The sequence below is a fragment of the Argiope bruennichi genome, chromosome 6 (genome assembly GCF_947563725.1).
Source record: "Argiope bruennichi chromosome 6, qqArgBrue1.1, whole genome shotgun sequence".
In the NCBI taxonomy this organism is placed as follows: domain Eukaryota; kingdom Metazoa; phylum Arthropoda; class Arachnida; order Araneae; family Araneidae; genus Argiope; species Argiope bruennichi.
The window spans coordinates 47779974-47852062 of record NC_079156.1 but is presented as its reverse complement, the minus strand read 5'-3'; the positions used below and the strand labels follow the sequence as shown (position 1 = coordinate 47852062).

Here is a 72089-nt window from a genome sequence, read left to right as displayed (position 1 = left end):
TTGAAATTATTGCGGAAAAAATTATGCCATCTTTTTATCAATTATGTTTTTATTTATCAATTAAATTCTATTGATAAAAATTAAATTAACTTATATGATAAATAAATCAATTTATTTATCATCTTTTATCAACTAATTTCTATCTTTTATCAATTTATACCATTCAACGATAGCAATTTTACTTTAGAGGTATTCTTTTTTCTATTACTATTAATACTTCAGAATATTTAGCGCAGATTATTTTGAGATAAGGAAATTTATACAGTGAAGAGGTGAAAATTTAAACCTTTGCAACGTTACGATTTTGAATTATTATAATACCACTATTTCCTTTAATTTCTTTTTTATTTCAATATATATGTTTTGAAAAGGATTTTATATATTATAACATTGTATGCAAAGTAGTTTCTTCGTTAAAAATATTATATATGAACCGGTAAGTTGTGAATCCATAAAACAAGTAGTAGCAAACAATAGAACAGAAAGGTAATAAGTTCAATGCAGTCAATATATTTATAACGTCATTACGGGATGAAATCAAGGCAGACCACTTACAAAAAAGAGCCTTTCTACAAAGAATATCGAACAATAAGAACAACATTTCTAGAGACGTACTCTTAAAAGGCCATTTGAATGGGAATAAAAATGTGATACACAAAATGAAGAAATAAAAAGGGGCATATGTCTTTTTCTTTTAATTTCTTCGAATAAATTCATTAATTTCTTCATATAAAATTTCAAAAAAAATCACTTTAAGTTGACTTTTACTATCATAACCCAAAGTATATTTGTTCTAAATTTCGTAATTCTTATTCAAACATTTCCATTACAGCACCAATAGGCAGATAGACATTCGGCATTAATTATTATGGTATTCGTTAAAATAAAAGCTTTAACATAGTTTAATATTTTGTATGTGACTTTTTTTTATCTTTATAATGTGTTTAGATTTCCATTTTTCTCCCAATTACGTGATTATGCGCAATGATTCATTCTGCGCATAATCAAAATTCATTATGCGCAAAACTGGTTAAAGAGAAACGGAGACAGACGAATCAGGACCAAAACATTATCAAAATATGATCGTCCAAACGGGAGGTTCGATTTCCCCCCCCCCCTTCCCCTCCCCTCACGTCTTCATCTTCACATTGAAAATTGTGAAACAAAATATAAATTTATTTTACACTCTCATCCTTTCATACAAAATTACATTGCAAACAAAACAAAAAGTTATTTTAAAACCTGTTTCTTTTATCTATTTTCTTTTTAATATTATTTTCCTCCGCTTTTTGCATCAGAAAACGACTGACATAAAGTGACGAGTATCAAGTTTCAAAAGAATGCATCTCCGCTCCCTCTATTCAGCTTGTAATGGACAGCTAGAGACGAAAACGGTGTCAAATCCCCGATACATAAATATTACTAAAGAAGAACTTACAAGGGGAACGTCGGCAATGTATCGCTCAACCCCAAATTACCTGCCATCTATAAACGCTCCCAAGCATCAGAGATAAAAGCGTTATGCTGAGAAAACCATATTATAAAATGCTTTAAACCGTGTATTTGTCCATCAAACTCGAGAAAGGGACAACAAAACTGGGATGGCCTCAGAGGGCGTAAAGGGAAAAGCTCGGTTTTATTTTTATTTTTCTGAGAGATAACTCGCTGAACAAACAGTTTTCGTCGAGTTGAAAATTAGAATAACAAAGTGTGCGAAAAAAGAAATTGATAAATTGCATTTTCGTCATTTGCAGTTAAGTGCAATGTTTAAAAATAATTCTCGCTCCCCTCGCTGTCTGAGTTAATGAAAGAGTATTTGCTTAATTTTGATTTTAATAATATTTTCCAGCTTAAATTTCCGAAACTAAAATTACATTTTGACAGCTTTGTGTTTATGAAGAAAGCTGTGAACTAAAATCTAAATATTTTTTGATCGTATCTTTAAAAACATGTTTGGTTACAGTTATACTTTAGAATATTGAAATATGTGCGCATGAACATTGACATGTATGAATTTTAAGTATATGAATAAAGTACTTTTTCTATATAGCTGCCGATTATTTTATTAAAAGGAGTATATGAGATTTTAAAGAAACATAACTTTGATAGAGGCATATTTTTTAGGAATAACTTAATTTCTGTTCTCGTAATTTTAACATGTTTTTTATATATATATATCTGCTAAAATTATATATCTCTACTATTCTAAATTGAATCATTTTAATAATATACAAAATATTAAGGTGTCCCAAAATTATATGTATGTTAAGATGTTCTTTCTCTCCACGTTATGAATGGCCTTATCTGGCTCTGCTTGAGCAAACATGCAGGCTTGTCCATTAGCCGTCTATGTCATCGGTTTCAGTCGCACTTGAGCTCTTTTACAGCACGTTTCGTTTTTGAGCCATAGTCTCTTTTAAGACTTTCATCCACAGCCTCATTTGTCCATTTGGTGGTATAGGCGTAATTTTCTACGAGATCCTTCCTCAAAGTGAAACAATAAATTCTACGACAGACTCTTATCAACTGGATCAATTGAAAGCTGCCATAACAAAAAAAACCGGCCAGAATTGATGAACCGACAAGGCACTGTTTTTCATCATGACAACGCGAGACCACATACTGCATTAGTCGTAAGGGAGAAGCTCTTACAATTTGAATGGGATGTGTTTACCACGTCTTCCATACTCTCCAGATCTCGCTCCAAATGATTATTACTTAAAAATTCTATTCGCACTAAGGGCTTTAAATCCATCAGCGAAATAAAAGCGCATCTCGAGGATTATTTCTTGTTCAAAACACAACAATTTTGGAAAGAAGACATAATGAGGCTTCCTGAGAGAAGGAAGAAGCTAATAGAGCAAAACGGTTTTTATATAACAAAATAAATAATATCTTAAACAGTAAATATTGTTCATTCGTTTCATATTAGAAATAGGAAAGAAAATTATAGGACATTCTAATATATACATTACCGTCAGTACAGTTAATTGGTAATTATTAATAACTGGTTCTGTTGGCGACTATACTCTGTTTCACCCTAACTTGGCAGTATTGTAAAAGGCAGAAAATGTGACGCTCCGCGTTAGGAAAGAGTTCCCCTTCAATTCTGACTTTAAAATAGTTAAAATGCGCAGAAATTTATCAAAAAATATCATAAATTACAGAAATTCTTTTTTTATCAGTTTGTATTTAAAATTATTCTCAAGTTAGAAGTGCTTGTCTGTTAAGTATTTTGTAAATAAAGCGAAAGAATAAAACTAAAAGATTTACATAATGAATTCCACTTTGGCTAAAACCGGTCTTCAAGGTCAAATATTTGGCGCGCTTTTCTTTTACGTCTCCGCCAACTCAGCTTCATTCAGTTCGCAACCATTATCATCTTTAGTACTTTTTTATTCTCGCTTTTTTAACCAGCTGATATTTTTGATACTATTAATCACATTAGTAGTTACTAGTTTTGATTATTGAATATTTATTCGATTCGTCATTTCTATTCACTTCTAAAATGTCTGAAAAAGAAAAAGTGTTATCACCGACTACACTGTGCACACCTTCAAGACGAGAGAAAATAACGAAAAGTGCAGCATGCAGAAACATATTAAAGGTTTATTCTCGTCTCCGAGAAAACCCTCAAGATTCCATCAATCAAATCATCGATAAAGTTTTGCATCTTACAGGTGTTTCGCAATGAACAGTTTTCCTTTTGAAAAAAGAAATAAAGCATTCAGTCCTTTAAGTACCCCTGGAAAGAAGCGACCAGGCTCAGTAGGTAAACATTCAGGTCTTGTAAAATATGATGATTTTACACTATCCTGTATTTGGCGAAAAATCCATGCATTTTTTTCGTAAAAATGAGATCTCAACATTAGATAAAGTTTTAAAAGATGTGAACGATGCTACAGATATCTTTTCTAAAAGCAATAGCCGAACTACGCTTTACAGAATAATGAAAGATTTAGGGTTTTCTTTTGAGAAACGATGAAAAGAAATGAAATAACTTTAATGATTTATTAAAATAATGTATCAATAATATTGAAAAAATAAGGAAAATAAGGAAAAAATTAGTTCTCCGATAAAATGATAATATAATAAAGTAAATAAATATTTACTATTTGGCGAAAAATTTGCGAGATGAAGTTTCGCCAGCGATTTGCATTTCTAGTAACTTTGTACTTTAAAGTAACCCAGTTCCCCTGACAACGACTGCGATTCGGCATGCCTAGAATATACACTACTGCCAAGTTAGGGTGAAACAGAGTATAGCTGGCTGAATATTGATTATATTTCCTTTCACATCTCTTATACATAACTCGAAGATCATGATTCCTTAACAATACACTTAAGGACTTTGGGGACTTTTCAAAACTAGTTGGTTTAACGAGATTAATGTTTACTTAAGACTCCAATTAAATATTTTGTGTAAATTGGTCTGAATGGCTATAATATTAATACTTTTAAATTTCAATCCTTCTCATACATTATAAACGCATAGAAGGGTTACCCTATTCTGTTCATTGTCCTACGCAGTTCTTTAATTCACTGTGCATATTTTTACTCGTATAATTATATTAAGATGGACAGCAGCAATTTTAAACATAGATGCACTATAGAAGATTTTTTTAAATTTTAGCTAATAAAAAGATTTAAGAGGTTTAAAATATGGGGGAAAAAAACCTTTAAATTGATTTTTTTTAAAACATTAGTATGGGAAATTAAATTGAGTCTTCATACCACCTTGACCATCTGCAATGGGAAAAGGCAGGACAAAATATTAGTAGCAATAATGAAACTTAACAATGATTAAATTATTGAAAAAATTAAAATGATTAAAATATTCTTCTAATTGATTAAAAATAGAAAACATTAGACGGTAAACAGCGCGAGTGGTCTTCCCAAAACTTTCTCGCATGCTCTGTAATCAAAATGCTATCCCAGTCTATGCCTTGCAAAGCATTCGTAATGAAATATTAACCTATAGCGCGAATTCAGCATTTTTATTGTATTTATCACGTCACCCTTGGCGTTTTTTGGCGATTAATCCCTGGTAAGTAGTTAAAAGTATCCGAAAATCACTTTGGGTTTCAGACGCGTTCTCAACCGACTGAAACAAAAAAACTTGAAATAAAACTACACTTCAAGTCACTAAATCCCATACCAAATTTGATATATTTAAGTCATTGCCGTGTTTACATGTTCTGAAAGTACAGACCGACAGACTGTCAACCCGTTGTTGGATTTCATTGAAATTTGAAAGGCGTCTATCCCGAATATGTTACCGAATTTTCCTATCTTTCTCCGTTTTGTAGTTATAATGCTAACTTATATTCAAACAGCCGGACAGACAGACTTCCTCCAAACGGATTTGGCTGTAAATATGATAAAAATTTACAAATTTGGTTTTGAGCTTGCACACCAAATTTCATCTGATATACAGGTCCGACTCAAAGCGTCTTTGAGTTGCCTTGTCGTAGACATACAGACGGACATTTTCCGAAAACGTGTTTTTCGATTTCAGGGAAGAAAAAGTGGAGATTCATCATAATCTCTTACGTATGAATTATTTTACTACTTACGATTACTATACTTTCTCTATACCTTCGCATACGAGAAAGTAAAAAGTGATATAACTGAAAAGATAATTTTAAAATTTTATGATTTTAAGCATTTTTGTGTTTATTTTTTATTTAACATTTTAAAAATATTATTCTGATTTACAATAAAGCTTCCAAAGTATATCTGCATTAAGTTTAATTACTCTAGATCAGGGGTGGTGAACCTTTATGGATCAACGTGCCATTTTTTCTAAAGAAATGTTTAATGAGATATAGACGCGCTGTCAAATAATTTTGACTTGTGATTATTAGGAAAATAATAAAACTAAATACTAACAACTTTTTATTTAGTACGAAAAAATACATTTTAACTGTATAGTAGTATAGGTTTTAACTATACATGTAATTCAAATTAAAGTAACATTAGTTTGACTTCTGTTGTTGCAGATTAGATGACAAATAACTTACATTAGGATTGTAACCCCAGGAGGAGCACATCGAAATGAGGATGAGATGCTTCCGGCATGGTGGTTGAATCTCGCTACCCTGGAGGATACACTAATAGGTGGGGGATCCGACTCCTCCCATCGATGACAGAACGTACTTCCTTCGGGGAGGGTTGTACCGTGGCCGGTGACGGCCCTTAAGACTCAACCACAGTTCCCGCCAATGTTGCTGTTGCGGCGGTCCGGTCATTCAGTTTTTATGGTTTAAATCCGTGTGCCTTCGTGGCGGGTCGGAGAGTTAGATGGTTGACTTACATTAGGATTGTAAGATGTTACTTTTGGCAGAATGCATGCTGAATTGGAGTCATCTGCCAAACGGTTTCTAAGCGAGCTTTCAATGTTATGCATCTCTGAAAACAATGACTCGCAGGCATAGGTAGATTAAAATATGGTTAGCATGAGCCAGCTTCTTCAAACAGTTAAATGTGTCTGGAATCGAATTCCTTGTTTCTAAAATTTTGTTACTGGCATTTTTAATTATATTGCTTGCTAATCTTTCTGTTTCAATCCATTCCAACTTTTTCCTTGTTTCAATAAATTTGTGAATCCATATTGAACTAGACTGGAAATCAATCAGTTGTATTTCAAAATCTTCAATTTCCAACTAATCGAATTGGTAAATGTTCAGTTTATTAAATAAAGTCGCATGTAAACCGTTTTTATCGGTGGCGTGCACAAAATATTGTGTCGCGTGCCATTGGTTCGCCATCTTTGGTCCAGATCAAATGGTCTCGCCTGCAGAGCGCCAACACAAGTGCACACATTCAGCGTTTAGTAGAAATCATTTTTTTACTGTTATTAAAATAAACAAAATTCCGTTAACTATACTATTCAAGTTTTTTCCTTCCCTAAATACTATCAGAATTTATTATGAAATCATAAAGCATCATAAATGAAAAAACATCAATTTGAATTTAACTTATATGTACTAGAAAACATTTTCCCATGACTACATCTCACGCATTAATTATTGAATATTTGAATCACTATATATATTTATTTTAATGCTAAAACGGACAAGAATGAATAAGGACCAAACTAAAAAGACATGATAAAGAAGGGGGGGGATTAACGAGACATTGTAAAAAGATTTTTCTTGCATCACATTAGAAAATATTTGGAATTTTCTATCTTCATTATTCGTGAAATGAATTCTCAGACAACTCATTGGAAAGTTAAAGCATCTCTTATCTGGTATCCCCCACAAAATAAAAGTTAATCCTAAAATAAAATATATATTCAAACCTATATTCTAAAATATGTAACGGAATAATGTTTTCTCGCAGATAATATCTTCACTTTATTTTCAAAATATACTTTTAATTATATAGCATTTATATCGTTTGCATAAAAAATGCATTTAACCCCTTCCAGTAAGATTTAATAATAAAAAAAATTGTACGTGAAATAACCATTTAATTTTTATTTAAGAAAACTCAGTTTATTTTCTAATTCTTATACATTGTTAATTAAAATTATATTATTGAAATGGTTATAACTGTAATTCGTAAGTTCATATCAACACTTCTTCAAAAATCTAATGATTTCGGATTGGCCCCTAGTTTTCGCGTTTACACCCAGCACTCCCGTAAATTATTTTTTATTTCAAGCACATTATCAAATCCATCTGAGATGTGTCTACGACTCCAGAGCATTCACTAAAATCACTTATTAGTCACTAAGCACGTTTTCGTCTTCATGGTAATATTTCACTAACCTTAGTTCCATTATCTGTATCAGGTAAATGTATGCTTGTTTCTTCTGATTTTTCTGACTCCCTGAAATCACTTTGATCTTCATAGTCTACATTACTACAGGGTGTTCATTAATTATTGTCGGAGTTTCCGTACCTCAAAACTTTCGAATAAAAAATATTACGCAAAAACCGATTACGTATTCGTAAATTACAACTCAAAGAATTTTATTAATGATATTAAAGTGTAAAGCTTGCACAATTTGCACTTTGTAGGCATTCAGTTGAAGGCGCTTATGTATTCGTAAATTACAACCTCAAAGAATTATGAATACGTAAATTACAACTCAAAGAATTATATATTCGTAAATTGCAACTCAAAGAATTATGAATACGTAAATTACAACTCAAAGAATTATATATTCGTAAATTACAACTCAAAGAATTATATATTCGTAAATTACAACTCAAAGAATCACCTTCAGCTGAATACCTACAAAGTGCAAATTGTGCAAGCTTTACACTTTAATATCATTAATAAAATTCTTTGAGTTGTAATTTACAAATACGTAATCGGTTTTTGCGTAATATTTTTTATTCGAAAGTTATGAGGTACGGAAACCCCGACAATAATTAATAAACACCCTGTATTATTCGTTACGTTGTTTATTTCACACGTTTTTCCTTTAGTAAGACCGATGTTCTCACTAAATGTTTATAAGAACGCAATCCACTAACAGCAATTTAGCCATAACTTCTACCAGGACAATCTAACGGTAAGCAATATGGGATAGTGATCTATGATATCAACATAAATTATAAAAGTACTGCCGGATTCAGAATACTAGAAGTTTAAAACCGAATTCATTATCATATTCAACAGAAAATTTAGTCGCATGACGAATATAACTTGTCATTGTGCTATTTGGTATGAAAAATCATTGACGAGCTATACTCGTCATTTTACCGGAAGGGTAAATATATCGATATGGGTTTACATGAGATGCTTCAAGCAATGAAAAATATCATTTAAAATAAACAACAAAATATTTTGAAAAATTTGTGTAATGAAAGAACAAATAATACGGAAATAAAACTGAAAAGATATGGAGCGCTTTGAATTATTTCTTTGAATTTTAAAATGGTGTAAAAATGGGGTTTTGTATAATGGTGTTCAACATACTATATAGCATGCTGTGATAAGTCACCAAAGGAAAAGGTTAAAAAATTAGTAGATATTTAATTTTTAAAAAATCTAAAAATTTTAAGAATCCTTTCTTAGCGAGTTCTTATTTTCAAAGACTTATTACTAGCTAAATTACAGCTTTAAGTACAATGATTTTAATAGAACGTTTTTACTGACACTTTGTGATTTTCAACGACCTTATATAAAATAAGGTGTATGTTGGAAACTTTTTTTTTTGAAAAAAAAGCCTCGAAGTTGTTTTTTTTAATGTTTTCTAATTAAATAGTTCATAAAAATAATAAAAATCTAAAAACAAATTTATGTATAGCTATGTTCTATTTTTAATCGACTCATTTAAAATAAGTTTCAACAAAATTTAACAAAAACAACTAACTCCCAACACAGATTTCTTTTTACGTATTAAAGCTAGGCACCCCGTTAACACAGAACTAAGCCATTTAATAAGACCCAGAATTCTAATGAATAATAACCTAATAATCTTTGTCTAAGACTAATAGATTGATTAAAATGCAAAAATATTATGAAGGTTTATATGTGACAATATTGATGTTATTCAAAATTTTCCAATTATTTTCTAATAAAAAGAGTTACATATAAAGTAATAGTTAATGCACAACAAACCTTTCAATTAAATTTATTAAAAATAGTATGCAAAACATTCCCTGAACATTTTATTAAAATATTTTAATTAGTATTGGAGATATTATGTTAATGCTGAATAATTTATTTTGAAAAAATAATTTTGAGAAAATGTATTTCCTCCTTAACAAAAATAGTCTGAAATTCTCCCCACTTTGAAGTGAAACTTTTTTCCCGCTTCATATATTGAACACTTTTACTTTAGCTGAGCTAGTCTTTTTTTTTTTTTTTTTTTTTTTTTTTTTTTCCCCCTACGAAATTTTGTAGGGGTAATATCTTTGTCAACTACAAATACGTTTATAATCAAAAAGTTTTATATCTTTTTGCATATAACTACCAAAATTCACTAACAATTTAATTAATACACTCAATATATTCACTCCATCTTCATTAAACTGATAAACAGCTCAATATTACTGTAGAAAAATTAAATTTCTACAATAAAGTTATTAAAGAAAATTGTAGCTGCTACTTTTAATTACTTCTTTTGAAGATGCACAACAAAAAGCATTTCTAAGATCGGTGCCGGCAATGTACCATTTACTCTTACATATTCGTTTAATTGTGAAATTCTTTTGCATTTCAATAATTTCGATGCTGAATTCGAAATTACATTCTTAGACAAGGCATTCATATGTTAGTACTGGACGCAAATACGCAGTGTGAATAGGCATTTTTTGGATACTTATTTATTCACATTGAAGGAGCCAAAACTCGCCAAATGTAGCACCAAAACCAAATTGGCACTGCAACTTCATGAGCGCGCTTCTAACTTACAAGAAGAAAACAAGCATCTATTTAGGCTGTTAATACAAAGCTTACAAACAGAAAATGGTATTTTTTTAGGAAATTTTTTCTCAAGCGAATCCTCAATCCTTTATCAAGAAATAATTGGAAAGAACTAGCGAATTTTTTTCTTCGAATTCAACTACAGTACACTCGCGATTATCCGCGGAATTGGGTGGCGCGGCCGCCGCGGATAACAAAAATCGCTGATAATCCGAAAAAGGCTAAACACGGGTATAGCAAAAGAGAAAAACAGTCATTCGAACTTTGAAAAATCGTTTTATGTACAATAAAACGTAAAATAAACAGCAGGAAATGTTTAACTAACGCTTAATATTTTAGTACAGTTGCTCGAAACTAACCTAAAATACATTTTGTTAATGAAAACAGAAAAGTGCTTTGTTCTTACGAGAGGCGTCAAGGATACACAGAAAAATTAATACATATGTACTGTTGTAATACTGTAATGTATTATGTAATTACAAAAGCATAACTGTAAAACTGCACCTTTTTGAAGAAATCAGTCATTTGTGTTTGCTTCTTGCTTTGGAAGCATTTTCTCTTTGCTTGGAAGTAAAAAAAAACTTTGTGCGGCAGGCGCGGATAATCGGGAGTCTACCGCATTAGGTAAAGAAAGTGGGAATGCAAGTTAATTTTCTATCTAAAAGTACTCCAAGGTATTTATGTTCCTGAAACCATGTAGAGATTCCATTATATGTCATATTTTTAAGAGTTTATTTAATTGCTAAAACATAATTGCCTCTGTTTTTGAGATGTTAATTTCTAATTTCCATTTTGAAGATCAGATTTCAAACTCTTGTAAATATTTTTAAAAGGAATTTGATTGTAGTATAAGTTTTATTTCTGGCCAATACTGCTGTATCATCGAAATATAAGCAAATTAATGTGTTAAATCGTTTTATAAATGGTATACCCTAGCAATTTAATGCACTACTTTGCTTATATGCTAAAGATGAAGCAATACTAGTTTGAAATTTAAAAAAAAAAAAAAAAAAAAAAAACCACATACACACACTCATTACAACTTTTAACAGGCATTTTTTCCTGCTTCTAGTTAATATTATATATAAGCCCATTATAATACGATATATGACGAATTAGAATCAGTATGAGAACACAATTGCCATAACACATAATCCTACAATGCATCGTGCAGCCATTTGACTACACGATTTATTTCCATTTGTAAGCCTCAAATGGTTGTTCCAAAGAGCAATATTGAATGTCTAGAAATCCCTTTATAGAAGCTTTTTGATAAACATTTGTAGAAAAGATTGATTTAAGGCATTAGCAGTACTAGAATTAAATTGGAAACTTAGGACAACATAAAAATGGCATAAACATTAAATCACCATCAAAATATCTTTTTTAGTATTGTAAAAACTATATAGATAAAAGAGACTTTTACTTCTATTGCAGAATTGTTGCATGATTTATGTCACTGGGACATTGTTTAATTCATAATGTAGCCATTTGGCATTTTAACTTTTAAAAAATTTCGAGAAAAAATAATTTTAAAAAATTTAATAATTTTCCTTAATTATATGCAGCTATTCAAAACACATTTTTTTTTCCAAAAGAAAAAATAAAAAGTCATGCATTCTAGGGTTAAATTCTCAAAGAACGCTAAAAGAAAAGTTTAAAAATAAACGTTGCACAAAAAATAAACTATTTCCATATCGAATAATAAACAATTCACATGCAGCTATTTATCGCATCCTGCATTTCGCAATTTACAGATGTGTCAGCCTATAAACATCATCACATTAAAATAAATATGAAGAAAAAATTACTTACATTACTATCGTTCTTGTAATGGTATGACATCTTGTTTCAGTTTCACTTCAGAATCAATTTGAATTTTTATCTCAAAATACATTTTTTTTCCTAAATCTTTCATTGAAATAAACAAACAAAATGGAAGAGTAGCGACCGTCTTGCAGATCTGTTAACAGTTAAATCTGTTTTGTTTTCAACAACAGAGGAATATCTAACAATGCGAGTGAATCGCATTGTTTATTCAACAACTGATACGGCTTTAAACCTTCCCCCTTGGTTTACACTCTTGTTAAATTTATAAACAAGCAAAAAATACTTCAAAACATTCCTCACACAGATTGAAAACTAGTAAGAAAGCATTTGTTAACAAATGTGTTCGGATTTCAAAATCGTTCGTACGAAAGCAGGTTTATCCTCTTCATGAAATTTTCGCCTACTCTTTTCCTCTTGATCTCTCCGTTATTTACGTCAATATTTTGCCGCCTTCGTACATTTGAGCAAGAAACAAAAAAAGAGACTTCCGTTCTTATACAGCCAAATCTTCCAGAAAATGCAAATTTTACAGTTAACCACGAAACGAGAAAAGTGATTCGAACCTACCATCACATTGTTAAGAAAATTCTGCCAGACTATGATTATGATGCAAGCGTAAACACTGTTGATTCTATTATAAAAATTAGAGAATTTGACGGAAATAGAAAAATAAATATTGTACAGTTTGAAGATGAAAAGAAGATAAAACAACCATTCTATCCCGCAGAAAGAAGGAACCGTTTTGCGAGATATGCCTCTATTAGCAAAGTTTTTCCAAAATTTGAGGATGAAGGCCAAAATCCAGAAACTAGTCATCAACGTGTGAGCCGTGAAAACATCGATAATCGATCCAAATCGTTATCGTCACCAAACAATCGAATTCAAATTGCATATATTAAAGAAAACATAAAACCGGTCACTGTAAGTATTAATGGCTATAATATTTCAAGGCAAAATCAAAAAGTCAATACCTTTAATAAAAAATCTGTAAATCCCATTCCTCTAGAATCATCAACTCAAAAAGAAATTTGGAATTTTAAAAACAGCCCCTTCATTAAATCAATAAATCAAAAGAATGTTCCGAATTTAGAAAATTCCATTCATCTTGCATCATCAACTCAAAAAGAAACTAAGGATTTTGGAAATTCCACCGAATTAATGTTGCCAACTCAAAATAAAATTTCTGAAAGCCCCATTTTACCATTTTCATCAACTCAAAACAAGAATCAAAACATTGGAACCACCATTTTTCCAATTATATCAACTCAAAGAACGATTAAAATTCAGAAAGCAATTACTTCAACAATATCGTCTGCTCAACTGCACGAAAATCAACAAAACTCAACTCAGAAACCAGATTCTTTCAAAGTTAAAAGAGATGATCAGGAAACAAATATAATTTCAAATTTGAATCTTCAATCACTCATCGATGCTGTCCAGAAAGAATTAGGGACCATAGCTTCCGCTGAAAAAAAGACGAAAAATATCGATGAAGTGAAAGAACTCATCATCATCAATCCTGATCCGAAATTAAAAATCGTTCCTAAAAATGAAAACGCGACAGAGTCATCAAAAACACAGAAAGATGCTACAACTCAAAAATCTTTAGTAGTTATTTGGTTAATCAGCTGTGCAGTACTTATTAAAATAATTATTTCTATTTTTGTTGTTTATTTTATACGATTAATGAAGAAAAGAAGAAAGTCAGAATATAAATTATTACCTAATAATAATTCTGAAAAACGAATGGATCCAACACAAATAAAAAGAAATGCTAGTTCAGAAAAAGTGCTAAATGATGAGCTGACTTTGAAATGCGCAATGGACAAATGTCTGAAGTCATGCAAAATCTACAGAAAAGACGAACTGGAAGAAATATATTCTAACCCTAAACATACGGAAATGCTCAGAAACATCTTAGAACATCGAACTTAATAACTGAATACTTAATAATTTTAAGTTAATTTTCTTTCGTATGATAAGTCATAGAAATATATTTTTTAATATTTGTAAAAGTGTTTATGTTCTCTTAATGTAATGCTTTATTTACTTGCTAATCAAATTGGCGAATTATAACTGACAAGTGATTAGGTAGTTAATTTTATAATAGTTTTTACTTTTGAGCTCAAAGAATTGTGTTGAACGAAAATACTTTTTGATACGAGACATTTCAAAGTGTTGTATGAATTCAAATTCGTCTAATGGGTGTTTGTTCATTTATATTGTGTGTAAAATAAATTAATTAAAATAAAAATTAAAACTTATGAGTCAGATACATTAGAAAATGAAATAGAAAATTTTGTGAGAACTTTTTCGCGCGAGACTCAATAGCGCATCGAATTACATCAATTTTGATATTTGTTGTTTCTTATGGCACTTGCCTTAGGCAAGCCCGCTGTTCCAACACAGCGGATTTAAGTCTGGGGGGGGGGAGCGCCTCTTGTTTCTATAGCAACGCCATCTAGGGCCAAGAGAACGACTTAGCTACACACACGTCACAACCCTTTTTACAGGGCGGACTTCATTCACTCAAACACAGATCGTAATTTATACCTGAATCAGAGAACGATCACCCCTGATCCAGTACCCCCAGTGGTATTACTCTCGACATGGAGGACTTTGTGACCACGACAGATTTAACGCGCGTCAGCCACCAAGCACGCGGGGAATCTTCGGCCGGCGGGGTTCGAACTCGCAACCAAAGGGACGCGAATCCGACGCTCTACCAACCAGGCTATCCCGGCCTTATTTTGATATTTTAACTACAGAAAGACGGCCTTTAAACATAAAAATTACATGGTCACAACAGAAGTTTTGTTTAATACCGTAACAAGTAGTGGTGATTACTAAGCTCTTAAATAAGATGATCACACATTGATCATTTGCAAGCCTGTGCTCTGATTGAAATCATAACCTGTGTAACGCTTCAACTACAGAATCATTTAGTGATTAGATTGTAAACTGTGCCACCGATAAAATTTGGTTATATGGCAGAAAATAACCGGTTTTATTACTGTCTTTCTCATACAAATGGCATCCTTCTGTCGTCATTTGCTGAGAAAATTCTTTATATTTTTCATTTATCAAAATTAAGGAACTAGTCCTTTAACACCAGACGTTGATTAAGTGAATTCAACTTTTGTCTTATTATTATTATTATAGCAATTTATGTTCGACAGTAATATTGGCTTCTCTGGCTGTTAAATAATTAACATAAAATACATTTATTTCAATTTTCACCTATTATTTGATAATAGGGAAAAATTAAATTCAATGAAAATGCAAATTCATATTTCAAATTTCCTAAATTTCGGCAACTTTTACTTTCTTATATAAGAAGTATACAGAAAATATGGCGATCGCTAAAAAGTTCGAGCTCGAGATTTTAACAAATCTTATTTTAATTCGGGGGGGGGGGACGTTGATGGCGTTATGTCTGTCGGTCTGTCTGTGACAAAAATAACTCAAAACCATTATGAGCTAGACTGATGAAATTTGGTATATGGTCTTTACACCAAATTTGTAAATTCCAGTCACATTTTAAACGAAGTCCTTTCTGGTACAGTCTGTCTGCTCGGCTGTACGAATATCCACCAAGGGATTGACTTTCTGTCGGTATGTACTTTCACAAGCATGTAAACACAATGACTTAAATATATGAAATTTGGCATGTGATTTTATGATTACCATTGTACCATGTCAAATTTGATTTTAATCAATTGAAAACAGCAATGGAAAAATTCTCGCCAAAGATCCATATTTAGTAACTATTATTCACCAAAACATTCACGGCTTTACCCTTAAGGTCAATAATTGTATACAGACGCAGGGAATAATACATTTATTAGAGAATGAAAGAAAGTTTAGGTAAGACCACCCCCGATGTTTAAAAGATATTTTTACATAATTTTAAATAGTATATTTTATTGTTGCAATGAAATTCAAAATCGTTTTCATTGTTTCGCTAAATATTTAATAGTGGGATTTCCATCTTTAATTGAAATAAAGTGAAATTACATTAGTGATAAAGAAAACGATGCCATTAGGAGGAGAAGAATTCGCACAATTATATTTTTAATTGCTCTGGGGTATCTGGGACTTTATTCCATTAGAAATATCCAAGCATGCAATAAACAAAATAAATGGAAGACAATTTAAATAACAGGATTAAATTATTCATCACAATGTGAAGCATAAAAATATTTGGTTTTGATCTCTTATACATAAACATCAGGCTGTGTACAAGAGATTTAATTGAAATTAAACACGATCAATGTTTTAGCTAACATAACTAATATAGCTATTATATAAATATATTGTTACGGATTTCAATCTATCACTATCAATCCGCCGGGTTCGTTTACTTGTGTGCATTTAGTGATTGTGTATGGTATGAAGATAACACAACACAATGATCAGTAATTTCAGTAGACGAACACACAACACGTTTATTAACACTACGATACACAGGACAGCACAAAGACGACAACTATATACAGCATAGAGAAGACAATTATCTTCAGCCGAGACGTGCACTCAGCAGCACACAACAAGACTCTACTGCAGACAGTAGCGCACAGCTTAGTTCAGCACTAGCTTGACTCCGTCGCTGCTCTGCTAATCTCTGGAAGACTCGCTCCTCTCCGTCGATTCCGATTACAACTCGGCAGCTGCAGACTGCCTCCTTTTATAGGTCTCAGGAGGCGGGGCTAGAAGCCTCTCAACCAATCAGGAACTTTCGAGGCGTATCTCGGTTCCCAATGGACGGATCGGGAGAATTCTCGATGTTTCGGGTATAATCTATTTTGGCGCCAAAGTCGCCAAATGGTCGCCAAGTTCTGGGACCTCCGACGCGACACACGGACTCCGTCCAATCCAGATGACTGTAAAACAGTCTTTCTGATGATGGAACCAACTATGCTTGGAAGCAGCATCACAGATTCGTAACAATATTATTCTTAAATCACTAAGAATATATGATTCAAACCTTTACTAACGTTTTGCAATAATTTTAGCACATAATTAAGTAAATTGTGCGAGTTTTATAATCAATGATTTTAATTTCTTCAAATAAAAATTCGTGTAAAAAATGCATTTTCGAAAATAAGGTTTGTATTTCAACTATTTTACTCATTTCTCATATATGAAGAATAAAATGGCAAACTGTTGTAATCCGTAGACTATTCTATTTCATATATCTCCACGTTTCTTTTACCATCTTACCTCCTCTAAACTTTCTCGCATACTTTCTCATAAAAGTGTCATCCCTGTGACGCCTTACATGGCACTGGTGCACAATAGTTACGAAATATTCACTTTTGGCGTAAATTAAGCGTTTTTGATTGAATCTTTCGTGTCATCCTTGGCGTGTTTTTTGGCGATTATTTCCTTGCTTGCAGTTAATAGTATCCGAAAATCAAATTTGTGTTTTAGACGCGTTTTTCTTCTATCAATTGAAACAAAGATTTGACACAAAACTGCACTTATAGTCACAAAATCTCGTCAAAAATATATATAAAAAAATTTGATATGTTTAAGACATTGCATTTTAGAGTTATCGCGTTTACATGTTTCTGAAAGTACAGACCGACAGACATTCAATCCTTTGTTGGATTTGGCTCAAAATTTTATATTTCTAGACTATAGATGTTAAATCTGTGTACCAAATTGTATCTATCTAGCTCTTTTCATTTTGTAATTATCGTGTTGACTTATATTCGAACAGACGGACAGATGGACTTCCTCTAATCGGATTTTACACAAAGTTTGAAAGAAATCTGCAAAAGTGGTGTATTTGCCGAATTTCATTTGTCTAGCTCAAAGCGTCTTTGAGTTATCTTTGCCACAGACAAAGAGGCGGAAGGACATTTTGTAAAAATATGTTTATAAAACTCAAAGGGGTCTAAAATGTAAAAATTCGTTTAAATCTCAAATTCATTTTTTTTTTGACAATTTTTATACTACGTATACAAGAAAGCAAAAATTGAAAAGAAATTTACTTCTTTCCTTAGCCTACTGCTATTCCTTTCACTTTACAATGTAGCGGGGGGGGGGGATTCCATTTTTGAATAAATGGATATCTTTCCAACCTTCAGGGTATCCAGAAGCCATTTTATATGGCTACGGTATAAAACTACAGGCATAACACGGATATCAAAATGTTCAAGAAATATATATCGAAAATCATTCTGTCAATAAATTTTCCAAACGGGGAAAATCATGGAAAACAAATATTTCTTCTCATAATATTTGATCTAGCATATCTAGAAGAAGTCTAAACCTGAGTTTTGAATCGGACTATCGACCAGATGCAGGAAGGGAAAAAAAAGAAGAAAGAAAAAAGTTTGAGGGGGCAGTTCTAGAAAATAGTTCCGAGGCTTTTTTTATTCAGTTTCATATTTCCAATTCTGAGAAATTTGATAAGCCACATAATAGATATTTTTATTTTATTGTATTAGCAAATCATATTGCAATTCTTAATGGCATAAAAGAAATGTTTATTTGAATTATTATAGTCTATTTTCAATTAGTTAATATACCCGGATTATATGGCTTGGGATAAAATTATTTTTGAAATGTTATAATATAGAAACTCTTACTACACTCTGCAAATTTATTTTTGATAGAAAAGATGGATTTCATGGAAACGAAAAATTACGTATAGATCCGAACGATTTTTAAAAGCCACAGAACGCTAACTTTTTTTATGTGCGTGCGTGCGTGTGTGTTGTCGCTTTATAGGTCAGACCTTTTGGAACTACTGAGCTAGGTTTCCCAATATATTGAAAAACGGGAATGAGTACTTCTTAGAAATTTGAATAAGAATTTTAATTAATACTTTTAATAATTTTCAACGAATACTCTCAAATAAAGATGTTATTTCCACCCACCATCGCTATAATCACGGTCCTTGAGCAGAACAGTGCAGATCTCGGGAGCTCAGATTTATATTTCCAACGTGTGTTTCATAGTATAGTAAAGAAAGGCGGTTATTAATTGCATGATAATAGCGAAAATTTTTCAGCCTACTTTGACATGAATCTGGCGTTTTTATTGAATCTAGCAAGCGATCGTAGGGATTAATCGCTGACAAGCATTTAATACATAAGAAACAGAAAATTGAAAAGGTATTTCGAAAAGTATTTTTTCGGTCGATCGGAAATGAAATTTTTACATCAAACTAGACTAAAAACTAAAACTATACATAAAACTGAAATAAATTTTGATAAGTGATCCGTAGTCACAAGATCACTTATCAAATTTTATATACTTACGTCAATCCATTTGCATGCATATGGAAGTACAGACAAACAAATGGTTCACTACTTGAAGGTTTTGGTTTTAAATTTGATTCATTTCTATGCTTTAGACGTTAAACATGTACTCAAAATTTTATCCATCTAGCTCTTTACATTTTATAGTTATCTTGTTAACCTATATTCAAGACAGATTCGCTTTCTCTAGATAAATTTTACTCAAAATTTAATAGAAAGTTACATGTTTGTTGTAAAAATTATATACCAAATGTCATCCATCTAGCTTAAAGCAGCTTTGAGTTGCATTGTTCACAAAGAGAATTCCAAAAATGCCTTTTTCGAAATCATGGAGGTCTGGAGTGTGTTGATTCGTCAAAATCTCAGGGTCGTATACAATATTTTCTCTTTGAATACTTCGAGCACTACAAGATGGTTTAGTTTAGTTATATTAACGTCCTGTTGTAAAGCAACACTAGGGCTATTTTTGGGACGGACCTCGTAAATTTGAACCGCGGTCAGATGACGAGGACGACACCTGAGCTGGCACCCCCCTCTCCACACCACATCACACCAGCGGGTGGACATTCGGCATGACGGATTTAACGTGCAACAGGCCCCCTTACACGACGGTTCTTCGGTGGAATCAGGACTCGGACCTGAAACCCTAAGGCTCACAAGCCGAGACCTTATCACCAGGACATCGAGTCCCTGCACTACAAGATGGAAAACGGTGTTAGCTTAGAAAATAGTGATTTAATAATTGCGGAAAAATAACAATTTTCCGAATATATCGTTAAAAAAAAAAACGCATCTAAGCCTAATTCCAGTTATTTATTCAGAGAAATTCACTCCCTATTTGTTACAAATTATGCCTTTATTGTAATTCCAAAAAGTTAATTTAATAGAAAAGAACAGAAAGATCCAAGATAATATATGCAACTGCGAATACTTTGTATCAAAGTTGTAACTTTGTAACAAAGAGAACTCCGTAATCGACGCTATATTATCTAACACACGAATGAAACGCCTCATATATCTTTAACAAAGGCTCCTTTCGACTCAGTCCGAGACGGTGAAACATGGCATTTCGAAATCTTAAGGGAGAACGAGTCGAGATAACAGTCTTAGTTCTCTAAAGACAGTCTCCTTAAACAAAGGAAAAGAGAGAGCCCCGAATGATCGCAAATTAAGCCTCGCCTTAATTATCTCTCTGATGGCTTGTCTAATTCTTCTTCCCACACTATTTTCAGTACACCATTATCTCATGATGCTGTTCATAAGCTGATAGTAAAATTCTGATGTTAGAAGAAATACCGGACTATCGTAAGTAAATGTAAGTGAATAATTTATCAATTTATCATTGAAATATTGTCACGCAGGTTCTTTAGTGTGGAATTCAATTGACACACACAAGAAGTAGAGCTAAACCAATTTATTAACTCAACTCAGAACTGAGAACACAGTGACTGACAGATCTTCTGCTTTTATACTAGCAGGGAAAGTTCCAGAATACTTTTCTGGAGACAGTAAGAAAAGTCCAGAACACTTGTCTGGTAAACTAAAGAAAGGTCCAGAATCTTCTGGAACATGAAGTAAAGGGAAACATAAAAACAAGGAATTAAATATTTACACAGACGGTGAATCGCATTGTCTCTAAAGGGATTCGAACCTACGATTTCTTGATTAAGAGATCAGTGCTATGACCATTCGGCCATGGAGAGTCGACTGCCTCTTTTCAATGCGGTAATATCAAATAAAGACTTTAAATTGGACATGCAGTAGAGTTCTCATTATAAGCATTTTAGAGAAGGGCTAATGAAGTACTTTGTTTGATATATATTATATTTCACTAGGAACTTTTTTTTTTCATTTTCTTATATACGTAGTATAGAGAAATTATAGTAATCGTCAAAAAATTCGAACTCGAGATTTTGACGAATCCTCTCCGAGTTCAAAAGACACATTTTTGGAAAATAGCCGTCTGTGACAAAAATAACACAAAAACGCTTTGAGCTAAACAAATGAAATTTGGTATACAGTCTTTACCCCAAATTTGTAGATTTCTATCAAATTTTGAACAAAATATATTTAGAGGAAGTCTGTCTGTCCGGCTGATTGAATATAAATTAGCATGAGAGCTACAAAACGAAAACTAAATGGATACACTTCAACATACGCATTTAACATTTATAATGTAAGTACCTGTCCAATTTTGAGCCAAATTCAACTATGGGTTGACTGTCTGTCGGTCTGTGCTTTCAGAAATATGTAAACGCGATCATTCAAATACGCAGTGATTTAAATGTATCAAATCTGGTTTGGGATTTTGTGACTACAAGAGCAATTTTGTGTCAATTTTTTTTTCAATTGGATGGAAAAAAAAGGGGGGCTAAAACACGATTTTTGGATATTATAAACGCACCACCAAAGATAGCACGACAGATTCGGTCAAAATGCGAAATGCACGGCAAAAGTTAATATTTCATTACTATTGTACGGCAATGCCTTTAAAAGGCGATCTCTAGCATCACAAGTTTATTAGAGAATATGCGAGAAAGTTAATTATTATTAAAATGAATCGAGAAATTTATTATCACTAAATAAAGCGAAAAAATATATAATGTTTCCGTATAAGGTCTTTCGCTCTCATCCAAAACCCAAACATTAAAGAATTTCTTCTACACAAAATGACTGCACAAAATGCAAACAGAGAATAAAATATCAGACGACAGATGCAAGCGCAGATATTACGTTTAATTATTACTTTTACATGTTTAATTATTATTATTATTATGTTGCGCGCAATATTTAATTATGAAAGTGTTCCATATTTAGATGGAATTGCTTGTATTGAGTCAATTGCGCTTACATAATGTGTTTCCGCATAGTAATTAGTAATGCATTTCTGTTTCATCTTTGTCTTATTGTTACTGTCGCTGAAAACTGTTGAAAATTCATTGCATAATTTATTCATTTTCAGTATTAGAAATCCCATTTATAGTTTTATTTCCTCAATCATAACTTATTTCCTCGAATTCATATAAAATTCCAGAAGAGATCTCCGATAGATGAATTTAATATTTTCGTCGCGGTAAATATACAACAAATAAAATTAAAAATGACAGGATATTATACGTTACAGATATCTTTGTATAGAAATTATACAGCTCATTAAAAAAGCTACATGGTACACACTCGTCTTTCAGAGAATATAAAAGAAAGATGGCGCAATTTCCGCTCCCAGACCAGTTTTTACGAAACTTTATTCGCTTTGCCATAAAGAGGAGCACTTCATTTCTCCCATGAGTCGGAAAAATAAGAAAATTAAACGCAAAAACGACTTTCTTAACTGTTTTATAAAGAAGATATTTCTTAGACGTCTTTGCAACATTGCGTCGTACAAGTAAATGCGTTTTATTTTGTCACAATACATTTTTCAAACTGCTTTTAATACAGAAACATTGCGTTTTTGTACCTATAAAATTGGCTGATCCATTTCACTTACTTTTTCTATACTTCTCGAGAGAGTAATAATTGTGAAACTAAATTAATTGATTCTTATCGAAAGCGGAAATTCATTCTGTAGTTCCACGTAATTTGTCACTCTTTAGAATAAAAAAGAAAGGTCATAGAGGACAAATATCCACCATTTCCTTCCACTCCCTTATTATAAGAACCAATATCTAAAATATCTATAGATTCAAGAAATTGAGTATCAATTGTGTATTGACTCTAGCCCGATGTGCAAGTTAAAATATTAAATATTCAATTTTTCCATGCTAATAGATTTTAGTTTAGTTTTATTAAGGTCACATTTTAAAGCAACACTAAGGCTATTTTAGGAAGGATCTTGTAATTTTGAACCACGGTCAGATGACGAGGACGACACCTGAGCTTTATATACATTATAATAAAAAAGTTAAAATTTAATTGCATTATATTTTAACCCAAAAATTGGAATTAATAACTTTTATTCCCCTCGTTTATAAAATATATAAAAAGAAATATCATTTAAAGAACATACAAAAAGAAATCCTGTAAATAAAACATACAAAAAAATTCTTTTTATATAAATATTAAAAAAATGAAATCTTGCCTATAAAATATACATACCGCTACTTGTATATCAACTGCATGCCACTGACAAACAATAGTAACAAATATTAATCTTTGTCGTGAAACTAATTTTTTTTAGAATCTAGTATAAGATCTTGGTCGATAAATTGTTGACACACAAACAGCAAAATACTGAATGTGCGTTCTGGACGCCGTTTTTCCGATCATTTAAAACTAAAATTAGATAACAATTGCGGACGCAAGATCGCATACCAAATTTCATTTATTTAAAACATTGCATTTTTTTTAATTTTTGTGTTTATATGCATAAGAAAGTATAGACTAACAGACTTAAACCCTTTGGCAAATTTGATTCGAAATTTCATACCTTATAGATATTAAATCTGTGAATCAAATATTACTTATGCAGATCTTAATGTTTCGTTGAAATGCACGTGAACAGTCAATCTCTAAATAGATTTCGATCAAAACTTGATAGACATACAAAAATTTGGTAAAAGGAGTTCATGCAAAATTTCATCCACCTAACTTAAAGCGTTTTTGAATTATTGTATTTAATTCCAAATCTGTCAGGCGGTTCGAATGTAAGTCAACACGATAATTACAAAATGAAGAGAGCTAGATAGATAAAATTCAGTATATAGAATTAACATCTATAGTCTATATATCTATCAAATTTTGAGCCGAATTTAACATGGAGTTGGTTGATCGTCTGTCGGTCAGTTCTATTAGAAACATGTAAAAGCGATAACTCAAAAACAGAATGACTTAAATATATGAAATATTGTATGGGAATTTTGTGTCTCCAAGTAGAGTATTGTTACAAACTTGTAATTTGCTTCCCATCACGGCTAGTATCACCGTAAGAAAGACCGTTGTAAGATCGGAGCTGAGCGGCTGCCACGTCAATGACCTGAGAGCTTGGCGACCATTTGGCGACTTGGCGGTGAATTTGGCGAGTTTGGCGACTAAATGGATACTACTGGAAAGTTCGAGAACTTTCACGATCCATCCACTAAGACCCGAGATACAGCCAGGTACGCCCTGATTGGTCTGAAGATTCTAGCCCCGCCTCCCGGAACTATAAAAGATTGGCAATCTGAAGCTGAAGTCGTGTGTATCGTCAGAAGAAGTTGTGTGGATCTTCAAAAGTTGTGTGTGTGTGAGAGGAGTCGGAGTCGCCGACAAATAAGAGAAATTAGAGGATGAGGCAGCAAACAAACTGCTGAACTATAGATTAAATGCGCTGAGTCATTACGATTTATTGGCGGTATTTATTGTAGTAGAAGAAAAAATTTTGTAACAGTATTGAGTCAAATTTTTGTTTCAATCTGTTGTGAAAAACGTGTTTAAAACACAAATTCCATTTGCAGATACTATTAACGCCTTCAAGGGCCAAATAACCCGCCAAGGATGATACGATAGGTTTAGTAAAAATGCTAAATCCACATCACAGGTTAATATTTCATAACTACTGACTAAGACGTTTTCGGGACACACCTTTGGAGATCACTACCGCTATTTATATTGATAATTTAACGATGAATCAATCCATACAATTGACTGGCTTGAATCTAAAGCATTTCATCTAAGCCAGTATGACTTGAACCTCGGAACAATTCCAAGATAATGTTAATGTTTCATCAAATGCATTTACATTTAAAGGAGATTCCTGCTTTTATTCAGTTCCTTAGTTCAGCTGATTAGAAGTGATTTGAAATTTGAGACACGATTTCAATATGACTTCATTAAGATTTCATTATGCAGTACTATCCCCCTTTCATGCCTTTCAATGAACTGGGAGAATAGTTGCGTAAAACGGGAGAGATGTAAATTATGAGAAACCGCTTATATTAATTAGTATTTACGCTTACTCTGAAGGAATTAATAAAAAGCATTCAAAAGTGATAGAAAAATGTAAAAGATGGGAATGAAGAGCGCGGTAATATTGATTTGAAGAGTTCCAAAATAATGAAAACTAATTATATAAAATTTTTAAGTTTAAAATATGCGATGGTAGATTCTCGGCGTGGTTTCAAGTAGTTAGATTTCGTTTTAAACAGAATGATCAGTTAATAGATTGATAGATATATAAAAGATGTTAGCATTATTTATTATTGTTATGCCGGGTTTACATTCGGCCAGTAGACAGCGCATGCGTAGAAAGGGACTGATTTATGTTTGGCACAATTTCATAAGATAGATTTAAGCATACCATGCTTGATTATAAATCGCCGTTTTGGAGTCCCTGAATTTTTCTTTTCAACTGCGTATTGCATTAAAACAATGAATATTTACGCAAAGAAACAGAGCAAAATATAAAAAAAGGTCAACATGCCTAGATTTGGAAAACTATAAAAAAGAAATGGCATATAAAAAGAAAAACAACCTCGCATCAGAATGAACAAAGGGCACAAAAAGTCGGAATTGATCTAAGTAATCATTTTTTTCACGTCAAAAAAAAAAACCCCGCCAAATTCTACAAACGCATGCGCAGTAAGAAAAAAATACAATACGGTGGCATGTTGTTGTCCCGTGGGGACAATTACTTGCCATTGAACGAACAGCATTTTTCAGATTTCTACGCATGCGCTGCCTACTGGCCATTTTATAACTCAACAGATTCGTATCACAAGTCAAAATATAAAAAGCAGCTTGTTACGACGTATACTGTGATAGTTAATAACTTTTTTGAACACTTTTGAAATGAAGGAATAAAATTCTAAAATTATGAGAAATGGAAATGGTTGTAGGTTCTAAACAAAACTTTATTTATATTCGCATCTTCACAAATTTAGTGATGATGAAAAGACTCGAGGGGACAAGTTTGTTCCAAACAGCCAAGTTTGATTAACCAAGTTAATTAACTACTATTTCGAAATTTTCCCCATTGCCTCTTTTTTTCAATCAATTTGTCGTTAACATATTAACCTCTCAATAAAATTGTATAGAATTTTGTTGATAATTTTGATGTAAAAAAAAACGTATAACAAATTTATAACAATTTATAAGCATGTTCGTAGATAAATGCATGTAATTAACTTTTTTTTTTTCCGATTTCTGAGTTGCCTATTGAAATATGAGGATTCACTGAAATCTAGTAATAAATTTATTTGAAGACTGTTCGCTCTATTTAATTCGTATATGAACAAGTAAAAAAAAATATTTATTCAAAATATTGTTTTATCACTATAAAAATTACCTTCACGCAGTTCTATGCTAGCTTTCATTTTCTTAAAATTTTAGTACAGTACACTCCCGAATATCCGGTTCGCGACTATCCGGCCTGGTTTTCTTTATCACAATTAATTGAGGAAGGCAAGGCATTGCATTGTCAAAATTTCCAAGACATTGGAAGCGGGCATCTGCTACGTGTCATGTGCAAAATACAAGTTGTGACAGGAAAAGAGCGGCGTTCTGCTTGTTGTTCATTGTTTCATCAGTGTGTAAGGGACCTCAATTGTTGCCGCTATTCCTGATTATAACTGCACAGTACGTATTGTATTCGCAAATCGTTCGTAAGGTATGCTTCATATTTTTTTTAAGCATACCACAGTGAAGATTACGGAATTTATGCTAAAATGTGAGCAGTTTATATCCTTTAACTTACTTTTTCTCTAATATATTCTCGAAACGTGCAGTGCAGTATATAAACATATATGCACTACCAGTACAGAACCTTCTATTTTAAACTCGATACGTTACTGCCAACTGCTTCTATGATTCCCCGGGTCGCGACCGCGTTCGCATTCAACGTGGCTTGAGAAATGGAGGGCTTACTACTCAATTAGAAGTGAGAAAATATGTATTATAACAGTGAGTTATCGTATAAGCACTTTGGTTTCTGGTATTGGTTTTTCAAGAAGTGAGGTCATAGAACTCCAGCCTATCTTTTCGCCGTATTAGGCCGGATACTCGGGAGTGTATGTTGTCGATTTTCTGGTACTTTTTTAACCACAAGTCAGTTACTAATCACCAAAGATAACAGTCTATATTTACGCCAACAATCGATATATTGCAACTATTGTTCTCCAGTGCTAAGCAATTATTACTTATACAATATTAAGCATCCATCTCTCATATGTGGAAATTCTAGAGAATAAAAATCTGTGAGTTCATAGTGTTTACAGCCTTGACCATGATCCATAATTTTATGCTCAGAATAAGCAGGGATCACATAACGTACAGAATTCGTAAATAGTTCTTGGGCTATGCTTAATGTATTTTTAAGCATGCCACAGTGAAGTGCACAGAATTCATGTTGGAATAAAAACAGTTTATATCTTTTAATTTACTTTTTCTCTAATAAATTCTTGAAACGTGCAGTGCAGTATATAAACATATATGCACTACCAGTACAGAACCTTCTATTTTAAACTCGATACGTTACTGCCAACTGCTTCTATGATTCCCCGGGTCGCGACCGCGTTCGCATTCAACGTGGCTTGAGAAATGGAGGGCTTACTACTCAATTAGAAGTGAGAAAATATGTATTATAACAGTGAGTTATCGTATAAGCACTTTGGTTTCTGGTATTGGTTTTTCAAGAAGTGAGGTCATAGAACTCCGGCCTATCTTTTCGCCGTATTAGGCCGGATACTCGGGAGTGTATGTTGTCGATTTTCTGGTACTTTTTTAACCACAAGTCAGTTACTATTCACCAAAGATAACAGTCTATATTTACGCCAACAATCGATATATTGCAACTATTGTTCTCCAGTGCTAAGCAATTATTACTTATACAATATTAAGCATCCATCTCTCATATGTGGAAATTCTAGAGAATAAAAATCTGTGAGTTCATAGTGTTTACAGCCTTGACCATGATCCATAATTTTATGCTCAGAATAAGCAGGGATCACATAACGTACAGAATTCGTAAATAGTTCTTGGGCTATGCTTAATGTATTTTTAAGCATGCCACAGTGAAGTGTACAGAATTCATGTTGGAATAAAAACAGTTTATATCTTTTAATTTACTTTTTCTCTAATAAATTCTTGAAACGTGCAGTGCAGTATATAAACATATATGCACTACCAGTACAGAACCTTCTATTTTAAACTCGATACGTTACTGCCAACTGCTTCTATGATTCCCCGGGTCGCGACCGCGTTCGCATTCAACGTGGCTTGAGAAATGGAGGGCTTACTACTCAATTAGAAGTGAGAAAATATGTATTATAACAGTGAGTTATCGTATAAGCACTTTGGTTTCTGGTATTGGTTTTTCAAGAAGTGAGGTCATAGAACTCCGGCCTATCTTTTCGCCGTATTAGGCCGGATACTCGGGAGTGTATGTTGTCGATTTTCTGGTACTTTTTTAACCACAAGTCAGTTACTATTCACCAAAGATAACAGTCTATATTTACGCCAACAATCGATATATTGCAACTATTGTTCTCCAGTGCTAAGCAATTATTACTTATACAATATTAAGCATCCATCTCTCATATGTGGAAATTCTAGAGAATAAAAATCTGTGAGTTCATAGTGTTTACAGCCTTGACCATGATCCATAATTTTATGCTCAGAATAAGCAGGGATCACATAACGTACAGAATTCGTAAATAGTTCTTGGGCTATGCTTAATGTATTTTTAAGCATGCCACAGTGAAGTGTACAGAATTCATGTTGGAATAAAAACAGTTTATATCTTTTAATTTACTTTTTCTCTAATAAATTCTTGAAACGTGCAGTGCAGTATATAAACATATATGCACTACCAGTACAGAACCTTCTATTTTAAACTCGATACGTTACTGCCAACTGCTTCTATGATTCCCCGGGTCGCGACCGCGTTCGCATTCAACGTGGCTTGAGAAATGGAGGGCTCACTACTCAATTAGAAGTGAGAAAATATGTATTATAACAGTGAGTTATCGTATAAGCACTTTGGTTTCTGGTATTGGTTTTTCAAGAAGTGAGGTCATAGAACTCCGGCCTATCTTTTCGCCGTATTAGGCCGGATACTCGGGAGTGTATGTTGTCGATTTTCTGGTACTTTTTTAACCACAAGTCAGTTACTAATCACCAAAGATAACAGTCTATATTTACGCCAACAATCGATATATTGCAACTATTGTTCTCCAGTGCTAAGCAATTATTACTTATACAATATTAAGCATCCATCTCTCATATGTGGAAATTCTAGAGAATAAAAATCTGTGAGTTCATAGTGTTTACAGCCTTGACCATGATCCATAATTTTATGCTCAGAATAAGCAGGGATCACATAACGTACAGAATTCGTAAATAGTTCTTGGGCTATGCTTAATGTATTTTTACGCATGCCACAGTGAAGTGTACAGAATTCATGTTGGAATAAAAACAGTTTATATCTTTTAATTTACTTTTTCTCTAATAAATTCTTGAAACGTGCAGTGCAGTATATAAACATATATGCACTACCAGTACAGAACCTTCTATTTTAACTCGATACGTTAGAAGCAACTGCTTCTATGATCCATCGGATAGCGTTCACATTCTACGTGGTTCGAAATAAATGGAGGAATTAGTACTCAGTAAGTGAGAAAATACATATTATAACAGTGAGTTTTGGTACAAAAACTTTGTCTTCTGGTATTGAAGAGCAAAGAATGAGTCCTTTCACCACTTTAAGCCGGACACTCGGGAGTGTACTGTAATTCAAAATTTTATTATTACAGTATTCACAGATAAATCTTTAAATGTTAAACATTTACTTAAAACATGAAATAATTAATGTATAGTTTCTCTAAGTAAAAAATCATAAGCATATGATTTTTTTTATTATAAGTAAATAGTCCTCTGAAACTTAATCTATCCTATTAATAATAGTTTCCGACAGAAAATATAATTCCCACTTTAAATCAATACCGATGATTTTATTGGCTTAAAATGTCTTCCCATCTCTGCAAACAGCAATTTAAAAAAATGAGTTAAGAAAATTTCATTCGTCAAAAAAATTAAGGTTTGTGTTAAATTCTTAGGGCAGAATCAACTAAAAAGGCTAAATGATTCATTAATTTTTAAAATATTGTATCCAAGGCAAGAATGCTGTTCTTCAATATCAACAGATTAATGAAATATAGAAGACCCAGAGCGGGCAAAATTTCATCCCGTCTTCAACAAAAGAACTAATGAATACGCAGAAAATTAAGTTAAACCTCACTCAAGTTGTTGAAGGTTAAACTGAAATTAAAAAGAAATCACTGAATTCACACAAGGAACTATGAAATGAGAGGGAATAAATGCATTGTTGGATCGGATCGTTAAGCCTGATTAAACCATCATGTTCTTCTTCCAAAGATTTTACACTTTCAATAATGTAAGAACAGACGAAATTTGTCTCTTATGCCAGTTTGAAAAAAGAAAAAGTAATCTTCAGATAGAAAGTTCAGCCTATCTAAACTGGCAAAAGAGAAATTTTAGCTCACGGGGGGAGGGGGGGGGGGGCTCTTTTGCACGGTAGTAAAGTAACAGATTTTTCCTATCATCGATTACGCGTATTTTTTAACCTGGATTGGTAAGGTTTTCCAATGTGTTGTTTGGCTTTTATGCCAAAAAAACGGAAACCAAATTAGAATACGAATTTATAAGATTTTTTTTTTTTTAAGTTCTGGTCATCAAGCAAAAGTCCCCTCCCTTCTTTTTCTTTTGATTTGGCTCCATTTGGTTTTTTTGGCGCAAAGGCCATTTTTGGCCATGCTACGCCAAACAAGATTTATTCAAAAATTCATTTTATTACAAAAAAAATGCACAAAAACGATATCAACATTTAAAAAAACTCAAATTTACTTCTCGATACCAATATTTTGCAATAAAAAAATATTTTGGTTGGGTTTCCCACCCAACAACTCTTAAAATTACATTGTTGATACCGAAATGGATTCATGTAAATTGGTTGAAACTGGGACAAAAAAAGTTCAAAATAAACTGCTACATAAAAACTGAAAAATTATAATTTATACTGATTTTTCATTTAGCACTTCCGATGCTTTCTTTCCAATTTAAGTGTTTTTGTTTGTTTTTTAAACTTTGAAAATATTCTCACGATTGATTGAAGTATATTAGTTCTTAATCTGGGTTAAAAAAAAAAACTGATTCCCTTTATTTCTCTGAAGCAATATGCCAATGATGCATTTGTAGCCCAAGATGCAAATGATCTCTGAAGCAAGATCATCTGGAATTCTCATTGAAAAAAAAAATTGTAGCAATGGTTCACATTTCATGTTTCTATTACTGAATAAAAAGTTGCTTTATTAAGAGCAGCCAATTATTTTTGGAATTTTCCGATACATGCACATTAGTAATTGTATTTCAACAATAGCAGAAACTCGTGTATAAAAAAAACAATTTCGAATGTCTTGGGTATAAAATGGATAGACTAATACATTTTCAAACAATTTTAATTTTCAAAGCAATTTTTATTTTTTTTTAGAAATTAATTCATGTTCATTACATTATTTCATAGAGGTGCTTATCTTCCCCCCCCCCTCCTCAACAATTTGGGCTTGCTTTAAAGGAAGCAGACAAATGAATTTACGTTCCGAGATTCACTGCGTTTACAAATATATTTTTGTTTACAAATATCAGTAAGGTCACAAAATATATTGAATGAGAAATAGAGAGATGAATGCAAAAAAAAAAAAAATGTTAGAGGTTAAGAACTGATACAAGAATGGCAATAGATCATGAAATATAAAGAATTAGGTTAAACGTTTTAACTATTAATAAATCATTTCTCAAATATTAACCATAGATTTAATATCTTTTAATAGATTTTACAAGGGTCATTTTTTAATCTAAAAATTTAACAGTTATTTTTCTTTATTAGAAATGAAATCTGCATAATTGGGGAATGATGGATTTTATGTTGTAAGTATATTTTATATCCTAAGATAAAATATCAAGAGCGCAGAATTATCTAAAAAGTCGTCACAAGTGACAGCTCATTAGCTCAGGAATTAGCACTATCAGCAATACTGCAAAAATATCTATCAAGAGTGATTTTAAAAAGCTACCTTAATAAAATTTTAAATGTCAAAGCCAGATATGAAATTTGTCACAATAGCATTAAATAATGAGCATATGATATAATTCCATTTGTAGATCTGTTAATAGAAAATTATGTGAATATGACAAATAAAAGTGTCACCCCTACACACTTCTGTTTTTATCCCCTCCAAGAAATGTTCAAAAATAATTATCCAAAAATGAGTCGCTATTAATAAAAGAAAACATATATGTTGGGACTTAACAGGCCAGACCATTTGTTCTAGAATTATCAAATTATGCAAATATTTATTTTGGTAAGTGGAAATATGCAAAACATTTTCTTTTAAGTTTTAATAATTAAATGGGATTTTAATGTTTTCCTTAATAATTTTCGAAAATATTACAATATTAAAAAAAAACAATATACTGCATTGTTGAAATGAATAATAAACAAAGTTCATTGCAGCATCTAATATCTTTCATCATTATCTGAAGTACTGACCTTTTTCCATAGCTGATCATCACAATATAAAGATTTGGTTCATTTTACCAAGTTGAGTAGGCTTTCAATAAAAATTTCTGAAATTGTGCTGATTGAGTTGGCATCCAGTCAACATAGGTGAAGATTATTTTTTTTTTAAATTATATAAGGATTTCATTATATTCATTAAACACTCCGCTTGTCTTAATTTTAATTATTATTTATAACAAAGACTGATAATAATCTTACAATATATGGAACGTGTGACAATTAAACCAAGTATTTAAAAATTATATCTTAAAAAATGCATAAATGCCAAATCAAAAGATACAATTTAAAATAATTTTTGAAATGATTTTATTTCTATTCATTATGAATAAAGAAATTACAAGTAAAAAAAAGTTAAAATACAGGATTAGCAAGAAATAAGTTGCCCTCTTCAGAGGGCTCTAAAATGTGTCATTCCATTGATCCAAATCAGATAACATTTGAACTACAGATTGAGATGATGTGCTTTACATTTATTAAATAAAAAAAATTAAAAAAATACAAAAAATCACTGTTAGGTGGCATTGTAATACACATAAAAGCATCAAATATAATTTTGCTCAATATGCCTTCCGTCATTTTCAACAATATGCTCTAATCGTAGAACCATATTTTCTATATATCACCGGAGTGAGAGCCGGAATATTATTAGTAGTCTCTATGGCGCCAAATGTTGTCCATCAAATCTGGTAGAAATGATGGCCTTTAATGAAATATTGTTCTTAAAATAACCCCACAACTAAAAATCGCAAGGGGTGATGTCTGGCGAGCAAGGAGGTGCTTCTGTGAAATGCTGTATTAACAATCGCTTTACACGATAATCAATATTAAGTGGTGCACTATCCTGCATGAAAATGATGCCTCGAAAGTATCCACGCTGTAGAAGAGTTGGGATTACAGAATCCCTCAGCATATCATGGTACTGTTTGTTGTCCTGTGACAGAACAGATTCCATTTGAAGTTATCTCTTCAAAGAAATATAGTCCAATGAAAAAGGTAGCTGTAAAACCACACAATACTTTCACTTTTACAAGGTGCAAGGGTTGTCTCTAGTGGGCGTTAACTTGCCCATTGAGGTAAAAGTGGGCCTCATCACTCCATAGAATGTTCCACGACCAATTTGTGTCAACCATTCAAGCAAGGAACTGAAGTGCAAAAGTTTTATGGACCTAAGTCCTGCAACAGGTGCACAGACTTGAATTCGTATGGATAAAAAAGCAAAATCTGCCTTACGATTTTTTGTACAGTTGAATACGGCATATCCAGAACACATGAAACAACTGGCAAACTCGCACTATTATGCGCCGACTGATTTCTGGCTTCAATGAGTGCGGTCGTAACATTTTCGACGCTGGAAGACAGGATTTTTTTTTCGTCCTTTCGTCCTCTACCTGGAAGAATGCCAAGTTGCCCAGTTTTTTCAAATTTCTGCATCATCTTGCATAGGGTTCCTGGAGACACTGGACATCATTTAACTACAAATTGTAAAATATTTTGTCAATTAATTATATCACATGCATAACTAATAGGTTGATTACATAAAATATCATTCAACATTTCAGATGAACAATTTATAATTGTGTCCTATGACAAGTTTGATCAATGTGTTAATATTAGAAACATGAAAGTAAGGAAGGAAATAGAGATATATAATAGAAATATAACTATATGAAACTACTTAAAACTGCTTAATTTTATTCATGTTATAGTTCAATTTATATAGTTCTATGTTTGAAATAGTTTAAATAAATACACTCTGCAAGAATCAATATATTTCAATTATCACAGAAATAAATTTCATTGCAGAATGAGAATTACGTAATATTAACAATCCAACCACAAAAAAAATGAATAAATAAAAAACTTAAATGAAACATTACATAAATTCAAAACTACATAGGATAATCAATACCGAAATCTAAATTTCAAATATAAAATAATTAGCTATGACAAAAAAAAAAAAAAAAAACATTGTAAATTCAAAGTATCCATATCAACAGATCAAAACTGAAGAAAATGAAAATTGGCATTCTATAGAGTTAGGAGAAATAATTCAAATGTGATTATTTAAGTAAGATTTAGCAGTTTTATAATACTGAAAAAGGAGCAAAACAAATGAGACATAACTAAAATTATTTGTTATCTAATTGAAAGCATACACTTTATTAATTAAATCAGTACTTCAGAAACGAATGAAGAAAAAAAAGAATTCTTTCCTATAGAAGTCATTCACTAATTTGGTTTCAGAATGTAACTATCTGAAGATTCTTTTTATAGGCAATTCTCTATTTTTGTCAATATACCAATCAACTGATAACCACATTGAAATTGTATACCCATATAAATTGACTTTAACCTGGTCAATGATATCTTGGAACTAATTGTCACAGACTTACTCAGGAAAGATGCAGTATAAAATTACAAGCATAAAGAAGATTTAAGAATGAAACAATCATTTCCTTTTAATCGGATTTTCTTTAGACATGTTGTTTACCAACAGCCAAATCAAAATTAATAAAAAATTCCACAAAAAGAAGAATAATTTAAAACATAAAATAACCAGTGGAAATTGCATTGTATATTCTTCAATAAAGGCATTATCCTTCTTCTTCTAATTAAATTTGTGGACTTAGACAAGGCTGTGAATGTTTCACATGACAGTGAATGATACTCAAATACAGAACTAGGCAGTGAATCTAACATTTTGCTGCTTCTAATAATTAGAATAAATATTTTGAATGGCTTTTTGTCATCCGAATGACCTCAAAATTAGACTAAACTACAGAAGTAGCCACAAGTTAACATACAGAATTTCAATTATTTAAATCCGAATGACCTCAGGAAGCATTTATGAGTTACATCATTTAAATGCTTACGAAAGTACCCCGAGAAAAACACTCAAACATTTCAGATTTGAGTCAAAAACTAAATAAGTACTAAACATGCATACCAAATTTTATCTATCTAGCTCTTTGAATTTTGTAATTAGTCCACTTATAACTCAAGTAGACAATTAATTGAAAAACTAATGGGGAAAAATTATTGATATGGTCTTATTACATATCATATTTTTACTTTGCAGTTTACATTGCCTACTTATCTCTAACAGGTAAAAAATTCAACCGCATTTTAAATATTTTTGGAACACCCTGTATGTAATGAAACCCCTCCGACTACTTTCAGGTATTTTAAGAGTTCTACATTTCAAATAAATGTTGTGTATTATTTTATTTTGGCATTTACAGATTGTGAGAAATAAGACTACATACTTTTGACGAGATATAAACCAAGAGCTTCCGAGATCATCAAAACTCGATCCTCCGATTTCATAGTCTGGACCTTCAATAAAGACTCAGACTTTTTGTAAGAGTTTAGAGGGTGTTATTAAGTGTATTCTACTTTTAAAATAAGTAGGCCCGAGCCGCAAGCAGTGCAATAGCGGCCGGACCTGCGCTCCAGATGCAATGAATTGCGAAACTGGAACAAGTTCCAAAAATTAGTTTAATATCGAAGGCACCTAATAGGTGCCGTATCAGATATTAAGCTGATAAGAACAGATACTACACTTTGATCTTAGCCAAAAGGCCGAGAAGCGATAACTAGAAACGGTTCTGAAAAAATTATTTAAACGAAAAAATTGAAAATCGTAAGTATGAAACGTTTGCAGGACCCAGCACAGAGCAAAAGTATAACCCCCCCCCCAACTATTCAAAGCGTGAAATTACCAGAAATTTCTTCATAATTGTTTTAAAAATATCAAAATTAAGATAAAGTAAAATTGGATTTTTAAAGAAATTACACATGAAATAGATTAAATCAACTATTTTGCAAAATATTCTAAATTTTTTTTATATATACCAAATTATTATAAAATATAAAAAAATAAAGATCATTTTCAAATTATTAGCATTATCTCCAATTAAATCAAAGCTGGAAAACATTTAAAATAGTAACTCTCTAGCTTGAATATTTATTTGGCTAAAAAGAACATAATAGTTAAATATCTTCCCACAAAGTCTTATTTCCCACAATTGTCCACCACATTTAATTCCCACAAAGTTATAAATTGCCTAGGAGTTTATAAATGCATTGACTTTCCAAACAAACAGAATAGAATGCGATTCAATCATGGTTTTGAAATGTAGCCATCTCAAATACCATACTACATAGTTATGAAATAATATGGAAATCACAAAACCTTCAAATTGCAACTCAATGCTGATTGTAATGTTAGCATGTCCAAACAGATAAATAATTAAACAGAATTCTGAAAGCTCTTTCAAATGTGCACAATAGAGAAGAAATTATTCAACAGCTTGAAACATTGGAATGCATCATACAGAATTCAAATAATGTAAACATATCCAAAGTAACAAATATTAAATAATTAGAAAATTGTACAAAATTCACACAATTTCGTAAGAGTGGTATGAATAAAATAAAAACTTACTTTTTTCATTAAATGAATGTAGTTTCATAATTCATCACTTCAATAAATAAAGGAAACAAATTTCCCAAAAGGTCAGTACTGTAAGAAGAAAAAAAGTGTTAATTATCACATTTTAAAAAAGTTTTTGTACTTCAAGCTGCCCAAGAAAGTATATTACAATGCCTCAAAATTTAACCCTCATCAAATGAAGAAATTTATTCAATGAACTATTTTAAACTTTTCAAAGATAGCATTTATCACAAGGTTAAGAGCAGGAAAAAAATCATACAATGCAAAATATTGCTTTGAATTTGATTGCAATTAAAATCATTCATACAAATTGCATCCAAACCCAATTTTAAAAACAATTAAAGAAAAAATTAATTTATTCAAAACAAAATTATTATCATTGGCTCATTTTTTAGATATCGTAAAAATTTCTGCGATATGTTAATGCTGTGGAAGAAAGAAATTCGCTATTAATTTTTTTCATTAAAATTATATTTAAAATTTTACTAATTCCGTTCTTAGAGAGCTTCTAATTCACAGGGAGTAACATCTGGCTAAATTTCATGTTTCTAATTTCAATGTTTTACTTAATCAATCAGGAAAAATCGCTATGCAAGATTTCACGGAAATATATATATTTATATAAAACCCCTTAGAGTTAAAAAAAAAATTAAGTTAAAACAAATTTATAACTCTAAACAATAAAATAGGTTATAATGCTTTTTTTTATTATTTCTTTCAAATTTTAAATACTAATCCAGCAGAATTTTTTAAACAGAAAAACTAAGATTAGGTTTGATAGAACCAACAAAATTTTTAAACAAATAGAGGCATTTAAAAATTTCAGAGAGAAAGAAATCGCTGTAACAGAAAATTTATGGATGTCTGAAAAAGTTATTTAAAAACAAAAAAATTGAAAATCGTAAGTATGAAACATTTGCAGAGCACAACACAGGGCAACAATATTACCCCCCCCCCATTATTCAAAGCGGGAAATTAACAGAAATTTCTCTATAATTGTTTTAAAAACATCAAAATTAAGATAAAGTAAAATTAGATTTTTAAAGAAATTACACATGAAATATTCTAATTTTTTTATAGATATATATTAAACAATTTTAAAATATAACAAATAAAGACTTTCAAATTACTAGCATTATCTACAATTTAATCAAAGCTGAGAAAAATTCAAAATAGCAACACTCTAACTTCAATATTTGGCTAAGAAAAAGATAATAATTAGCTAAAAATTGTCTGGGAGTTTTTAAGCACACTGATTTTTCAAACAAAATAGAACAGAATGCGATTCAGTCATGGATTCGAAATGTAGCTGTCTCATAAATGGGACACTAGGTATTTCTGAATTAAATTTTAAATCGCAACATCTTCAAACTGTAACTCTATGCAAGAGAGTAACAGCAAAAGAGGAAATAAGTTCAGCATGTACAAATAGCTAAATAATTAAACAGAATTCTGAAAGCTCATTCAATTATGCACAAAGAAAAATAAATTATTCATTATCTAGAAACAATGGAATGCATCATGCAGAGTTCAAATGATTTAAATATATCCTAAGCATGAAATATCAGAAATTAGGAAATATTACAAAATTAAAGGCTGGCAATAACACACAATTCTGTGAGAGAAGTATATGTAAAGGAAGAAAAGAAAAACTTTCATTTCTTTCTTTCAGAGCTTTTTACTTCTGAATTTTAAAAGTACACATCTTTTAAATGTTCAACAATTTCTAAATTTCATTAAAAAAAAAATCTATACTCATCCTACAAATAAAAATAAGATTTTAATACTTTAAAAGTTATAGGAAAATATGATCAAATGAATATAATTTAATTCATCACTTTAATAAATAAAGGAAATTAATTTAAAAAATTAAAAAAGAGGGTCGTACTACACAAAGGAAAAAAGTGTCACTTACCACTGTGTCATTCATTTCAGTGGAGTCCTTTTATAGTGCTCATTTGAATAACCAAGACAAGTTGCTATTTAATAAATATGATAACATTGGTTAAATTTTCTTTGGTTATATTAGAATTATCCATGAAACCATGAAACTGGGAAATAATATCTGAATTCAGCAATAAATTATTTGTCTTCATTTCTGGAAGATACTCTAATATTTCATTTAAATTATTGATTTTGTTGACTTTTATTGGTAAAGAAGAAATATTTGGAATTTGACAGGCTTGTTTTTACAACGAAAGTCGACACCTCTAATAAATCATTTAACAGATAATGCGATTTCAAGACCAGAACTTAATTCAATGTTCACAAATAAAATTTTGTTTTTATATAAATGGTATTCCAGAATTTTTTCAAATTTACTAACGAAATGTTCTGCTTTAGTTCTTCAAGATTGAAATCTCCTGTCTCATCATCATCATTTTTTTCTGTTATGCTTTTCTGGAGAGCTTTTTCTATATATTGTTGCTCTAATTTCATCTTTTTTGTTTCAAGATTTTGCCTGTGAAATGCTGAAGATGACATATAAGAAACACAATTTGGCATCTGGGATGGAATTGCTCCAGTGACTAGTCTGGAATATTTAAAAGGGGGACTTGATAATTTTTCAGACTTCAAATCAAATAGACTAGTTTCTTTTTCAATGTAATTCAAAGACCTACAGTAAAGGAAATTATTCATAAATATTGACTCACTTTCATGTTTAATTTAAATACAGTAACAAATATACAACATGAAACAATATATAATCATAAATATAGAGAGTTTATTTTGTTTACTCAGAGTTATTTATTGTTATGTTATATAGTAAAATTTAACAATATAAAAAAATGTAATTATAGAATGGCTACATAATACTAAACAACACATGTAAACATAACTATGGCAAATATTATAATTATTATTGACAATAATACTGCCTACATTGCAGCATTGTATGAAATAATTCATTAAATCCATCACAAATAAAATCCATCACGCTGTATGGCACTTAACCATAACAATTCTTTATTAAGTTTTTCCTCTTTAGGAAAGGAAAAAGCATTGACTCTTGGCCCATTCCTACAATTTTCATTCCAGTTTGAAACAAAACAGATTAAAGGCATTTCTATTCCCTATTTTAAGTCCAAATGAATTTTCGTTGGAATTTGGAATTTTCTTCCTGCCTCCTCAAACACAAAAATGACCATTGGCTCAAAAAATGGCATGGGAAGGGGAGAGTTCATCACTTATCAGTGATGAGGGTGAAATTCTTCCCTCGGTCCCCCAATTCATAACCCCTCATGTCATCACTCAATGTCACGTCATGACTTTCTGGGACATAAGAATTCTGGCATTGTCTACTGGTGGTTGTGTCGCCTATCCATTTTGTCAATATAATAATTTAATTAAAATAAATTGTTTTGGAATTGTAATAATGGATGAAAATTTTGCAACCAGTTTTGAATATTAATACCCAAAATTCATACTTTTGCTCTCATAACACATTGTATGATCCATTTGAAGTTCGAAGGAAGAAAGGGTGAGGGAATAGCTCCATATATAATTTTTTTAAATAAAAAAGATCCATTAAAGCTTAAAATCATAACTAACAGAAGCTTTTCCGTACAATATGCAAAACCATTTTTGCAAATTATTCCGATAACTGGACATTTTCAAGTGATGAAGCATTTTCAATATATTGACCACATTTTTTTTAGACTAATAAGTAATTTCTATTAAGTAATTTTATTTGCAACCTCATAAAGCTAAGAACTAAAGCATTCCAATGGCAATTATCATATGACTGGCAAAACCGCGATGTTCTAAATAAGTTTTTTTTAATAATTATTTAATAGAAAATAATAGCAGCTTTCACAAATGAGCAGACTAAAAAGAAACTGCCATATTACCTCTTAGATCTAAAAGCATACTAAAAGTCTTTTATGAACATTTAACATTCCTAAAATTTAAACGAAAACCTGCTTTATAACCTACTAGCTGCATTTGGCGACCAGCCGGTTCATCGATCTTAATGCTAGTTAAAATTTTAATAATTAAATATTATTCTTTTTTTAATAGCTTCTTCAAAATATTTTAAAGCTTCACATTTTGATGGTCATATAATTCATTCATAATATTATAAAGGCTTTCAGCTATAACGTAATATGTATCTTTCTTATTTTCTATTAGCTCCCGTAGAATTCATGCTTTAATTAAAAGTGGAAATGGTTAAATTGCAATTAATATAAGAACATTTTTAGTTAGCATAGGAAAAAAATTGAAGCTTGGCAGTGGGGAAATGAAGATTTTTTTGGTAGGAAAGTTAATTTTTAATTAATAATTAAAATTCTAATTAAAAATTCAAAAAAGGGACCCCAGGTGCACATTTCCGAATTTCAAGGTATGCATGTGCCAAAGTTGGTAGCTGTAGGTCTAACGTTCTGGCCTGTAGAGCTCCAACACACACATACATTGAGCTTTATATAAATATAGATAAACAAAAATTCTTACTTTTAAAACAAATTACAGAAGAAACGCTATATATATTTTATGAAGAAATGAAAATGCTTTAACAAGTCCTAGTTTTCATAAATAACAGAAACAAATCCATAAAGTCGGAAAAACAACAGCTTTGTAGCATATTATCAGGAAATGCCTTCTGTGGCATTGGCTTACAGTAGTTACGGAATATTAACACTAGGCATGACTTGAATATTTTTACCGACTCTATAGTGTGATTGTTGGCAAGTGTTTTGGATTAATGCGGTTGAAAGTATCTGAAAAGCGAATTTGGGTTTTAGACACATTTTTTCTAATTGATTAAAACAAAAATTTAACTCAAAACTACTAACATTCACAAAATTACATATCACATCTGATATATTTAAGTCATATTTTTGAGTTATCGTGTTTATATATCTCTGAAAGGTGAATGCAGTGAACCCCTTGTGGATTTGGCTCAAAATTTGAGATATTTATTCAATAGATATTAAATCTGTGCACAAAATGTTAACTATCTAGCTCTTCATTTTGTAGTTATCAATGTATATTCAATCAGTCAGACAGATAAGCATATTTCCTCTAAACGGATGCTGCTGGATTTAATTGAAATGTACAAGTTTGGGAGAATATCGTATACCAAATTTCATCAATCTAGCTCTAAGAATTTCTATGTTATCTTTGTCACAAACATTACCTGAAAACGTGCTTTCGAATTCAAGGAGGTACAAAACATGGCGATTCATTAAAATCTTGAGTTTGAATTTTTTGGCGATTGCAATATTTTCTCTAAATTTTGTATATGAGAAAGTAAAAATAACAATCGAAGCATTTTTTTTTTTTAAATCCTTTTTGAAGGTCAGCGTGTCACAATACGTCACACTGCTTCAAAATTTAATAAAACTTTATCAAATGAAGAATTTTATTCAATGAAAATGCTTTAAATTTTTTTCCCTTTTTACTAAAGTTTTAACAGCTGTGGAATAACATGATTAAACAATTTGAAGAAGCAACAACACTTTGAATTTCATTATAATAAAAGTCTTTGTTGTAAACTGTGTCCAAAACTAATTTCTCAGAAATTATTTTAAAAATTGCATTCAACCAATCAAAATCTTTATTTTTCATTATTTATTTATAACCTTTATTTATATTATTTTTAACTGTTAGAACGGTGTTAAAATAATTTTTATGCAATATCATGTTTTGATGTTATGATAAAAACACATTAAAATTCTATTTAATTAAACTTCGAATTATAAGTTTGAGAAAACCGTTCTTAGTGTGCCTCTATGGCCCCAAAAATACCTTCCTAAATTTCATGCTCTTAAATTTAGTGGCTTTAGACTAAGCGTTGCTCCGAACAAGACTTTATATATAAAAATATCATTGGGAAAAAAGTTTTCTATAAAAGTTATAAAAAGAAGAAAAAAAATCATTATAAAATGAAACCATGAAAAATATTGTAACTTTTTTTTTTCTTTTTTTAGTTCTTTAAAAATATTTAAGCACCAGATCCAGCATTTCTTGTTTTCATAATCGAAACAAATTTGACAAAATTAGTCCAACAAATAAAAATGTTCAAATGAATGGGGACATTCAAAAAATACCGCGAAAGGTATCACGATCACTGAAAATTTAAGGCTTCAAGTTACAATATCATGATTACTGCATGCCACATTTCAAAATATCAAGAGCCTAACTCACTTCAGCATTCATTACCTAGTCCGATTTTTCTTCCAACAAATTCAAGGGCATTCAGAATCATCCACATTTATTACTTGATTTTGCTTTATCACTCAAATCAAATCATTTAATCGATTTAGCTATCATAATTCAATCACAAGTAACAATAGAATGCATTTACTCAGATTTCATGCATAAATGTTTCCTTACAAATGGAGTGAGAAATTCCATGAATTTCAATCATTAATAGCAGTCAAGAATGAAAGATCGGCCAAAATTGATGTCCTTAAACATTTTCATATATATTTGAATATGTTGACAAGGAACCTTAGATTTTGATAATACAGAACAAATAATTACATTGATTATGATCCATTAAGGAATATCGACCAAACTTTCAAAAAATCTTAAGCTTTATTTCCAATATTTTAAAAATTCTGAATATAGCTTTTTTCTATACATTAATTTCAAAACTGATTGCTTAGAATTGCATTTTAACATAATTGTAACAACTTAATTTCTTACTTATATTGCTCTCAGTGCCTCACACACATTTTTAACTTTAAAGATACTGATAAAAGCATGTTTAAAAAAATAAACTATTATTACTATATCAGATTTCATAAATCACAATTAAAATTATGATGAATTCTTGTAAACATTTTTTCCCTTAATATTGTTTCTTAAAGTATACTTTACAAAATCAAAAGTTCATCAAAATTATTTGATTAAATGAAAATTAAATTTTTAAAGTATTAAAATTTTGAAGTGTCATCAAAAGCACATAACTAAAAATTTCACAATTCTAGCACATCAAGAAGAGAGTTGAAAATCTACAATATTCTTATGTTATGAACATGAATTTACAATGAAAAAGGTTATATAATGCATATAAATTTCTTTTTAATTAAAAAGAGATCTTTGTAAAATCACACAAGAAGTAAAACAAAACTCACCTCTATAAACTGAAATGCAACAGTGGGCTTTGCTTGATTTATCTGTTCTTGCAGATGTTTGATTTTTTCGCCTGATTTCTTCCAGCGACTAAGTAATTCCAAGTGCTTTCCAAAAGAAATATATTCTGCAAAGACAGAAAGAAGGATTTAAAAAGAAAGAAAAATGAAAGAACACTACAAAAATACTATATGCTCAATAATTGTAATACCAATTGTATTAAATAGACAAATTTCTCGATCAGAATTTACAAACTACTTTTTTGATCAGAAAAAATGACATGTCAGAACTACTTAAAGAAATAGATGTCTTTAGTGACTTAATTACTAGAAATTAAAATCAATTAAAATGACTGGGACTAATTAAAACAGCATCAACAGTTTTAACTTTTGATGCATATTTTATGCAAAGAAAGCATATTTTATGCATTAATGCTTTATTTACAAAGGATACTGTATGCATTTTTTTAAATGTTTCATCAAAACCAATTTTGCTTTGTTCACACTTAAAATTAACTGCAGAAATTTGTCTAATAATCTTTACATTAAAACTCGCATAAGAATTTTCTAAAATTACTATATGTTCATCAATTGAATTTTTATACTTTACTTTAAAAGTAAATATAATGAAAACTTTTGTCAGTCAGGCTTGCATTAACTAATATGATTAAAAATTTATTGCATCAATTATAGATTATGCTCATATTTAAAATTGTACATTTTTAAGATTACTAAAACATTTAGTAAGATTAAATTTATAGTCAATAACAATATTTAATAAAAAATATGAATAAAATTAATTCACAAATATTTTATTAAATTAGATCATTTATAATTGCAACTAATTTGTCTATTTCCTGACATAATAATTTCAAAAAAATTTATTACTTTCTTAATTGAAATTGACCATCTTTCCAGACATGAATTTACATGTTTTTAAGATATGTAATGAATCTTAATATGTCTTTTACTATTACAGAACTACCACTAATGCATCAATTTATTACTAATAACAAAACCAGAAAAAAAAATTTAATTAATCTCACAAAAAATGAAATATCGTGACAAAAAATATTTTCCCTGCTTTTCAAATAATTTCAAAATCCCATATAATCCCGCAACAAGGGGGTCGTTCATTTCCCTTCGTTAGTAGTTAATTTACTCATCTAAAATATATACAACCCATAAGGAAGAGGTTAAAATTATAATACCATTTCATAAATCTTCTAAAGGATTGTTCAAAGATGCCCCTTATCACCTGATATGTTTTGCATGCAAAATTTCACTCATGGTAAATAAATTTTTGGATAGAGTCATCAGCAAAAGTGTACTCGCATACAACTATTTAATTTTATAAATTAAATTTTATTTCAGAACTATTTATTTTATAAAATTTGAACATTTTTTTTTTAAATTTTCATTTAAGCAATAGATGAAAATAGAGTGGCAATTTCTTGAAACAGATATAAAACATATAGAGATTATTTGCTCCTGACATTAAGAAGATAAAAATATTGAAAATATCTTAAACAAATTCACAATATTTTTCTGGCCATGAAGCAGAAGTGCAAATAATTTTTTGTACTTTTACAAAAACAATCCTGCAAAAATAAAGGAAAACATAATGTGAAGTAACAGGAAAAATTCAAAATTAATAGTTAAATGTAATAATTAGTTAAATTATAATTAAATATTGATAAGTTATGAATTGTATCTTAAAAGTTCAAATGGAATATTTATTAGCATCAATTAGAATGGTCCACCTGAAACTTTCATGTAAGTTGCAGTAAAGAAATCCAACCTTAAATGAATATTAATTGCATACTATTGGCAAATAATATATAAAAGAACCAAGCAAAGTGTGATCTTACGCACCTAATTTTTTTTTCCCCCTTGTGATTAATCACCGACATAAGATTATTAAATAACAGGAAACCAAATTATTTTAAATGCAAATGATATGAATCCAGTTCTTTATGTTTTTTAATTATCATGTTCACTTGCACCTCAAACCACTGGACAAACTTTGTTCAAAATTTGATAAAAATCTATCATTTGATTTACACCAAATATTTGACACAGAAGTGCAACTGTAGTCACAAGGTTTTTAAAGAAACATATCAAGTTTCATTTTAGTCTTTGCAATTTTAAGTTATCATATTTACATGTAAAAGCAGAGTGACAGGCAATCAATTCTTTGACAGATTTGGTTCAAAATTTAAAAACAAACTACACTTTGCATGCAAAAACTATGAACCAAATTTTATTTATATAAATTTAAGTGCAGCCATTAAACTCAGTGGCATGACAGCCCATGTGGGCCAAGGCCTACAGTGCCCATATCTGCTTTCTTGACTGAGGGCCTTGCGGTACTAGGCATATGTCGTGGTTAGGTGGCCGCCTAATGGAAACTCCCAGTGTTTAGTCCAAAGCATGCTTGGTCCTCAGTTTATCGACCTACTGAAGGGATGGAAAGATGAGTCGACCTTGACCAGCTCGAGGATATAAATTATCTTTTTAAATAATCAGTTACAAGTATACAAAAGTAAAGATTGACAGACTATCAAGACTGATAAACTGTCCTCAATAGATTTCCTCGGAAATTCAATATTGCTTTACATTTTAGATGTTTGACTATTACTAAATTGTGCATGTCTAGCACTTAATGTTTTTTTAATTATCTGTCCAATTGTACTTAAACTGGACAAACTTTGTTTAAAATGAAATAAAAATTTATAAATTCTATATAAACAAAAAGATTACATAACTAATTTTATCTCAAACAGAATTTTAACTATCATGCTTGCAGATATAATTTTAAAAATGTGCGTATGGAACTCAAATAATTCTGAAACAGAGAACCCTGAAGAATTTGTATGTTAAATAGTTTTGATACTTTCACTTTGTACACAGGAAAGTAAAGAAAGATCTATTGTAAAATAAAGTCACTCACTGCTATATGCTTAAGGAACTTCGAATATTTTTGCGCAGCCATTAATATTGGAAAAAGGAACAAATCCATCCTTCATGGGTTGAATGGCAAAAATTAGTTTCACAGGTTTATACCTGAAATAAAGTAAAATAAGCATCTATTAGCATAATAAATATTCCAAAAAAAATAAACATCTACAGGAAATGCTCTCAATGGAAATCAACCTATTTGTAAGTCAACTTACTCCCCAAAAATATCCACAGAATCACTTTGCTGATTCATATTTACGGCAGTTAACTTCTGATCTAAAAGAGAAAAATTCTTCTAGTTAATAACAAAAAAACTATACAATAAATTGATGAATGGACAATATATGAAACACAGAATAACTTCATTTCAAAATATACAGTTTCAACAAATTTTCATGCAATATATACAGGATGTCCGTTCATGTAGTCCATGAGCCATTTTCTACACTGCTCCAGATTGGCAATAGTTCCAATCAGAAAATGATTGGATGAATTATCTTTTACGCTGTTTGACTCAATAAATGCATTTCTGGAAAGTTTTTATACAGTCTTACTTCCGTACAAACAGTTATATTTATTAAAATACATATCAATATTACATAACATATGATAAAAATCACATTGCTTAAACAAGTTTAGAGATGTTTAACCTAAATAAGGGTCCCGTAAAAATTTATTTGTAAGGATAATTTTAAAAAAAAATAACCCAAGAGTGCTTAATTTACATTTTGTAACATTTACAGATGCTTTTATTGACTTATACATTAAATATTTCTTCTTATGTAAAGAGTTTTTCGAACTGCAAAAGTATGTATATCTTACAAATTAGCTATTTACTTATGTATTATAAGAGTTAGTATCTTGTTCATAATAAAAACAATCCTATTAAGTATTCAGAATTTAATTTTTCCAAAATTATTTTTTTTAAATTATATTATAAACCAATATTATGCATAATCATGTTTGAATGGGTCAAATAATCAAACTTTAATTTATTTATAAATAAAATGTTTTAATTAAATAATTCAGCAACATATAGAAGAATCAAAGTATTTCCAGATTCCTGTTTCTACGCTTACCCTTATTTAAAACAACATTTCTTTTAATACACAAAACATTTTATCAAAGCACATTAATGTCAAAGAATAGTTCTTAATATTCAACAGATAATTTAAACTTCCATCTTACTACTGGCAAACTATGACAAATAATATATTATGACAGAATTAAATAAATGGAACAGCTTTGATATGCAGTCATTTTCGCCAAAAAAAATAGTTCATCTTCAAAATTTAGTGAAAAGATCGAATGTGGCTCGAACAGCAGCAATAGCGTAATGGTTGCAAAAGCAACACCGAAAAATTGCCAACCTTGCAAGACGCCAAATGAATGTATATTAAGTTTTAGCCTAATAAATACAATTGCAACAAAGTCATTTTCTAAAATTATTGGAATATTTGCAGTTCATATAACTACTGTTATGGAACTTTCCCCACTAAGTCCTTAAAGTTAATAGGTTCGCTTGTAATGGGTGTATGGAGACACAGTCAACAGGCCTCGGTAACAAACACAGATACACAGGTATCAAATACGCATCAAAACATAAGAAAAATACTACCCTTCCCTTTATAACTTTTTTTCTATATTGCATCTATATTGTATCAAATAAATTTCATGTTTGATGTTATTTCAAAATTATCGAACATTTTGTTGAATGTACGAGAAACTTTAAACAAACACAAAATTTAATAAATACTAGAATAAAATATTAGAAATAACATCCATCAATCGAACATTTTGTTGAATGTACGAGAAACTTTAAACAAACACAAAATTTAATAAATACTAGAATAAAATATTAGAAATAACATCCATCAATGAAGAATTTAATAAAAGACCCATAAGTTTAAAAATAAACACAACAAAAAAAATTAAAAAATACTAGAATAAAATATTAGAAATAACATCCATCAATGAAGAATTTAATAAAAGATCCATATGTTCCAGTTTAAAAATAAGCACAACAAAAAAATATTAGCAATGACATCCAGTACTTAAAAAAAAAAAAAAAAACTCAGAAGTGGAAGAAGTATATACACTTGCAGAAAATGTCTGCATACAATGCCCTATAAACAACATTCAAGAGCCAACAAAAGTGCACTGTAGGGGCTATATTTAATTTTTATTTAAAGTATTTCTCGGATAATTTTTTACATATCAATAACAATTTCATAAATATAACAAATTGTTTCATAGTAATAATAATAAATTTAAAATTACACAAAAAGTTATCAGAAGAAGTTTGTGTACAGGTATAAATTACAAGGATATTTTACCAAATACAAGGATTCAATTATAAGCCTGCATGAACTTGCATGAAATGGAATATCAACTGTAATTACTTTTTGATACTTATTCATGTCAACTCTGATGGCAATACAACAAATAGAATTTTAAAAATATGGTTTTGTTAATGTGATGCGCATTTGCAACCAAGTATTTAATTTTGTAAAGGAAAATCGTTTTACTAAGGAATGAAGGCAAAAACTCAAGCAATTGGCACGATAGTTGGAAGAACTCATCCTTCTATCTAAAGAGTGATCAATAATTACAAATAAACAAAATCTGTTAACTTAAAGCCACGTAATGGTTGCCTATCTAAGCTGACTTTACAGGAAAAAAGATACATTCTGAAATCTGTAAGTTTAAATCCAAAGATTACTGCATCTCAAATAGCAATTGATCTTAAGATAGAAAGATTTTAAAAAATTTCATGAAGACATAATACAGAAAATACTGAAAAATGATGACTACCATAGCTGTGTATCTTACAGAAAGTCGCACATTTCAGCTAATAAAAAGCAAGCGTTATTTTGCCAATGAGAGTGTAGATAAACCTTCTGAGTTTTTTTTTTTTTTTTTTTAAATATTCTTTGATGAAAGCTATTTTTGTATTTTTGGCAATTAAAGAGTGTAAATAAAATGGAGAAAACAAGGTATGGCTTTTGAGAAGCAACACCTTTTGCTTGCAATTAAAAATGATGGAGGTGGCATAATGATTTTAGGGTGCATTTCAACAAGAGGAGTATGTAGATTAACTTTTCTAGGTTATTCTTATTAAAAGAAAATTTGTAACAGAGCACACAAGATTTGAATCTTGGCAATGACTTTTGGTTTCAAAAAGACAATAAAAAACACACAGCCCTCAACGTGAAGTTCTGGCTGCTGTACAATACCAAAAATCAGTTGCATACTCCTCCACAATCAACAAACTCCATCTAACATTTATGGGTCTTATTGGAACATATGATTCAATAATATAACATCAAAAGACATCTGATAAGAATGAATATGATAAAATGGAATAATATTTCATCCGAGGACACCATCAAGCTAGCCAATCTATGTCTACACAACTGAGAGGTTCTTACAAATAAAGGTTATTCAACCGGATATTAAAGTTTAATTTACAGTTCAAGTAAGATATTTTTTGGAGACTATTCTTCATTTGTATGCAAACTTTTTCTGGCAACTTCTTTATGTATTTTAAATTATTATTATTTTAAAATGTGTTATAATTCTGAAATTGTTATTGATATTTAATAAATTGTTCAAGAAATGCTTTAAATAAAAATCAAGTTAAATACTTTAATGTACTTTTATTCTCTCTAAAAATATTTACTGTGGGTTTGTATGCAAATATTTTCTAGTAAATGTATATTACATATATATTTAGTTTCCAAAATATTTCTTACTTTAGATTGGTTACTTATATATATATGTGTGTGTTACTGGTATTGATAACTTGCTATCCTAAAAAAAAAGTGGATAAAAATTTTTGGGGAATATAATATATATGATGGTTAACAAATGTTTTCCATTGTTGCTCCAAATATTAAACAAATTTTATTGTACCTAAACTGTTTTGGCCAGTACTAAAACTAACCTCAAATGCAACAATCTAAAAACGACGTATTAACAAATTATGATTGCAACGCCATATATAATGGAAGAAATAAAGTAAATTTGTTTAGATAACTGTATAGTATATAAAAAAAGGTAAGTAATAATCTGATTAAATAGATTAAGAACAGCTACCACAATTTGATTCAGAATCCATCATAATCCAATTGCATGCGAATTCTTGCAAAATTGTAGGTCAAAAATCAGATTTTTTAAAAACATACAACAGATTTTTTAAAAACGTACATTGAATCCCCCAACTATTTCCTGATCAACTAAAATTTTCTCAGATTTCCTATTCTGCTCCCCATCACATTCATATAATACTAAAACATTAACATAGTTTAAATATTAGTAATTATGTCTCAGAATTCATATTTTAACACATAACTGCAAATGCAGGAACATAGTTCTTAAGTTCACTTTTGTACTAAATTTGGAATCTTGGAAATATAACTGAACTTTGAAAATATAACTGAAATGGCACAATTCACAAAACATTCTCTAAATGTTTCCTATCAATGCCCATTCATAACTGATCTTTTAAAACAATGGTTTTGTAAATATTTTGGATTTCTCCTCCAGTAATATTGTTGATAGCATAAATTGCCTTTTGTTTAAGGTCAGATGTGTTTAGGGAGCGAGTACTATAAAATTCAATCTCAAAAATAAAAATTGAGGGGCATTAGTTCAGGGGTTACGAAGGAACAATTGTGACTTTTCAAATCAATTCATTGTTTATCCATGTTTTCATTGAGTGTGCAAGTGCTCTATCTTACTGAAAATACAAACTTTTACTAATGATAATGGTGCATTTTCCAAAGACTATTACCATATCATTTAAAATAAGCTGCATATATTTTAGGGATGCAAGCATACCTTCATAAACAGAAGCCTTCTCAATTATCCATTCCAAACTCCACACCACACAGATGCAGAAAACTTTTTTTGGTAATGATTTCTTGCACAAAAATGGTTTTTGTATTAATCCAATAATGATCAGTAGTATGTTAATTGAAACCATTTTCTGTAAACAAACATTAATCAGTACACATAATACTCTTACGAAAGTTAAAATTTGTGTCTTGTTGGATTAATAACCGGTTGCAGAATGCTACACACCAGTCAAAATCAGAGGAAGTGAATGGTTAACATTAATAAATAGGTTAGATATCATTTCTGCTGTCTGAATTTTCCTGATATTACCAGGTTTTTTTCATGAAGTTTCCCTGGCTTTATCAGAATATATCCAATATCCTCAAAAATGATGTATTATTTTCTATTCTTTATTTATTGCACAATATGTTCTTAAATGCATGCAAAAAGTTTTTTATTTGCTTTTTATATTCCTTTAGATAAATGTATGGAATATTAAAGTAAAACAATAAGCTGATTAACAGACAAAAAAAAAATTTTAACTGGTACATGTAAGAAACGTGGATGTAAATTATCTGCTTTCATTAGTTGATAAAGATGTTTCATTCGACTTGCAAAAAAATTGTAATTTTTGATAAGAATTACAGATTTATAAAAAAACTTTCAGTTCAAGAATAAATTTCCCCAATCTCTCAGAATTCCCAAGCGATTCCCACTTTCCTGGTTGGCCGGCCACCTTGATGAATAAAAAATGGATTTCAAATATGTTTTTCATGTATTCTACCTAGTCTAGGTAAAATTACAATTTTTCTTACTTTTTAAATGCTTGTCCATCAGTTAGCAGAAAAATATACAATAATGTCAGTTCCTTCATCTACAGTGTACAATCGATTTTCCCTTGGGAAAGGTAATGAATCGGTTGTCGGATCGGAAGAATGAATTAATCATCTCATCACGCAGTAAACAAATGTGCGAGAAATTTCACATTCAGATATTGCCGTATAAATTCATTAAAATCTTCTGCGTTATTTTTATTCCACTTAGAATAACAAGTCATTTTTATTTTGGTATATGGTCCCTACCCAGCACATTCAATTTTCAATTAAGTATAACTCACTCAATTTTCAATTAAATACAACTCACTCAATTTTAAAGGTACAAATATAAGGATTTTTTGGTCATGATGCTGCATAAAAAAAATTAAAACTTTCTAATTGATTAAATATATCTAGAGGGCTCGAAGAAAAATTCAAAAAGTGTAACTTTTGGAAAATTAATGGGGAAAAATTATTGATAGTCTTATTACATACCACATTTTTACTTTGCAGCTTACAGTGCCCACTTATCTCTAACAGGTAACAAAATACACCGCATTTTAAATATTTTTGAAACCCCTCCAACTACTTTCAGGTATTTTACGAGTCTACATTTCAAATAAATGTTATGTATTGTTTTATTTTGGCATTTACAGAGTGTGAGAAATAAGACTATACACTTTTAACAAGATTTAAACCAAGAACTTCCAAGATCATCAAACCTCGACATGATCAAATCTCGATACCTCGACCCTCCTATTTCAGTCTGGACCGTCATTAAAGACTCAGACTTTGTGCAAGAGTTTAGAGGCAGTTTTTAGGTGTATTCTACTTTTAAAATAAAGTTTCAGATTTGATTCAAAAACTAAATAACTACTAAACCTGCAAACCAAATTTTATCTATCTAGCTATATTATTAATATGATCTTATTACATACCATATTTTTACTTTGCAATTTACATTGCCCACTTATCTCTAACGAGTAAAAAATTAAACTGCATTTTAAATATTTTTGAAACACTGTATATGATGAAACCCCTCCGACTACTTTCAGGTATTTTAAGAGTCTACATTTCAAATAAATGTTGTGTATTATTATATTTTGGCATTTACAGATTGTGAGAAATAAGACTACGTACTTTTGACGAGATTTTAAACCAAGATCTTCCGAGGTCATCAAATCTCGATACCGCGATCCTCCAATTTCAAAGTCTGGACTTTCATTAAAGATTCAGACCTTGTTTAGGAGTTTAAAGGGAATTTTTGTGTGTATTCTACTTTTATATTAAGTAGGCCCGAGCCGCAAGCAGTGCAATAGCGGCCGAACCTGCGCTCCAGATGCAATGAATTGCGAAACTGGAACAAGTTCCAAAAATTAGTTTAATATCGAAGGCACCTAATAGGTGCCGTATCAGATATTAAGCTGATAAGAACAGATACTACACTTTGATCTTAGCCAAAAGGCCGAGAAGCGATAACTAGAAACGGTTCTGAAAAAATTATTTAAACGAAAAAATTGAAAATCGTAAGTATGAAACGTTTGCAGGACCCAGCACAGGGCAAAAGTATTACCCCCCCCCAATTATTCAAAGTGTGAAATTACCAGAAATTTCTTCATAATTGTTTTAAAAATATCAAAATTAAGATAAAGTAAAATTAGATTTTTAAAGAAATTACACATGAAATAGATTATATCAACAATGTTGTAAAATATTCTAAATTTTTTTTTTTTATATATACCAAACTATTATAAAATATAAAAAAATAAAGATCATTTTCAAATTATTAGCATGACCTCCAATTTAATCAAAGCTGGAAAAAATTTAAAATAGCAACACTCTAACTTGAATATTTGGCTGAAAAGAAGATAATAAGCAAGCTAAAAATTGCCTAGGAGTTTATAAATGCATCGACTTTCCAAACAAACAGAATAGAATGCGATTCAATCATGGTTTTGAAATGTAGCCATCTCAAATACCATACTACGTAGTTATGGAATAATATGGAAATCACAAAACCTTCAAATTGCAACTCAATGCTGATTGTAATGTTAGCATGTCCAAACAGATAAATAATTAAACAGAATTCTGAAAGCCCTTTCAAATGTGCACAATAGAGAAGAAATTATTCAACAGCTTGAAACATTGGAATGCATCATACAGAATTCAAATAATGTAAACATATCCAAAGTAACAAATATTAAATTAGAAAATTTTACAAAATTCACACAATTTCGTAAGAGTGGTATGAATAAAAGAAAAACTTACTTTTTTCGTTAAATGAATGTAGTTTAATAATTCATCACTTCAATAAATAAACGAAACAAATTTCCCAAGAGGACAGTACTGTAAGAAGAAAAAAAGTTAATTATCACATTTAAAAAAAAGTTTTTGTGTTTCAAGCTGCCCAAGAAAGTATATTACAATGCCTCAAAATTTAACACTCATCAAATGAAGAAATTTATTCAACGAACTATTTTAAACTTTTCAAAGATGGCATTTATCAAAAGGTTAAGTGCAGGTAAAAAATCATACAATGCAAAATATTGCTTTGAATTTTATTGCAATTAAAATCATTCATACAAATTGCATACAAAACCAATTTTAAAAACAATTAAAGAAAAAATTAATTTATTCAAAACAAAATTATTATCATTGGCTCATTTTTTAGATATCGTATAAATTTCTGCGATATGTTAATGCTGTGGAAGAAAGAAATTCACTATTAATTTTTTTCATTAAAATTATATTTAAAATTTTACTAATTCCATTCTTAGAGAGCTTCTAATACACAGGGAGTAACGTCTGGCTAAATTTCATGTTTCTAATTTCAATGTTTTACTTTATCAATCAGGAAAAATCGCTATGTAAGATTTCACTGAAATATATTTATATAAAACCCCTTAGAGTTAAAGAAAAAAATTAAGTTAAAACAAATTGGAACTCTAAACAATAAAATAGGTTATAATGCTTTTTTTTATTATTTTTTTCAAATTTTAAATACTAATCCAGCAGAATTTTTTAAAAAGAAAAACTAAGATTAGGTTTGATAGAACCAACAAAATTTTTAAACAAATAGAGGCATTTAAAAATTTCAGAGAGAAAGAAATCGCTGAAACAGAAAATTTATGGATGTCTGAAAAAGTTATTTAAAAACAAAAAAATTGAAAATCGTAAGTATGAAACATTTGCAGAGCACAACACAGGGCAACAATATTACCCCCCCCATTATTCAAAGCGGGAAATTAACAGAAATTTCTCTATAATTGTTTTAAAAACATCAAAATTAAGATAAAGTAAAATTAGATTTTTAAAGAAATTACACATGAAATATTCTAATTTTTTTTATAGATATATATTAAACAATTTTAAAATATAACAAATAAAGACTTTCAAATTACTAGCATTATCTACAATTTAATCAAAGCTGAGAAAAATTCAAAATAGCAACACTCTAACTTCAATATTTGGCTAAGAAAAAGATAGTAAGTTAGCTAAAAATTGTCTAGGAGTTTTTAAGTACACTGATTTTTCAAACAACAAAATAGAACAGAATGCGATTCAACCATGGATTCGAAATGTTGCCGTCTCATAAATGGGACACTAGGTATTTCTGAATTAAATTTTAAATCGCAACATCTTCAAACTGTAACTCTATGCAAGAGAGTAACAGCAAGAGAGGAAAAAAGTTCAGCATGTACAAATAGCTAAATAATTAAACAGAATTCTGAAAGCTCATTCAATTATGCACAAAGGAAAATAAATTATTCATTATCTGGGAACAATGGAAGGCATCATGCAGGGTTCAAATGATTTAAATATATCCTAAGTATGAAATATCAGAAATTAGAAAATATTATGAAATTAAAAGCTGGCAATAACACACAATTCTGTGAAGGATATACATTGTCGGACTGAGGAACATTGTCAAACTGCCATTCTATTTGAACGATCAATAAATAAATTAAGAAGTCAAACGCGATTTTTCAGAACCTAAACTTTAAATCATACAACATTTTACCAATGCATTTCTGCCTCTATTCATAAATTTATTATGAATAGCACTTCATTAAAGATTTTTTTTAAATCTACAATAATTACACTTAAAGAAGCAATATATTAAATGTACAAATGATTTTGATAAATCTCTTAAGAATGACTTATATGAAATGAGGGAGAAAAGCAAAAAATATTTGTCAAATTTATGCCAGTATATCCAAAATTGATATCAGGAGTTTATATTTATAAAAGAAAATAAAGTCATTCTCCTTTGAATTTTTATAAAAATTTGGCAGAAATACAAAGCACACATAACCATATAATTCAACCAAATACAAAATAGCTTCATAATCTTGCAATATAAACAGATTTTTCACAAAAAATGTTATAAAAATGAAGATGGTCATTCATTCATCAAAATGACAACAAAAGAACCTAAATATAAAAACAAATCCTATCTAAAGAATCAAAAAATAATAATAAAATGCTTCCATGAATTGAAATAAAGAGCATATTTGTCACATCAAAACTTGCGAAATACATACTCAAAATACAATCATTTTTTGATACAATATAAATAAAACCAATCTGATAAAAAAAGTCATACATTGATAAGGCTTTTAAAATTAAGAAAATGTCACAGACTTTCCTTCTCAGAAAAATAAGAATATGCATATAGATATTTATTTCTGCACTAATTTCCTCAAGAACATGATTTAACAAGTATCAGCACTACAGATATCTAATTACAGAACTATTAAAATTCCAATAATAGAAATACAGGAAATTCTACAATTACTTAAGTATTTAATTTATCAATGGAAATGAACACTTTATAAAATATTTATAAAAGTTTCATAAATAGAAAACCCAACAGAGTGGCATGCATAATATAAAAAAATAAAGATTAAATTAAATAAAGTAATCATTTTATATCTTTAAAAAATTTTTAAGTAATAGCATTTTTCAGATTTATTATAAGCAATGATTTCAACTAAAATATTAAGAAACGTACAGTAGAATAATGTAAATAAAAATAGTAAAACCATAATTTACAACGCATTCTTTAGTTTTGCCGATTCTTATTTAAATAACTTCCGATATTGAAATGATATATTAAATTGGTACTTAAGATTATATCATCATGAATCTTCGGATACGAAACACATGACTAGACAAATTATTTTTCCTACGTAATTTACTTTAAAATTTAATGATTGGATAGCATTTGAAAAATACTATATCAAAAGTTTATTGGGAAAAAGAGAATCTTCAGGAAATAATTTCAAAAACCGGTAAGCCTAGCAAATAGGTTCCAAGACTGACATTTTTAAAAAACAATATGGCGATCAGTGTTAACCCTATAAAATCACCTAAAATAATGCCAAAATTATAATTAAAAAAATAAATACTTATAGCTCAGAAATAAACAGTATAACTATTCTTAATTAAAATAACACAAAAGTAAACACTTATTAAGTAAGAAAACTTACCTTTTAAAGAAAAATAATCCTCGAATTCTTAAAAACACATCGACATTCTTAAAAATCCACGTCGTACTTCGCGCTGCCACAGAACAAAAAGCCTAATTACCATACCGGTTGACAGTTAAGAATTCTTCTGTGCTCTAAAGTAATTTAACTGATTAAAAGCATCCCGATATCGAAATTCGTATAATTCTCGAAATACATATTTCTGAAATGTTAATATAATTATTATTATGTTAATAATGATTTTAAATGAATGTTCGAAAAATACGTAATCGTAGATACATCTATTAATTTAGTAATCGACAACAGATGGCGCTCCGATCACGAGAATTCCATTTAGTAAAAATAAACGAATAGAAATCCATTTAATTAGTAGGCGCGGCAAATTTAATCAAATTTATTTCTTAAAACTAGTAACTAATCGGCAACCAGCCAATATTACGTATAGGGAGAAATCAACTAATTTAAGTTGAAGGATCCCAAATAATAAAAGGTTAATGTTAATACATAAGAAATTGGATATAAAATAATCAAACATCGGCAAATTCCTTTAATTATTGAAAATCAAAATTTTTATAATAGGTAATTAATAGGTGATTAATTATATAATAGGTAAGAAATTTTAGTAAAATAAAAGATGCATTATATAAATAAAACATTAAAAAATTTCAATAACTAAGGGACTGGCAACTATAACTATATACTATAACTAACAAACTATATACAGCATTTCAAATATAACAAAATTTCACATTAAAAACAACAGAATTTGCAAATGATTTTTTGAATTTGAATTTGTTTATTAACTTTTCTGAATGAATATAAGAAAAGCAGAAAAGTCCTTGAGTAAATTAAGGGCTTTAAAAAATTATACTAGAAGCATCAAGTAAATAAAAGTATAAATATGCATATAATTAATAAAAACATGTATCAAAAAAATGTTAGCTATTTTTAATTTTTACTTTTGAAGTAACAAATAATAATAATATATCTCTAGAAACAGTAAAGATAAATGTGTATTGGTACACTATAGGCCATGTTGTTTGAACCAGAATTTCCAAATTTGGCACATACACATGTTTTGCGAGAGGAATGTGCACCTCAGAGTGATTATTTTAATTATAATTAAAATTCTATCATACTGATTGAGATTTGTTGCAGTTTAATAGCCTCCTGCTTAAGCTTTGAACTGTATCTCATGGAAAAAGACCTGTGATAAGAAAAAAAAATGCATTTAGATTTATGGAGATAAAAAATTTGGATAGTAAAACGATTAAAAATGAAACAAGAAACAAGAAACAATACACATTTCAGGAAACTTAATTTGGCTTAGAGGGACAAAAGTAAAACAAGAAGAACGACCTCAAGTCCCAGCAGATGGTAGAAGTGCATTTAATTGGATATCTAAAGGGACATGCAAGGTGGAAGGAAGTGATGTTTCGATTTGCTCACCGAGTCAATAAGAAGCTGCTTATATTGCACATCATTTTAATTGCTTTTAATATTTTTAGCTACCACATTGAATTCTGATTATAGAATATGCTATTCATTTCAGAGATCATATATAAAAAATATCTTTCATACCTCCTATATTTATAGAATAGCAGTTTTCAGTGATTTGAGATGGGGGTTGCAAATTTGCAATTTAAAATTAAGCAAAATTTTAGTACTTTTCAGTGTTAAATTCAGAAAATACTATAGCACCAAAATGATTTTTGCATCTCAAAATTTTAAAACATCTTGGACCAGAATTCGTTAGAAAAGTGGCGAACAAAATAATATATCTTTTCAATGGTACCATTTTTTTTTTTTTACTTTAATTTTTTTAGTTCATTTTTTTAAAAACATTTGAAGCCTTTTTACAACAATATTTTTCAATGCTGAAGTAAAAATCAAACCATTTTCAATGTTGCTATTAATATTTCTTCTTAATACTTTCTTTATTATTTTTTCCCCTCATTGTTAATGATAAAGATTTGGCTCTTTTTTTTTTTTTCTTTTTTTTTTTTTCCCCTGGTGCAATAGGTTTCAATACAAGGCATACTTTACTTTAAATAAAGTATTTGAAATTTTGTTGTATTTATAATTAAGGTTTAACTTCAAAACTAAGCAATGATGAAATATTTTTCAGATGTATTTCAATTTATTCTGTAATATATTTGTATATACAGAGGAAAAAAATTTGGGAAATGAGCAGTGCCATTAACAAAATAACTTAAAATTTCTAAAATAGTATAAAATACAAGTTATCAAAATCAATAATTTAAAAATATTTTTCTGAAAAAGAAATTAAGACACAATTATATAAAATATTTCATTGAAAATTTTAGTAACAATTAACTGGAACATACCAAATGGTCACTGAAGTTACTGGTATATCAATATTATAAAAATAAGAAATTTTTAAAAAAACCAGACAAAAAAAATCAAATTACAGACAAATGCCAATCAAAACTGTTTGAATCGGCCAAGTTCCACACTACTGATTTAATTATGCCTAGAACAAAGATTTACTATTTCCATAATTTTTAATAAACTGGAATTATTAATTATAATAAAATGTGAAGTAGTAAAGAAATTAGAATACATAAAAAAATATTTTACAGCAGAAGAATACATATATTGACAAATAAATTTTGATGTACAAGAATGAAAATATATCACATCTTTTTCATCGACACGAAAATAATGATGCACACATTTATATTCAATAATTAAAAAGTCTACAAAAGAATGATTGCCATAAAAGCTGAGATGAAATAAATTTCTATTATTTTGGTCAAGTATGAATAATTATACATTTAGAAAATTAATTTTAATACTATATTTATGCTAATTATAAGATAGATGAATAAATCAATTTCTAAAGGTTAATAATGAACTGATTCCATATCACCTAATGGAAAAACTTAGTAAAATTGCATTTGTGGAAAGATCAAAAAAATATTTTTTAATTTAATTAAATTTCAAAATATTTTATAAAAAAGTTGCATCATTCAAAAGCTAAAGTTAATTTATTTCATTTACAAAATAATAAAATAAAATGTAGTTATGATGTCATCGCCAAAATGGCAACATATTCGCCAAATGTAAAGATTTCGCCAGCCATCAGATTTTCAAGAATAGACCAACTTCGAATCTAGTTAATTATGGGTCGAAAAATTTTTTTGTTCCTTTAAATATTTTAAGTTTAATTAATATGAAATTATTTAAATGAGTTAAATGCACTAATTCATTTTAATACTAGGTTTATATAAAAGAAGCAAGAAAGATAATACAGCACATATGTTTGATATTCCATAAAAAAAAAAAAAAAGCTCGTACTTCCACTAATATTATCCAGTTACAAAAAAAAACATGCAATTTAATTTCAAAATGTCATCAAAAAATAAATATCGAATGGAGAAACTTAATACTGTTAAAATCCTTATGAAATATAAAGAATTTCTGCTTATTCATTTTACTAATGGAACAAAAACTTATTTAACATACCACTCAACAAATAAAGATTCTCCGAGTTATGAAAACCTAATACACATAAAAAATATACTTAAAAAGAGATCGCAATTAATATGCTCCTCCTTACGCATATCCAAAATAAATTTGAGTTAAATTTAAACAGTGTGGAATATAGCAACAAAAAACTCTATCCCCATTTTCAGAACAAAAGACAAATAAAGCATTCATTACACAGCCGAAACTGAAACTTAAAGTATAAAATGTTACAGTTAAGTATTACTGCCGGTTAAAAATTCAATACGATCATGAGGAGACACGCATAACATCATGGTTAGTGAAACATGACTTGAAAGATAACAATTTTTATTGGCAAAAGAAACCTGTTACTATGGAAAATCAGGATGGAGAACTCAAAATGAACAATCAAGATGAATAAAACTTAAAATTCATATTTCGGAAACGTTTATACGCAACAAAAAAAAAATTCCGGTATCTCGAATCTACGCATTAAGCAAACTTAAAAACTCAAATTATGGTAATTAATCCATTTTTTTTTATTATATTCTCGTATACAAAGCATATAGAAAGTATTTTAACCCTCAAAAAATTGGAATTACAGGTTTTGACGATTCTCCATGTCCTGAGTATGCAAAATATACTTTTAGTAAATGTCCGTTTGTCGTCTGTGGCAGATAACTCAAGAACGCTTTGAGCTAGACAAATGAAAATACGTATACGGTCTTTACACTAAATTTGTAAATTTCCATCAAAATTTAAATAAAATCCGTTCAGTCTGTCTGTCTCGCTGTTCGAATATAAATTAACATAATAACAACAAATCTAAGAGAGCTATATAGAAAAAATTCAGCACACAGATTTGCTATCTAGAATGTAAACACGTATGGAAATTTGAACCAAATCAAATCCAACAAGGGGTTAACCGTCTATCGGATTGTACTTCCAGAAACAAGTAAAAGTAATAACTCAAAAAATTCATTGAATTAAATATATAAAATTTGGTATTGCTTACAAGTATAGTTTTGTGTCAAATTTTTGTTTCAATCGGTCAAGCAGAACGCTCTAATAACCAAATTCGATTTCAGAACATTTTATACCGCCGACCAAGGATTACACGTCGAAAAACTTACCAGGAATTACGCGATAGGTTTAGTAAAAATAGTAAGGTCACGTTAAAAGTCTAAATAGTAAGGTCAAAGTAAAAATAGTAAGGTCACGTAACTATAGTACACCAAGGTAGTAAGGTATTCTCTGGTATAACACCTTGCTTCAGTATGTGAGGGGATTTATTAGAGAGTATGCACATTTGGGGGAACTACCCCAGCTGGTTCAAGTTCTGATGATCAGCATTTAATTTTAAAGGGAAAATCATTCACTTTTACTTACAAAATATACAAAGAGAATTATTTATTTGTCAAAAAATTAACTCGAGATTTTGTCGAATCTCCACTTTCAGACAATGCATATATATCAATATCGAGGTGGCGTTGTTTCAGACCTCCTTGAATCCGAAGGACAAGTGTCCTCAGCGCCATTACCGGAAGGGGGCAAAATCGAAAAGCAATAAATAGAAAGTTGATATTTACTCTTGTGCTACAAATCTGAAATACAACTTCTAAAAACAAACCCTTCATTTTACTTACATACAAAGATTAATTCCCCCATTCAAACGACTACGCATTGTTTCTGACATAGACAACAAATCATGTTTCAAAATGTCAAATGTTAATGAAATGTAAAAAAAAAAATCATGAATATTTCAAAATATTAGCTTGATTAATAATCAAATAGTAATAATATATCTCCACAATATATGAGAGTCATACAAGTTAGTATTTGATAAATAAAACTCAGCTTGAAATCGGGTTTCAATTCACCAAACATTCTTATAAATCAGCAAATATCCCATTTGCATTTTGAAATGTTTATAACTTGTTTAGAAGCTTAACTGAATGAGAACCGAGAATAAATTTCATTAATAACCAATAGGAGTAGTCTCCCAAAAACTTTCTTGTGAGCACTCTAATAAATTTGTCATGCCAGGGAACACCTTGCATAGCAATGGCGTCTAACAGTTATGAAATATTAACTTTTGGAGTGAATTTAGCATTTGAACTGAATCTACCGTCTGATTCCTGACGATTTTTTTGGAATTAATCCATGACATGTGTTAATATTATCCAAAAATCGAATGAGCACTTTAGACGCGTTTTCCTCAACCAACTGAAATAAAAATTCGGCACAGAAATACACATGTAGTCACAAAATTCCATACCAAATTTATATTTTTAAGTCATTTTGTTTTTGAATTATCGCGTTTGCATGTTTCTAAAAGTACAGACTGATAGGCAGTCAACCAGTAGTTGGATCTGACACAAAATTTGACGGGTGTCTAGACTATAGATGTTAAATCTGTGTACGGAATCTTATCTGTCTGATTCTCCGTTATGTAGTTATCGTATTAAATTATAGTCTAACATCCGGACAAATGGATTTCTGAGCAGATTTTACTCAAAATTTGATAGAAATCTACAAATTTGATATAAAGACCATATACCAAATTTCAATTGTTTAGCTTAAATAATTTATGTGTTATCTTTGTCATAGATAGACAGAAAAACGGTCATTTTCCAAAAATGTGTTTTCCGAACTCAGGGAGATTCGTTAAAATATGGAGTCCGAAATTTCCGACTATAACTATACGTTTTCTATAACATTTCTATACGTTTTTTATACGTTTCTATAAACGAGAAAATAATAAAAATTCTAAGTACATAAATCATTAGTAAGAAGAAGAAAAATGTAAGTGTTGACAGAGATCTAGATAGGATAAAAACCAAGAACAAAGCCATGATATTTTATTTTTTGGCATGATATTTTATTATCTTAGAAGCAATTTCTTGGCTGGAGTTAAGCTTTAATTTACAAACAATTCACCTTGAGAAATACTTGCAGCCATTACTTATATAATTAACGCTCAATATTTAATACTAAATAAGTAATAAAATAATTGCCTACAATTACATAATCACATTAAAATCGAGAACGATAAAATTTCAAAAAATTTCTAAATATTTTCACTTATTAAAGATTAACGAAGAATTTTTAGTTTTACTTTTGAAAATGAAGCATATTAACTCATTATCGTTTAATTTCAAAGCAACAGACTTTTAAATTATTTAAGTTTATACAATTTCTTATAAAAGTAAGAATTTTATCAGCATTCCATTCTTATTTTTTGTATTTTCAAGTTGTGAGGCATTGTGTACAGAGTTATTTTTTTTAAAGTAATTAAAAGAAAAACCGAGTTTCGAGTATTTGAAATATATTTTCTTTATAAACAATGACTTTCATAGTTCTTTTGAAAATTTACCCTCGCTAATTCTTCAATTCAGTATCAAAATAAAAAGAATTCTTAGTTAATAAGCAGATTCAATTTATATTACTAAATGCCCACTCAAATTTGATTGAAAAAAAAAAAACATGAGAATTATTTTTAAAAATACTCTCATGGGTCGTATTTTTACGTTCTTTACATTCCTATATACTCATTTAAAAAATTCAATTCAGAGTTATCTTTTGAACTTTGTATTAAACGTTTTTTACATTAAGTTGAAAGTCAATTATCACTTTGTTTAAAATTCAATTTCTGACATTAAAATTCAGATTCTATTTATAAAACTCCTGAAAAAATGTGCCATAATATTAGAATTCTTTTAAAAAATGGTTCATTGTATTTATCAGGTGTTTATAAATTATATAATTTATTTACTTATAGAGAATAAATAAATGACAAATTAATAGTTACAGAGTTTTTAAGTTTAAAAATAAAGAAAATTTCCATTTTATTATCAAATGCATAATTAAAAATATTCATAATTTAGAAGTTGTGAAAATCGCTTAAATTATGAAAATTCTAATTATGAAATAAAAGATACATACAAAGATAGAAACATTCAGATCGTACAAAGAAAGAGAGAATCTAATGTTCTCAAACTATAAAAATCACTTACTGTCGTTTTATTACCTAACGATAAAATAAATTCTTTATTTAAAAAAATTATTCGAGATCCAATAATCTTTTTCATCTGAAGAATAACAAACTATTTAAAGGTTTTATGAAGTAAGGAAATAAATTGAACTTAAATTTCAACAAATGTAACTACTATCATAATATAATAATACCTAGAAATAAGTTTAATAATCTGTCAAAATCGGGAAGAATTACAAAATTAAATTTAATATTGAAAACTTGAGAGTTTGAATTTTAGTTTGGTTTTGAATTTTAAATTGGTGTAGATGGTCACTTTTTTTTTCTGTGAAATAATATTTTCAGAAATTATCTCTAAAACCATCGAAATTTTGCTTCGTTTTTTATTAATTGAAACTAGCGGCGAAACACTGCTTTGAGGTATACATTATCATCCTCCAAAGTATAATTGTGTCGAATTTGGTAACATAAATTCTAACAGTTTGATATTTAATGCGCATAATATAGATAACCAAGAAACACACATTTCTGTTTTTAATATTAATAACAAATGAATAATTACTGAGTTATGAACATAAATATAAAAGCTTATTTCATTTAAAAAGCATCCTAATGATATGTCATAAAAATGTTTTTTAAAAAGTTTTAAATTCATCTCGAAATTTTTTTAATGAAATTTTTCTAGTCTCGTTCAATAAACCACAAAAAATGATTTAATTAAGAAATGCGAGCAATTATTTGTATAAAAATGTTGATATATTAGAAAAATATTAAAACCATTATGTACTCCATTGATCTCGCCAGGATCGGAAACAGGCTTACTGTGACGGGTTTAGATCTGTCTGACATCTGAGCTGACACCGCCCCGTCCAAAATTCCACACCGCACCAGTGGGGAAGAATGTTTGGCCCTTTACAGACAGGCCACCGTGTCTCTATCTGTAAGGGGAACCTGGCACTGCTGTTCTAGTGAAGCCTCGTATGAAATAATCAGATATAATTTACATTTGTTCGTTATTACGTTTTGAAATACAATTTCAAATGCTTTTACACATTTAAACTAAAATTTTGTTAGTAATTGCTTTAAAACTATAATACAGATTACTTAATTTTTATGAATAGCCTTAATAATCTGTTCGAATAATTAATACATGGAATGCATTGACCCATTGAAAAAAGTATTTTATATGTAATTATTTAAGCTTAACTTCACCTCCTAACCCAACATAACAATTTTTTTTTGGGGGGGGGGAGGTATGGAGATTTCATTTTAAAAAATGGAATGGGGCTGTGTTAATATTCGCCTAGAGCGCCATTTCATGCAAATACGCCTCTAGTGAATACAATAACACACACACAAAAAAAGCCTTTTTCTAGACGTATGAAATTTGGTATATTCTATTTATATCAAATTTGGAGATTTCTATCAAATTTTGAACGAAATTCATTCTGAGGAAGTTTGTGCGGCTGACTGATAGAGCAAAAAATGAACACGAATGAAATGATTTTTTTTTATTTTATTTATTTTGACGGCGAGCTATCCTATTAAGTAATGTTTCCAATGTTATTTTTCTGATGCCGATGATTTTTACACCCATTTATTTCTCTTAATTCATTAGCGAAGGATAAATATAAAGCTTTCAAGGATTTAGCTCCGAGCAAATTTTCCTCTTTACTTCTTTTCCTCTTCAATTTATTCATTGGTATTTATTTCGATTTCAAAATTTGGGCCCTCAATTTTTATCAACAACGCGATTATTTATTCATTGTAATGAAGACTCAATTATCATTTATTATATTTTTTCCGTTGATATAATTTCCACTACACATGTACAAAAAAAAACTTGTTTTATAAAGCTTAAAATACAGCAAGATAATATATTAATTTCTGATTCCGGAATTCTTGTTCATCACCAAAATAATCATCGTTTATTCGTCACATTTTTATTTGTCGTTTACTAGCGAGATTCGTCATAATTTCGAATTCTTATTTTTAATGTACATGAGAAGGTAAAAATGCTTCATTTTTAATGCTTTTTCTCAATACTTTCATATTTTTTTCAGCAAGCAAAAAGCAAAACAAAAAAAAATTTAAATGCGTTCCCCAAATTTGTTGCATGTAGGTTGTCTGTAACATACACATTTTTTCAAATCGATTTGGGAAAGAGAAGTTCATCATATTTGGCATCTTTTTTGGCGATTTCAGACAGATACCACCGCGAATGAAGTTTTCTGCCACTTGGAACGCGCAGTGAAAAAGTTGTTTCTTCTTTCCTTCCTTCCATTGACTCAGTTAGTCATGTGACTCATAATTTATGGGATTTTGCCATGTGTTTTGTGGTTAAGGAATGTGTTTACATTTGCCTAAGGTTTACGATTAGGGAGGTTGAAATTTTTCCTTTTCAATTACTTTTTTTTATCGGCAAGCAGTCATATTCTCGGGATGTTATTTTTTTTTATGTGCTTGACTATTTTGGCATTAACATATTCGTCCCAGGCGGAATCATCAACGTTTATTGCTCACTTAAAAAAAAATATTACAAGGGTGAGACTAATTTTCAACAGCGCGACAGCTTTTTATTGACTCATTTTAGGTTAGTTTTTTCAATTTTATCTCTAACATTCAAATTATTTTTTTTCTCTTAATTTTGCTTTTGTAATTCAATAGCAATTGTTTGCACATGTTCAACATATTTCAAGCCAGACATGACAATCTAGCTGCCTTTCCAATTCAATCCAGATCTCTCTAGTCTATACAGAAGGAAGTGTATTTCATCTTAAGGGGGAAAGGATGTTTAATGTTACCTTATAAATGGAACAAGAAATTACTTCAAGGAAAATTGCTAATTATTTGTCTAATATAATTGATCGGTCAATTCTCTATCTCAAAACTGATAACATTAAGCGATATAATGACTACACTTAACTAATATTTTTGAGTGTATTTGGATACATTATTTTGAGACCAGGGTATTTTGATAACATCTTTTTTTTTTTTTTTTTTTTGTTCTCTATGTATAAACTCCTTGTGTGTCAACAAGTATATCACAAGGCTTACAGATGTAAGTCAGTTCGCAATTGATAGTAAAATAAATTTCAAATATAAGGTCGCAGGCACAAATGCAAAAATAATAAAATAAAATAAAAGAAGAAGAAAGAAAAATAGAGGAAAACAAGTAGATATACAAAAAAAAAAGCAAAAATGAAACAAAATTGCACTTATAGTAACAGAAACATACAGTAAATGATATAAAACAATTGAAGAAGCAATGTCAAATAAAATATTCAAAATACAAATACAAAAGTATATATGCAAATATATGTATGCAAACACACTGAAGTAAAGTTTAAATCATACGGGGGAAAATACTATTAACATATGTACAAAAGGAAATGAAAGACGATTTACACTGTACAAAGGCAGATAAATGAGGAGGCCAAACTATATTGTTCTTTCGAAGGCAGTTCTTGAGTTTTCGTCTTTCCGGAATAAACTTGGTGCATTCAAATATCAAATGCTTGACATCCTGGACTGCACCACTGTAGCACGAACAACTATCAGTCGGCGACAAATTGAATCGTTTTAAATATGCTTTAAAGTTTCCATGCCCAGTCAGAAACTGGATAAGCTTAAAATTCGACTCAAAGTAGTTGTTAGCCTTTAGGCGTCTCTGTATGGATGGAATAAATTCCTTAGTGAGCTGTGCATTAGTCGATGCTTGATATAAAGTATTCCATTCAGATATAACTTTATCTTTAAAGACATTCTTTAAATAAGATTTCGGAATGCTCATAGGAATGGAATGAACAAGTTTTGTCGCTTCTTTGGCAAGCCAGTCGGCGCGTTCATTGCCATAGATTCCTGTATGACCTCTAACAAAAGAAAAGGAAACTTGCACACCTCTGCCTTGAAGATGACTCAGGTTGGATTGTGTTTTAACAATTATATTTTGATAACATTAGTCCACTTTTAACGTTAACTGCAATTGCAATTATCGGCATCCACTATATATTATATGCATATATTAAAGTCTGAAAATTGAAAAAATACATATATATATAGAATTCCTGAGAAATTTTATGAAGTATCATTGTAATAAAATGTATGAAATGTTATTTTAAATTAAGAATCAGGCCAAACCAAAATTCGGAAATATATGAGGTGTTGAAAATTTATAAGAAAAACCAATTTAAAATGAATATAAAAAAGGGATTTTTTAATATTCATTAAGAATTTAAGTAGAAAGTGGTTAAGTTTTGAATTTTTTACGATGATTTTTGAATAAAAAATTTCTTTCTCATATTTAATAGCAATAATAAAAGCTTATGTTAAGAAAAAAGGGTAAAATCCTAGATGGGCCCACCTCTTGGCGACTTATTTGAAATCTCGCCAAGTTGACTACTAATTTAATATTTGTTATTATTAATATTTTTCAATTAAAAAACGATACTTGAAGGTCAGAAATAATAATTAAAATAAATAAATAATAAATAAAACAATAAGTAAATAATAATAAAAATAAAATAAATTTAATAAAAAATAAAATAAATAAATGAAATAAAATAAAATAAATATAATAAAAAATAAAAAAAAATAAATGTTAAAAAATTCCGTCTAGGTTGCCACATTGGCGACGTTAACGCCACTCGTTTGGCTAGAATTCAAAAAGACGCCAAGAGGTGGGCTGTGCTAGGTTCCACCCGAAAAAAGTATTCTTATCACTAACCTAACTACCTTTAGTGATTAGTGGTTAGTCAGGATTTATAGTTAATGAAAATTTCAATTAAATGTTTTGCGCAAGCATGCTTTATTGGCTTAGTCAGACAAATATTCCTGAACAAATTTTAATAAACTTATATTATTTTAAAAAACTTAGATCGTTCTATTCATTGTACTACGGATTTTCCTAATTGTCTGTCTATATCTTTATGTTTCTAAGTCACGGGTAAAAAAGACTATCAAAAATGGGCGTGCTTTAAAAATTGTTTACCATTTCTGCATGGAAACTTTAATTGTAAGTAAAACAAAATTTTAAGTTTTATTAAAGTCATACAATATGCCAAACTTAATTAACATGAAAAATAAGAGGAATCTCTATATCTTGTTCATTTAGCAAGGAAAAAAAAAGGATGAAATAATAATAGCAATAATAAAAATTATTTGAGTTTCACTTCAACAATGAAACATATTGATTAAAGTGCACTTAAAATATTTTTAAGTGATTAAAAATGGCTAAAATTATAAGGTAAAAAAGTTGGTATAAATAAAAAGATAATTTTTTTTTTTTTTTAATTTTAAGATGATGTAAAAATTCTTTTTGTTCTGTAATATGTTTGGAAGTTATCGTGGAAAAATAATAATATTCACTTAATTTTTTATTAATTAAAATTCAATTTGAGATTTCCACAAAAAAAAAAGTTATTTCTCCAAAGTAACTGTAGGTCAAATGTGCTGGCCTGTAAAGCGGCAACATATACACGTACATATTATTTCTTATTATTTTTAGAGAAAGAGTTAGATACTAGATGGAAGTTAAGAAAAAGATCTTTTTTTAAATAAAATAATGGCAACGAATAATTGTCTGAGTAACTTTTGCTCTTATTCTTGACATTGTAGTGAATACCTATCATAAATCATATATCAGTATGAATCTATAAACTACCGGCTCCATCAAGGCTGTGTGCAACGTAACTGGCGCGCTGCCTATCATCCGAGTACTGACACGCGCGATGCTTCTAAGAAGCTATTCTCTCTTTTTTCTTGAGAACCTCGTGCACTGTCTCGGTGAAGTCAAACAATTGCAGTCAAAATTAATTGTTTAATTTCTTAAGTTTAAATGTAAATAAAATTATTTTTTTAGCATATCGCAATAATTGGTGTCAACCATAGATACAAGCAACCCTAATTACGACAACATTCTTT

At 29.8% G+C, this 72089-nt stretch overlaps 1 long non-coding RNA gene and 2 other non-coding genes across 3 annotated transcripts; all 3 read right to left on the bottom strand.

Annotated features, from left to right (window-relative positions):
* Positions 1-34435: 34435 nt before the first annotated feature.
* On the bottom strand, positions 34436-62373 carry LOC129972169 (uncharacterized). Its single transcript, XR_008784837.1, has 10 exons — positions 62192-62373; positions 59842-59909; positions 58703-58775; positions 55479-55556; positions 47772-47832; positions 47549-47661; positions 44599-44723; positions 39432-40133; positions 37508-37585; positions 34436-34532 (listed from the first exon to the last, which is right to left on the bottom strand). It is a non-coding gene; the product is annotated as an uncharacterized LOC129972169 (long non-coding RNA).
* On the bottom strand, positions 36463-36654 carry LOC129973103 (U2 spliceosomal RNA). The gene has a single exon (XR_008784936.1). It is a non-coding gene; the product is annotated as a U2 spliceosomal RNA (small nuclear RNA).
* Positions 54496-54687, bottom strand: LOC129973114 (U2 spliceosomal RNA). The gene has a single exon (XR_008784947.1). It is a non-coding gene; the product is annotated as a U2 spliceosomal RNA (small nuclear RNA).
* Positions 62374-72089: the final 9716 nt, after the last annotated feature.